The sequence below is a fragment of the Chenopodium quinoa genome, unplaced genomic scaffold, assembly GCF_001683475.1.
Source record: "Chenopodium quinoa cultivar QQ74 unplaced genomic scaffold, ASM168347v1, whole genome shotgun sequence".
NCBI lineage: Eukaryota > Viridiplantae > Streptophyta > Magnoliopsida > Caryophyllales > Amaranthaceae > Chenopodium > Chenopodium quinoa.
This window is the reverse complement of record NW_018744813.1, coordinates 841,154-913,242: the sequence shown is the minus strand read 5'-3', so window position 1 is coordinate 913,242 and position 72,089 is coordinate 841,154. Positions and strand designations below refer to the sequence as shown.

Genomic DNA, 72,089 nt, shown 5'->3' with positions numbered 1-72,089 from the left:
GCTGAACATTCTGGCGCCGCTGAACTAACGTCAGCGCCACTTATCTGGCCGTAGAGCCAGACGTAGGAGCTAGCGCCAGGCGCTAAAGCCTATCGACTAACGCCAAGGTCAGACGCTTGGCGCTAAAGTCGGGTTTTCCTTAAATACCCTTCTCTTCCTCATTTCCGCTGCTGTTCTTCGCGTTTCTTGCTCGAGAATTTCCAGAACTTCATTTGATCCGTTCTTGCTCGTTTCTTAACCAAATTCGCTCAAATTTTTTGCAAATCAAAGCTTATTCCATCCATTTTCCCGATCTATGTAAGTTTCCTCCAAACTCACACCGGTTTTAATGAATTTTGCATGTATTTATTCAAGAATTTCTTGAAAATTCGAAATTAGAATTGCTTAATTCTCTTTGTTTATCAAATCTTATGCCATGAAATTGCTTGATTATGTTTACATATTACCTTGGGAGTAATTTGAGACTTGTTTGACTCAATATGGTGAAGAAATGAATAAATCACCATTGTTGAACCTCTTAAGGCCGGGAAAACAATGTGGCTTGTTCTTGATGTTTTTGCTTGCAATTCTTGTCCAATTTTTCACAATAATTACTATAATATTTCAAGAAATTGTTTGATTGCTTGAAAAATGCTGTGCATGCTCAATTTGAATTTGTGCTCTGTTTTAGTACTACGTACTCTGTTTTTTGCGAAAATAGTATCACGCGGCTAGGCGAACCTTAGATACCATAGAACCTAATTTATGATAATTCTACACAATGTAGCATGGCTAGACAGCGAGGTTCCGTTTCACGGTCCCAAGAAATTCGACGGGAGCACGAGCCCGTAGAGGACGTTGTCGAACCGTCCACTTCGCTCAGCCGACTCCCTGAGTGGGATGAGCGAACCTTGTACTTTTCTCTCGTCCACCATATATCTAAGAGGGTGAGAAGGGGCGTCACAGTTAGGAGGACGACTTGGGCGATCTGTGTAAGATGTACATGGCCAGAGATGATCAGACGAGACTTCTATAGGAGTCTTGCGGGCTTACTACACTATTCGAGACCTCCGAGGTCATGGTTGCCTCTAGCGGGGGTCATCATGTAGTCCGTGCTCTGGTGGAGTTCTTTTGGGACACCACCAACACTTTCCACTTCTCCTAGGGTGAGATGATGGTCACTCCTACCGACTTCAGTCTCATTACGGGACTGGAGTTTAGCTTCGTGCCACTACCGTTTGACAGCGGTATCGACTTCTTTTCTACTGAGGTCGAGGAGCTGTTGGGTCCGCTTGCTATTCAGGCTCGAGCTGAGGTAGAGTTGACTTAGTTCAGTGCTAGGGGGATTCGCCGCTCGACTCTAGCAGCGACTTTCGATGATGGTGCGACTACCCGAGAGCAGCGGGTGCGCATCTTTGCACTCATCTTGTTGTCAGGGACGTTCTCCCCTGACAAGGGTAGTAGGGCACTGCTTTACTACCTTCCTGCCGTCCGTGATCTACAACGGATCGGGACTTACGACTGGGCCAGCTTGGCCTATGCTGACTTCATCCGAGCGTTGCGGGACTCGTGTCGGCATCGGTCCTTCGCGGGAAACATTGCTCTATTCGGCTTTTGGAGGGTCGTAGAGGTATACTTTATACCCTATAAAGTTTAGCTCTACATCTTAGTTAGCACTTGCTGATAACTTTTGCCTATTGTAGAACTGGTTCTACGAGTACTTCCCCTCAGCTGCGTCGGCGAGACCGTCGCCGTGCAGGCTTCTAGTTAGTGCTTCCTGGGGCAGTCGCCGTGTGGGGATGTCCACTGCCTATGTCCGAGATTGGATCATCTTTGTATGATTCTTTTCTTATTTGACATTTTATGACGCCTTAGATAGATTCTTGCCTGATTGACGCTCTTTGCAGGAGCCTGAGGTGTTGTACCGACCGTGGGTCGACTTGGCAGTCCTTGGGTTAGCCGCGCAGTATTCTGCTGAGCGTCGCTATTTCTTAGGGACTTATGGAGCGGCTGCGTACCTTGGAGAGAGGGTTGCTGTCGTTCCCGCTCCTCCACCACGTCACATGTTTAATGCCACGACGTTGGTGAGCATGTTGGAGGGAGTTGGTACCCCTTGGCGATCTTACAAGATCCCTGGGCGGTGTTATGGGGACCAGCTACTGCCGTTGTTCGCTCCAGATCCTGTACCTACTGAGGATGTGGCGGTATGATTTTCAGCTTTTACCTTTCGTTAAGTAGCCCCCAAGTGATGCTTTACGGATTTTGTTTTGCCTTGTCAGGATGATGCTGCTGAGTTCGTGCCACCTCGTATGTCTATCCACTATCAGGGGACATATGGGCCGATTGAGGAGATGATTCCTCCGGCTTCTGAGGACGAGCGCTTTGTGGAGCGGTCGATTCCTCGTCACCAGACTCGGGTAAGTTTGTTTATCTTCCACTTTTGTCCATATATGTTGTGCATGTTTACTAACTTATTTCTTTGACAATTGTCCCGTGAGGTGGTTTCGGCAATGGCACGATGCATAGATGCCTTCCGTAGCCAGCTCGTTCGAATGAGGAACGTGGCTACATGTCATTGAGACGACACCGTTCAGGAGTTATTCTTCCCTTCCTATGTTTTTGTATTACCGCTTCTATTTTTCCTGTTTCTGATCTTAGTTTCTTTTGCAGGGTCAGCCCATTCCTTCTCGTACCCGCACGAGACCTGAGTTGCGGAGGGATCCGACGAGGTCTAGCTCGAGATGTCGCCGCACGGGTTTGGGAGGTCGGGGCAGTCGTTTTGAGGCTGCTCGTACTGAGGCGGTAGAGGGCTCAGGCTCTTCCTCTTAGAGGTGGTGGGATGTACGAGATTGGCTCGTCATCGCAGCAGCCTCCGCAGCCTCAACCTCAAGTTGATCTTGGGTGGACGGGTTCTGTGTTGAGCTTTCCTCCTCCCGAAGAGACTGGAGCTGGTGGAGAGGTTACTCCTCGCACGGCGCAGTTCTGTGAGATGCTTGGTGTACGTCCCCCGACGCCGTATTTTATTCCTGTGCTTTTTTATTTATTTTATTTTGACTTTGTATAGAACTTTGCCTTATACTCATTATTTAGACATGTTTTGTATATACATACTATTATGAGTTTATTCTTTATTTATCATTTTTTTCATTTATTATTATTATTATTATTATTATTATTATTATTATTATTATTATGTGCATGTTTGTGTGTGCAAAGAAATGTGAAAAATAATTTTGCGGAAAAGTTCCGTCATTTTTATTATTGATGGAGGGTATCCGACTTTCTCCCCCAAAAAGAAAAAATGAAAAAAGGAAAAGTCAAATAAAGTATTGGATTTATAAAAACTTGGAAGTTAGTCCAAATAAAATCAGAAAAATAATATAATTAATATAATAGCTATATTAATTAAAAGGGAGGAATAAATGAATATTAGAAAAATATGAGGAAACCGTAAAGTCATTAGCAGACTCGAATTAAGTTAAAAATGCAGTTTTTGAGAAAGCGCGGACGATGAGGCATATTGGCGCCACGCGTTTTGGTAGCACCAAGCGCTACATTTAGCGTTTGGCGCCAGGCTCTAGCGTCAGGCGCCAATAGTTAGCGTCTGGCGCTAAAGAGCGCTGACTCCGAATCCTTCTTAGATTAAAACTGCTCCGATTTTGTGCATAAATAGCCCCCTGCCTAGCCGATTCTCTTCATAATTTCATCAAATAAAATATATCTTAGCTTTTAGAAAAATAACATCATGTCTCTAGTCTCCAAAAGTTTTACCAACTACACCCATGAATGGTATCGGTCTCTTAATGCCAAAGAGAGAAAAGAATTAGATGTGTATCACTTGGGGGGTATTTATGGTATCAAAGGGGTAGATCTTGATTCAGATTTTATTCATACTGCTCTAGAATATTGGGATGTAGATACTCATTGCTTTAGAATAGGGTATGATGAAATTAGCCCTTTGCCGGAAGAATTTGGTGCTATTTTAGGTTTCCCTGCACTAGATCTTGTAGTAATCTCTAGAATAAATGAATATTATTATAAGGATTTTGAACGCTTCTTCAGTTTAAAAGACAAAGATCTATCAAAAATAGTAGATGGTAGCATAGTTAATTTGAAAGAGTTTGCTCGCCATTATTTTGATATACCTTATTCAGAATCTTTCCATGTTTATAGAAGAACGACTTTCTTGTTTTGCATGCTTAATCAATTTTTTCTTACTAGTGGTAAAAATAATGAGGGTCAATCAATTATATCCACTGTTTTAGAGCAAATTGAATCAGGGAGAAATCCAATGCCTTTAATAGTTGGAGAAACCATGCTTAGTCTTGATGAATTAAAGAGAAATCCAAAAGCACCTTTTCGGGGCTCTCCAATTTTATTACAGGTAGAAAAATAATATTTTAAATTACAGAAATCAAAAATATATTTTTGTATAGTAATAATAATTTATTTGCATTGCAATTTTTACAGATGTGGCTAATGGAAAGACTGGAATTAATTAGCCCTCCGGACAACATTGAAAAGTATACTCCAAATTGCTTCGTGAGGAGGAAGAAACGCTACTCTAAGATGGGGCGCCATGAATGGAAGAAGGTCTTCGAGTCTTGTAATTTTGCCATCAAGTTGGTCATCCCTTGGTGAAAAATAGAAAAGATGGTTGGTGTCAACAAGCAACCTTTCTGCCGCCTTCCAAGCTTGTCCCGTATGACTTTTTATTATCCCTGCTGGGTAAAAAGACAATACGGCCTACTTCAGATCATTCCTTCTAGTGATCTTCGTCGTCCCTACAAGTTCCCTTTCTCCCGGGAAGTAGACAAATTTGATGCTTATTGGAGCGCTAGACCTTTATGGCAAGTAATTACCCAAAAGGTTCCTCCTTCTTTGCCCAATGATGTGAAAAAGGACATGAAGAAAAATCAGAGTAAAACTGATGTGAAGAGCCGTCTAGGTGACAAGGTGATTCCTGTTAAGGAACGCCTAGGTGAAAGAATTGAGTTCAAAACACCTATAATGCCTAAGAAGAAGAGTACTGCAAAAGATAAAGGAAAAAGGAAAGCTGACACCACAGAAAAGAAAGCCTGGGTAGAAAAGAAGCATGGAGTCCTAGCTGAGGGGGAAACTATTTACTCCAAGATTGAATGTAGGTCCTCTAAAGGATGCCTAATAGCTAAGGTTATGGATGAGGAAGAAAAAGCAGACAAAAATTGGAAAAGGGCTAAGAAAGAGAAAGAAGATTAAGAGCATTGCTTAATTTTCAATTATTAGACTTAGTTTTTTTTTTTTTATTTAAAGTTAATTTATTTAAGCTTTATTTAAATTCCATCAATAATGTAGTTTATTTTAATAATGAAATTCCAGCTTTTTAATTTACTTTAAATTTATTTTATTAAAGCAATGAAAACCGAAAAATTAATTTTCCAGAATTTTTTTCGAGTACAGAAGTCAAAAACTTTCCAAAAAACACTGAAATGTTCCCAGACTTTTATCTTTTAATTGGCGCCACAGATCTGCGATTGGCGCCGGTTGCGGCAGTCTGGCGTCAGGCGACGGTTGCCGTCGTCTGACGCTAACTTTCATCGGCTGGCGCCAGAATGTTTTTCGTGACGTCGATGTTTCGTCGATCTTCTGTCGAATTTTTTTTATTAATTCTGGGATGCAAGATTTTTAAAAAATAAAGTGGTCGCACCGTAAAGGGTTGCCTACGTATCCTTTGTTAAGGAATCAGGCCAAACATAGCTCTCTTGAGTATCCTACTCAAGTAATTATGGGTAGTATTTCTTAAGTTGGTCAAGATTTGTCATGTTCGAGAACTCATTGCCATCCATATCAGTTAATTTTGCTGCACCTCCTGACAGGATTGTTTTGACAATGTAGGGCCCAGACCAATTAGGTCTAAATTTTCCCCTTGGATCAGAAACATTTTTCCTTAATGCTTTTAACACCAAGGCTCCTACTTTGATGTTTCTTATCTTGACCTTCTTATTAAAATGCCTAGCCATACGAGTTTGGTAACACTGAGTGTGATGTAGAGCTTCTAGTCGTTTTTCATCGAGTAGAATTAGCTCTTCATATCTTGCCCTAGTCCATTCGACTTCATCGAGTTTGCTCTCTAACGCGATGCGTAGAGATGGAATTTCTAGTTCGACAGGTTGTACGACGTCCATTCCATAAACCAAGGAAAACGGCGTATTTCCTGTTGATGTGCGAATTGACGTGCGATAACCCCACAATGCGAAGTGAAGTTTGTCAGGCCAATCCTTGTAATTTTTCGTCATTTTCTTTATGATAATCTTTAGATTTTTATTAGCTGCCTCGACTGCTCCATTTGCTTGAAGGGGAAGAATGATGATGTTGAATGCTATATTTTTGTAGCAATTCTTCACATTCGACTTGAAAGTGAGTTTCATTATCACTTATCATTTCATGTGGGACTCCGTATCGACAAATAATATTTCTCTCGATAAAGAGTGCTACATGTTTTGCAGTGAGTTTAGCGTATGATTGCGCTTCGACCCACTTTGTGAAGTAATCAATTGCCACTAGGATATATTCGTGGCCTCCTGTTCCTGGGGGAGTGATTTTGCCGATGATGTCAATTCCCCATGTAGAGAATGGCCATGGCGACATGTAGGTGTAGAGCAAGGATGGAGGAACATGTTGTAAATTGGCATAGATTTGGCACTTAGGGCATCGTTTTGCGTAGATGGCAATCCATATTCATTATAGTCCAATAATATCCTTCTCGCATTATCTTTTGATGGGGTTTGGCGAGTCCGACTCACCACGGAAACAAAGCCGACCCAAGGAACCACTCGTAATTATAAAACCATAAAGCATAAATAAATAAGCACAAGAAAAAAAAATGAATCATACCCTTGAAGCGAGCTTCGCCCTCTCAAAACGGGCTCTTACTTGAAAGCCTTGAGCACCGCAAATGCCGTGCCTCCAACGGTATCCACCTATAAAGGACGAACACGACTTTTTAGGTCCGCTACCTTGGAGTTAGCAAGGTCCGACCAAAACCCAAGTGTTAATGGAGTTTAAGAGTTTTTCCAAAATATGGAATGCTCTTTCTAACTCCCACTCAAGCACTTTACTCCAAATCCCAAGGTTGGTATCTATAGAGGAAAGTATGAGTGGGAATTTCTATCCCATCAATGTGGGATCATGAAATTCCACAAATTAATTTAAAGCTAAATTAAATTAAAATTGCAAACTAATAATAAATCTACAAGTAGCATTACCATGTGAAATGGGTTGGTGAGGACCACATGTCCTTACCCACTTGCTCCCATATTCCTCATGCTTCCCCATAGTGATCGGCCCTATGGCCCAGCCACGAGCCCAGCCACAAGCCCAGCTGAGCCCAGCCCCGCAGCAAGATGTGGGCTGCTGCTGTGCGCGCAAGCCACGCACTTGGTGCGGGCTTGCTGCTGTGCGTGGCTGCTAGTGCGCGCGCTGCTAGCACGCTTAGCTTGCGGCAGCTAGCTGCTGCACGCACCACGTGCACGCGGCTGCTAGCTGCTGCTGTGTGTGGCTGCTAGCACGGTGCGCTAGTACGCACCTAGCCAACCATGCTAGGCTCGGCTTGGTGCGCTTGCTAGCCACCTATGCTTGGACATTTTTGCCCCTAGCATTCGGATGCTCGAACATTCCCATGCTAGGGGTATTTAAGGAATATGGTCGATTTATTATTATTTTGCGCGTCTCGTCTTTTTATTATTTTTGACTCGACTTCCGACGATCAGTTTCGACGCTCCAAGCTCAAATTACCGACGTCTAAATATTTAACACTCGGGCGACGAATTAATTTCTTCCTAATTAATTCGTCTAGTCGGTTCATATACTTTGCTTGGGTGTGACCCGAAGGGGTCAATCAAGATTAAGATGTAATATTAATTTTATTAATATCACTGATCGGAAGCGGCCTCCACCCAGGCATTTTGATCACTTGACCTTACTGAATATATTAGCTTTCTAATATTCTAAACCCGCTATCAGAATAATACACTTGTTCGAAGGACACCATTCCTTTCAATCTCCCACTTGTCCTTCCGGACAAGTGTGTATTTAGTTTATAGCCCCTTTCCTATGTCTCTTCATGAACTACAGAGTAAGATTACTCATCATCTCTATTATGTCCAGAAGTGTTTCTCGAAATCCAAGTTTGAATGTCAAAAAGCAGATGATTTCTAAAATCCATCTGAGCACGGCCAAGCATTTTCACAGTCTCGCTCTTCGAGAGGCCTTGTAAACAACAAGACATGTTCCCAATTGTTAGTAGGGGGACATGTCCAGTCTTGTAATGTAGCTTCTCTTAGTAAGAGGACCTAGCCACCCGATATTTGTCGTTATAATCCCCAGTTACGGCAGACGTTTGGCGGATACCAAAGCGGACTAGTACTCAAATAAGAGACCTCCCACTACTCATGGTCAAGGAAAAGAGTTCTGATAGTAATAATGAGAAAAATACTTATGAGGATTTTAAATCTCTTAAAGTATTATCATAGGTCGATCCAGTATGGTTCTAAACCAATACCTGTGCAAATGATTTATATCATCATAGCACAAGAAACGGTGCTATAAATCATACTACACACTAATCTCTAATGGTCATTAATCGTCCACAAAAAATATGACCTTGATTAGGGATAATTTTCGATTAAAATATTCAATGTTCACTTAATAGGTGTTTTTTTTATCCAAGCCATTGACTTGATACCCTATTTAAAATATTTATTAAAATCGAATGGACTCATTATTTAATTCTAAACCACAATTAAATAGAGACGGAGTGAATTAAATTGCATGAAAAATTTTAATTACTCCAAAAACTGAATGGTTCTTCATAGTGCTTTACATTAACATTGTCCAAAATTTAATTAAAACACTATAATATGGAAATCAAAGCCAGTTCGCGACATGCTTGATTCCCATTGCCTCAATGTGTTTGTTGTGCTTCACTTGAGACAAGTGTTTAGTAAGTGGATCGGCTACATTGTCATCCGTTCCCACTTTGCAAATTCTGATTTCACCCTCCGTCTTCCGTTCTCGAATCATGTGAAATCGCCTCTTGACATGTTTGACCTTCTGATGTTCTCCTGGCTCTCTAGCCTGAGCAATAGCTCCATTGTTGTCACAATAGAGGTCTATTGGACCCTTTATGGAGGGTACAACACCAAGTTCATCAATGAACTTGCGAATCCAAACTGCCTCCTTGGCTGCCTCAGACACTGCCAAGTACTCGGCTTCAGTTGTAGAACCCGCGGTTGTGCTTTGCTTTGCACTCTTAACTAAATGCTCCTCCATTAAGAAAGAATATGTATCCGGATTGTGACTTGGAGTCGTATCTGTTTGTCTGGAAGCTTGCGTCGGTATATCCCTCAACAACCAATTCATCTTTACCGCCATAGACCAGGAATTTATCCTTGTTCCTTTTTAGGTACTTTAGAATATTCTTGGCCGCAGTCCAATGCGCCTCTCCTGGGTCTGATTGGTATCGGCTCGTAGCACTCTAGGCATACGATACATCCGGCCTAGTACATATCATGGCATACATGATCGATCCAATAAGCGAAGCATATGGAATACGACTCATCCTTTCTCGCTCATCAGGTGTCTTTGGACACTGCTTCTTGCTTAAGGTTATGCCATGTGACATGGGTAGGTTCCCTCTCTTGGCTCCTTCTATTTGGAATCGAGCTAGTACCTTATCGATGTAAGTACTTTAACTCATTCCTAACATCCTCTTTGATCTATTCCTAAAGATCTTTATGCCTAGTATGTACTGAGCCTCTCCCAAGTCTTTCATTGAAAAACATTTCCCGAGCCAAGCCTTTACAGACTCTAACAACGGAATGCTATTTCCAATGAGCAAAATGTCATCGACATATAAGACTAGGAAGGCGATGTCACTCCCACTGACCTTCTTATAAACACAAGACTCATCTGGATTCTTGATAAAACCAAACTTACTGATGGCTTCATCAAATCCCAGATTCCAACTTCTGCTTGCTTGCTTTAATCCATAAATGGACTTCTTAAGCTTGCATACCTTCTTAGGATTGTTCTGGTCGACAAAACCTTCAAGTTGTGTCATGTACACAGTTTCTTCCAAAATTCCATTGAGGAAGGCGGTTTGGACGTTCATCTGCCATATTTCATAATTATAATATGCAGCAATCGCTAGAAGAATTTGAACGGACTTAAGCATAGCTACTGGAGAAAAGGTTTCATCATAATCAACGCCGTGTATTTGCTTGTAACCTTTTGCTACCAGCCTTGCTTTGTAAATGAATACATTTCAATCTTTGTCGGTTTTCATCTTGAAAATCCATTTACATCCAATAGGTGTGTAACCTACGGGTAAATCAACCAAGTCCCATACTTGATTTTCAAACATGGAGTCCATTTCGGATTTCATGGCCTCTTGCCATTTTGCAGAGTCAGGGCTCGTCATAGCTTGCTTGTAGGTTGCCGGCTCATCTCCATCCACTACTAGGATGTCCTGATCTTCGGTTAATACAACATCGAGATATCTGTCAGGTTGAGATCTTGGCCGATTTGACCTACGTAGGTTAATGGACTGAGCATTTGCATTGTCGGTTTGACTTCGCATATTTTGACTTTGACCAATGTCAACAGATGCTTCGTGAGCACTTTGATTGTCAACTTGTCCTTGTTGCTTGTCCTCTCGAACTTTGTCGAGTTCGATTTTCCTCCCACTTGTCATTTTGGGGAGATGCTCCTTCTCCAAAAAGACACCGTCACGAGCAACAAACACTTTGTTCTCGGATTTGTTGTAGAAGTAATACCCTTTGGTTTCTTTTGGATAACCCACAAAGTAAACCTTGTAAGATTTCGGATGAAGTTTGTCAGAAATGAGTTTCTTGACATATGCTTCGCATCCCCAAATCTTGAGAAAAGACAACCTTGGAGGTTTATTAGTCCATAATTCATAAGGAGTCTTTTCCACTGCCTTTGACGGAGCACGATTTAGTGTAAGTGCCGCAGTTAAAAGTGCATGTTCCCAGAAAGAGATTGGAAGTTCACTAAGACCCATAGATGATCGGACCATGTCTAACAGGGTTTGATTCCTCCTTTCAGATACTCCATTGCATTGAGGAGTTCCCGGAGGTGTCAACTCTGAAAGTATTCCATGTTCTTTCAGATGGTCATCGAATTCTTGGCTCAAATATTCGCCACCTCGATCCGATCGAAGCTCTTTGATTTCTTGCCAAGTTGGTTTTCAAATTCGTTTTGAAATTCCTTGAATTTATCAAACGATTCAGATTTGTGCGACATTAGATAGACATAACCATATCTACTATAGTCGTCCGTGAAGGTTATGAAATACCGATAACCAATCCTTGCGGGTGTACTCATTGGCCCACATACATCGGTGTGTATTAGTCCCAACAAGTCACCGACCCTTTCTCCCAACTTAGCGAATGATTGCTTTATCATCTTGCCTAATAAACATCCTTTGCAATTCTCAAAGGATTCTAAATCAAATGAGTCAAGAATACCTTCTTGAAGAAGCTTCTTGATGCGTTTGATGTTAATGTGGCCAAGACGACAGTGCCACAAGTAAGTTTGACTAGACAGTGTAGTCTTAGCTTTCTTTGCATTGGTATCAAACATTTTGTCTAAAAACACGTGAAAGTGTCATTCCATAAATATATTCAAGACATCAAAACAAAAGTCTTGGTTGATGAAAACGACGTCCAACGTTGGAAATACATCAAAAGTATGGTGCATAAAACTAAATAAGTTCTACTTCTTTAGAAAAAACATGAGATTACAAGTTTTCTTGGATAGATCACCTTCATCCTACTTGTGTACTCATTTCCACATGAAAAAGCACCGCTCACTTGGTTCCTGAAAAAGGAGTGTATTGTGAGTCAATTTTTTGGTATCTAATACCTTTTAAAATTTCTTATATTCAAGTGTTTAAGATGATACCTGAGGTTGAGGTTACTTTTCCTTTCGCCTCATCATCCAGATACTTGCTGCATTCTCTTTTGTAGTGTCCGGGGTTACCACAATAGAAGCAGCGCATCTTCCTCTTGTCTTTGAACTCCTTCTTCCTTGGTCTAAGGGCAAAGTTAGCCTTCTTGCAAGAATAGGTCTTTTAATTTGGAGCTCTTGGATGACTTCCCTTAAGGACAGTGTATCCCTATTGGCGGTGAGACGCATTTTAAGCCCCACATATCCCGAGTGAAGAGAGCTAAGAAGCATGTGAGCCGCTTGCTCGTCTTCCACTGGTTTGCCAATTAGCTCCAGATGGTTGAATAGCCTTGTCATGTTAATTACATGAGCTTGAAGTGGCATTCCGGTCCTAAGTCTCGCATTGTAGACTTTTCCCCACACCTCTTATCTTTCTTTCGAGAGACAACCATCTTGATGTGGCTTGATCCTCATTTTGGAGAGTGACCTAGTCACATCCTCCACGTGACCATCATAATTGCCCCTAACACTTTTGGTGACCCTCAAATTGACTACATCCTCAAGAGCTTTGAGCATCATGTCCTGAAAATAGCCAGAGAAAATCTCCTTCCATTGAACCGAGATGGAGTTTGTCATGAGTTTTGAAACTCTCTTGCAATCCATGCTCCATTCTTCATGAGCTTCATCACTCATGATCCCTTTCGAGTAGAAACTGGGGATCGGAGTGTCCAAGATATGCTCTAGGTAGCAATTTCTGAGTGTCTTTCGGAGTTCATCTTCCCATTCCTTAAAGTTCACTAATTGAGCAAAAATGGTAACATTTCGGGAAGTTCCGGGTACATAAGGTCGTTGTCATTAGTTGAAGACACGATTCTACAATTGAAAGAATTTTAATGAAAAACCATTCAAAATTACTTAAATAAGATTGAATTTTATTCATGCAAATTTTCAATACTTATTTAGCGTCTTATTTACACGTAAAATTGTCCCTATTTTGTGAAAATAAGGCGATTCCAAGATCCGAAGAAACAAAGAGTGGTTAAGAATTCTTTGGCTTGTCTTAACACTCAATCTTCTAAGGTAAGAATTGCCTTGCTAATGGCTCTAAGCCACTCTTGGTTAGACAATTGTCGCATCTAATGCATCTTTGACGATGTATCTCTTTTGCCACGGTATGTGAGGACTCCTTACTCATACCGATGAGTTAAACCAAAACTAACGTGCACACCCGGTGTGCCTTATGAGCCTTGGAGAAGTGATGGCACCTCGCTTTGGCGTAGCCTACCATCACCCTCGTTCGGTTGGTAAGTGTTGTTTTGGAAAGGCATGTTTGACTCAATATTATTAGGGACCTAGGATTTCTATGTTGGTTGATTTAAGTGAACTTAACTAATCATCGCAACATAAAGAAAACCTAAACATGCATCTAACGAATAATTCACATGTATATAAGCATAAAAAAAAAAGAGAAATTATAGATGCATATTGCCAACTAGCATGACCCCTTGAATTCTTCAAATCTTCAAAAGGTCTTCATTTGCAATTCAAGGCTTTGTCTACCAAGATACGCTGTCTTCAAGACTTAACCAAACTATGCAATACTAGTGTCTACGACTAGGAATAATCTAAATATTAAGGTAAAAAAATACTTAACGGTGCGTAGACCGTATTTAGATTTACAAAAATATATAACGGCACGTAGTCCGTATTTTCTATCCTAATTGGGTCCCACTAGTTGTCATTTCATAAAACTTGTGAGAGAGAATATGCATTCCATTCATCCATTCACTATTTGTGAATGGCCCATGCAATTTACAATATCAAACAAGTAAAATGCATTTAAACAACGCGCGCACTAGTAACTAATCTAGGTGGTTAATCCGATTAATATAACATGCCTAATTAAAACTAGTCAAAGTTGTTTAACCGATTATGTAATTTGACGTCATTAATTAATTGAAGCTCCCACTAAATTCCGCATTTCCCTTAATTAATCCAATTAATTAAATCGGTAGCACCCAAACTTGTCAAAATAAAATTTTGCCATTGCAGCTCAAAACCGAGGCCTAGCCTCCCAAATTTTAAATAAAATAAACAAAATTAATTAAAATAAATAAAGCGGCAAAATAAGCAATATTAAGCCAACCGCATTTCAAGTGGCTTTCGCTTTAAGCGTTTTGCCAAGGAAACTCGAATAATCGCGGCTCATGCAAACCAAGCATACTACGGCTATTCACTTCACCGCACCAAGTATATGCACACACAAAAAAACTCCGCACACACGGTCCGCGGCAAGCAGCCATGGGCTGCTGCCACTGCCGCACGCACGCGCACGCACAGCCATGGTTGTTGCTGCGTGGCTGCTGCGGCCGTGTGCTGCTGCCGCGCGTGTGGCCGCACGTAAGGCGGGGCAACCACCTTGGCAGCCTCATGCGGGCTGCTATGTAGCCCGGCTAGCCAAGGGTGGTTCTTTGCCTCGTTTTACGTGCCATGGCCTCGGGATTTGATCCCATTTCGCGAGACATAATTAATTAATTCTAAATTAATTTTAGAACTAACTTAATGAGCAAAAAATAAAAATTTTAAACAAGTCTAACTTAATAAAATTTCAAAGTGCAAATAACCAAAATAATTCCAAGAACCATTCTTAATTAAATTTGTTTAGCTTGGTGCAATAACAAAGTTGAGGCAATTTCTCAGTTTTAATTTAATCAATTTAAATTAAACTTGAGAATTTGACAAAGTAAGGGGAAGTTGGAAAAATATGAACTTTAATGTTCAAATGAAAATTCCAACATCTAAATTTTGTGAATCCTTGAAAATTATATCTTCCAACATGAGGATAACCAAATTTCTATCACAAAAATTGAAACTTTATGTTTCCAATCACTCAAAATGATTAAAACAACAAAGTTTAATACAAAATAACATGGAATTTAGTGGTTTTTAAAGTTTCAATCACTTATCACAAATAAAGATTGAATCTTTAACACTTAGGAAGCCTCAAAACAAAAATTTTCACACTAAAAAGCAATTAGTTTGCAATTATGTGAAAATAAATCAACCTTTAAGCATCAAATACTACCAAGTAAGTGTGCTTTAAGGGGACTTAAAAAAGCAGAAAATAATGCAAATAATCAACCACATAATCAACAAGTTATGCCATTAATTTCAAGGTTAGAAAAGACTTAAAATTTTCAAGAACGAAAAATCCCTCGAAAAAGGCATTTCTGGTCCGAATTTGGCTAAAATCACAGTCCCAGAAGGGTAAAAACCTTTGCAGAACACCTTTTCCACCCAAAATTAACTATTTTTGGGCGAAAATCTGGGTTCTGGGCCAAATTCGACATTAAAAACGGGATTAAAATAAATAAAACCGAGCTACTAATCTAATTAGCAATTAAACTAGAAAAATAAGCCAAAATAAACCTTGAAAAACATGATTATAAAAATAAACGAGCGGGGCTCCGATACTGCTGTTGGGGTTTGGTGAGTCCGACTCACCGCGGAAACAACCACGACCCAAGGAACCACTCGTAATTAATAAAACCATAAAGCATAAATAAATATGCACAAGAAAAGGAAGAATGAATCATACCCATGAAGCGAGCTTCGCCCTCTCAAAACGGGCTCTTACTTGAATGCCTTGAGCACCGCAAATGTTGTGCCTCCAACGGTATCCACCCACAAAGGACGAACACGACTTTTTAGGTCCGCTACCTTGGAGTTAGTAAGGTCCGACCAAAACCGAAGTGTTAATGGAGATTAAGAGTTTTTCCAAAATATGGAATGCTCTTTCTAACTCCCACTCAAGCACTTTACTCCAAATCCCAAGGTTGGTATTTATACAGGAAAGTATGAGTTGGAATTTCTATCCCATAAATGTGGGATCATGAAATTCCACAAATTAATTTAAAGCTAAATTAAATTAAAATTGCAAACTAATAATAAATCTACAAGTGGCATTACTATGTGAAATGGGTTGGTGAGGACCACATGTCCTTACCCACTTGCTCCCATATTCCTCAAGCTTCCCCATAGTGACCGGCCCTATGGCCCAGCCACGAGCCCAGCCCTGCACCAAGATGCGGGCTGCTGTTGTGCGTGCAAGCCACGCACTTGGTGCGGGCTTGCTGCTGTGCGTGGATGCTGGTGCGTGCGCTGCTAGCACACCTAGCTTGCGGCAGCTAGCTGCTGCACGCACCACGTGCACGTGGCTGCTAGCTGCTGCTGTTCATGGCTGCTAGCACGGTGCGCTAGTACGCACCTAGCTAGCCATGCTAGGCTCGGCTTGGTGCGCTTGCTAGCCACCTATGCTTGGACATTTTTGCCCCTAGCTTTCGGATGCTCGGGGCATTCCGATGCTAGGGGTATTTTGGGAATATGGTCGATTTATTATTATTTTGCACGTCTCGTCTTTTTATTATTTTTGACTCGACTTCCGACGATCGATTTCGACGCTCCAAGCTCGAATTACCGACGTCTAAATATTTAACACTCGGGCGACGAATTAATTTCTTCCGAATTTATTCGTCGAGTCGGTTCGTATATTTTGCTTGGGTGTGACCCGACGGGTTCAGTCAAGATTAAGCTATAATATTAATTATATTAATATTACTGATCGGAAGCGGCCTCCACCCAGGCATTCTGATCACTTGACCTTACTGAATATATTAGCTTTCTAATAATTCTTAACCCGCTATCAGAATAATACACTTGTTCGAAGGACACCATTCCTTTCAATCTTTTGAACTAACATTTTGCCCTTTATGTGAGTTCCACAAATTCCTTCGTGGACTATCCTCATTGCTGTTTGGGCATCCTTTTTTCCTACACATAAGAGAGCTCGACCCTTAGGTACCCTTTTATGTAGCTCGTTGTCTATGAGTACGTATTGGGAAGCCAAGAGTCTTAATGCTCGTTTTTCTCTTTTGTCAGCATGGGGAGGGTATTCTCCTTTGGTGACGTAGTTGAGTATATCCGTGTACCACGGTTCTTCTTCTTCGTCTTGGGATACTTCATCATCTTCATCGAGGCTAGTCTTGCCAAGGCATCAGCAAATTGATTTTCTTCCCTAGGTAGATATGTGTATTCTACCTTCTCTAACTGATTAGTAAGAGTTTCCAGATAGGTTTGGTAAGGGGCCAGACTTTCGTTCCTTACTTTCCACCTTTTGGATATTTGATTGATGATTAATGAAGAGTCCCCGAATATCCGTAACGTTTTTTACTCCCAATGCCAAAGTTGTTTCAAGGCCTACCACGCATACTCGTATTCAGCAGCGTTGTTGGTAACGTCGAAATCAAGATTTATGGAGATTGGAACATGCTCTTCTTTAGGTGATACTAGTAATACTCCAACGCCACATCCTTTTTGGTTTGAGGCTCCGTCGAAGTATAAGGTCCAAGTATCATCTTCAGTGACCATTAAGTCTTCATCTGGAAACTCATTGTCATGTATTGGCGTCGAGTCTTATATTGGAAAGTCCACTAGAAAGTCTGACACCACAGATCCTTTGACAGCTTTTTGCGACATAAACCTTACATCAAACTGGGCTAAATTTACTATCCATCTCGATATGCGTCCATTGAGTGTAGATTTCTCGAATAGATATTTGAGTGGATCTAATCGGGAGACTACAAAGACTGTATGCACTAACATGTAATATCTTTACTTGGTTGTGGCCCACACCAAGGCGAGGCACAATTTCTCAAGTGGTGCATATTGTGCTTCATATTCGAGCATTTTCTTGCTTAGATAGTAGATCGAATTTTCTTTGCCTTCTACTTCTTGTGCTAGCATAGCTCCCATTGTCTCTTTGGTAACTGTTAAGTATAACCTAAGAGGTATTCCCGGAAGTGTTGGTGCTAATACGGGAGGATTTGCGAGACAGACTTTGATATTTTCAAAGGCTTTTTGACACTCGTCGTCCCATATTACTGGTACATTTTTCTTAAGCTTTTTAAAGATTGCTTCGCATATCGTCGTCAATTTTGATATGAACCTACTTATGTATTGCAACCGGCCAATGAATCCTCGAATCTGCTTCTCGGTTTTGGCGGGTGGCATTGACATGATTGCTTTGATTTTGGTTGGGTCTATCTCTATTCATCTAGAGCTTATGACATAACCCAAAAGCTTGCCTAAAGTGACTCCAAAAGCACACTTAGATGGATTCAACCTCATATTGTATTTTCTTAGCCTTTCAAAAAATTTTCTTAATGCTACTTGATGGCCTGAGCGGTCTTTTGATTTTACAATCATGTCATCCACATACACTTCGACTTCTTTATGCATCATGTCATGGAGTAAGGCAGTCGCTGCACGTTGGTAAGTAGCACCCGCGTTTTTCAACCCGAATGGCATTACCGTGTAGCAGTAAGTGCCCCATGGTGTTATGAAGGTTGTTTTCTCCATGCCTTCTTCTGCCATGAGAATCTAATTATAACCTGCGTATCCATCCATGAATGAGAGAAGTGCGTGATTTGCTGTATTATCCACCAGAATGTCGATGTGTGGTAAAGGGAAGTCGTCCTTTGGACTTGCCTTGTTTAGATCTCGATAGTCGACACACATTCTTACCCTTCCATCTTTTTTTGGAACTGGGACGACGTTGGCGACCCATTCGGGGTATTTAGATACCTTGATGAAACCAGTAGTTATTTGTTTTTGAACTTCTTCTTTTATTTTAAGAGCTACGTCCGGTTTCATTCGACGTAACTTTTTTTTTACATGTTTCATTCCCGTAATTAGTGGTATAGTGTGTTGAGCTATTTCTATATTAATGCCTGGCATATCTTCGTATGACCAAGCAAATACATCGATGAATTCTTTAAGTAAGTTAATTAAATCGGTTCTTTCTTGTTCATTAATTGTTAGTCCGATTTTAGCTTCTCTTTTATTGGTTGAATCATTTCAGATATCAACCGTCTCACTTTCTTCGATTATCGGTGTTTTCTTTTCAAGTGTTTCCATTGCTTTAATAAGTTTTTTATCTTTTTCATTGTTAGTTAAGCAATGCTCGTCATCTTGGGTTAAAGAAAAACACAAGAAGTAAGGAGAAGAATTTATATCATTATACTCTGACTCTGACTCAGACGACTCTTCGAACATCGGTCCTTGCCCTGTCGTGATGGATTTCTTCCACTTGGAGTAGTCACCTTGACGGTCTTGCGCCACCCTTGTAGTGATCCTTCCGCTGGAGTGATTAGCTTCGACGGATCGAAGCTTTCACTTTGTAGGACCGTTTGAATGAGCGAGGAGTTATCCTCTTTGTATGTTGGCTCATCCTTTTCTTACCCAAATAGTAGTCTCATGACGTTAAAGTCAAAGCATGGGGGTGCTTTATCCTTATGGACAGGAGTTGGGATTTCATCTGTGAAATAGCAATCCAAGAATATTTCAAATCCCGGTTGCCTTATGCCGTTTACGAAAAATGGTTCGGGAAATTCGTGACATGGATAGTCCTCTCCTTCTTTTATGAATTGCCCATTAAGGGTGAGAGGGTACTGATCCATTGGGATTGCTTTCTTTTGGATGCGAGCGTCTCTACGTGCCTTTGATTTTTCTTGGGCTCGCTTAAGATCTTTCTGAGTCGGTTCGAAACCAAGTCCGAAAGTATCTAATTTAGGGAGGCATCCTAGGGTCATCCTAGGAAAATGTCCTTATTTCTTTAGAATAGCATTCACGATCATGTTAGAATGGTGGACATGGCAGAGAGGGGTCCTTTCATCCTCCTGGATTAAGGAGACCTCTTCGTTAAAGCCCCATAAATCTTCATCATCCTCATCGTGATCCACGTTAATTATTGGATTTTCTATAGACTTGATTCTCATAGGTGAAGCATCGATGGTGATAGGAATTCCTCCAACTATAGCTTTCACTTGTTGGAGGAGGAATGAAGGGACGACCTTTAGGTCATAAAGCCAAGGGCGTCCCAACAATAAATTAAATGAAGCTTTGATATCTACTACTTGGAAAGTAGGAGCATGTTCTATCGCTCCCGCCGTTACATTCATGGTAATTTTACCAAGAGATTGACGACGAGTGTTATCGTAGGCTCTTATATATTCCTTGCGTTGACGGAGTTAAGTCTTCATCCCTTATGCCTAGCATCCTCGCAGTTCTAAGTGGACAGACGTTACTGGCTGATCCATTGTCTACAAGAGTCATGGGGACGTTCATTCTCTTGCAAACTACTGTGAGGTTTAATGCCTTATAGTGTTTGTCACCTTCTAGGGGTAAATCCTTGTCGGAAAAGGTGATCAAATTGATGGAACTAGGTAGATGACTCATGAGGAAGTTAGCCAACGCCTCAGGAGTAGTGTCAGAATCTATCCCTATTTTGTCCTAGCATTCATTACAGCCAACCTATGTTCTCGAGATGTCGCCAGAAGTTTCCATACGTTCATTTCAACTTTTGTCTTCTTGAATTGTTTGACGATGTCATTATCTTCAATGATAGGTATGGGAACTTGTTGTGTGGTTGGCATGGGTTGTGTCGAAACAGGAGGTTGCATTCTCCCGGATCTTGTGAGGACGTCTATTGATAAATCTTCTTCAACCCAAAAGTCATCCATGGCATATGACACTAAAGGTGGAGGTCCTACCATGTCTTTTAAGTAGACGTCTTTTAAGTCGCTGTCCCAAACTCCATTAATACTTGCCTCTTCTTCTTGTGGAACTTGGACAAGCTTCTTTTCATCGATCATTTTATGAATTAAATCCTTGAATTTAAAACAGTTTTCGATAGTGTGACCCCCTGATTGATGATATTGACAGTAATATCTATATGTCCTTTTCAATGATTCAAATGGTCTCGGTTCGAGAGGTTTGATCTCGCCACTCTCGGAGAGCATTTCGAACATTTGTATACACGGGATCCCAATTGGAGTGTATAGTCTATTACTCTTGGGTTTTTCGGTGACTTATAAAGGAAAATGTTTCGCCTCGTAAGTCGTTCCCATGGTTGTGAACTCTCTCTTAGGTTCATTTTTCAGAGTGGAACCTCGTCATATTTCTTCTTAAGTTCCTTTATAGCCTTGAGAGTTTCATGTGGCAAGTGCGATCCTTCCATCATAGACAGTGTGAGCGATTGTATGTCCTCTTTACTTGCTAGTTCTGGAAGGTTATCCATGGCGTCAAAAAAGATCTCCTCTTCTTCGATGGCATGGATTTCTGTAACAAGTTTGATGAGAGACGAGGGGTCAACCTCGTTTTCCTCATCAGAGATAGCCAAGGAATGAGCGAGAGGCGCATTATCAATACTTGGCTTCTTACTGGCAGGGGGCAATGGCAGCTTTTTGTTGTCGATTAAGTCTTGGATAGCTTCTTTAAGCTTCCAACAATTCTCTGTGAGATGGACCCTACCTTGGTGATACTTGCAGTGTGCATTGGGGTTCTAGTTAACCGACTTCTTTTCGACTGGTTGGTCCCCAAATGGTCCAATAGGAGTTATAAGACCTTTTGCATTTAGTCGGTCAAATGCGGTGTCATAACTCATGCCAATAGGAGTAAAGTTCCTCCTAAATGGATTCTTTTGTCCTTGATTATTCATAGCAAGGACTTCACATAGGTTAAAAGTGCTAACATTGTTTGATTGGGTGGTTTTGGAAGAAGAAGGATTGTCGTTCTTCTTGCCTTTCCAGCCACTGTTGGAGTTATTGTTGGCAGCTTTCAACTTAGCCAAGTCGTCTTCAATATTGATTCCAATGTCGTAGACGACCTTGAAGGTATGGAGATTATTTTGATACTTGAGATGCTTGGAGTATTTTTCTTGAAGGTTTTTGATGAATAACCTTACACACTCTTTTTCACTCGGCACCTCAATCATCTTAGCTGAGGTTTCTCTCCATTTGTTAAAGAAGGAGGTGAAACCTTCGTTCTCCTTCTACTTGAGGATTTCAAGCTTCCTATGGCCATTCTCAACTTGAATTTTGCATTTGTATCTATCAACGAAAGCGTTTTCTATGGACTCCCAGGTGGAGGTTTTTTCTTTCTCGAGAGAAAAGAACCATTGCTTGCAAACGGTCTCGAGAGATAGTGAGAACAGAGAGGGGAACACTTTCTTGTCGATACCCTTAATACTCATTATTGTTTCGAAGGCTCTTAAATGAAAATAAGGGTTATCGGTTGCCTTGAATTTCGCGATGTCGTTGGCATTGAACTTCTGCGGAAGAAGATCTTTGTCCACCGAGACCCCTTGTGAACTAATCCCTTGAAACTTGTTGTCGCTAGATAGCTTGCTTAGACTCTCTTGCATGAGGTCCATCTGTTGTTGTTTCACGGGATCATCGATCTTAAGGGTTAGAAGCTTTAGTGCCTCAGTCACGGTAACCAGTTGGTTCCTAAGCTCATTTACTTCTTCTTGTGTTGCCATTATTGTCCTAACTTTCCTCTTACGGGCAATGGGTTTGTTGAAAAGTTGGACTTGTACGAAAAGATTGTCTTTGGTTAACCGCCCTTCTTTTCATGGCCACGCGCTGTTATTTAATCCATTTTTGTTTTAATTACTTAACTCAAATCGACCTTGACTTTACGGTTTTAAAGAGGGAAAAAAAATAGGTACATATTTTTGGCAAAAATAATGTATATATTTTTAGGAACCAAGTATGGTATTTACATTGGAGGATTAATGTCCGAATTACCCCCCTAAAAAAATGACGGAAAAAACGCGCATACAAGACTCTCTTAGACATGGTCAAAGTATGTGTATTGGTGTGTGCGTTGAGTGTAAGTGACATGTTTGGAATTTTGTGTAAGACCATGGGACTTGGTGCCTAGACTTAACAAGGTATTATTAACAGTAAAATTTAAACGAATTACTTAGCAAACTGGTTAATTAGATATAGAGTGATGATTCGATCAATAATCCAAACTGTCGTCAAAACGACAAGACTGGCGCCTCTCTTTGTAGTGTAGCGCCAGACGACAGAGCTGTCGCCAGGCGCCACACTCCACAAAGTGGCGCTACATTTCAAACTTTGGCGCCATTGCTGGAGCCTCGATCTAAGACTGTTTTCGGTATTATTAATCAACAGGGGTATGTCTAAAGTCGTACTAGGTCAATTCTTTTTAAAATATTAGACTTTATTTACTCAAATTAATTAATTAATTAATTAATTAGGCAAAGTTCTTTTAGTCATTAATTTATTTAATCTTAGCACAAGTCAAACAAACAGTTAGGAAAAACATATACCATATGCACAACAAATAATGCACAATTAGTCAAGTAGGCACGATATGATGCAATGAGTTTGCAACCTAACCATGACTCTAGTTCTCTAAAGTTCGGGATATGGGTTAGTTTAGGCGTCGCTGGAAGTGCGCCTACGTAAAAGCATGTGGTGAATATGCTTGGCACTCATACGAAGTGGGAATTGACATAATACGATTAAGGACAAATAAAGTAGGGAGCCGCCAATAAGTTTTTAAGGAACTTGTAAACCGTTCACGGATCATAAAAGGCAACCACGATAGAGGGACAACGATAGGAAACAACGATTGACCCGTGAAGGTTACACCCCATTCATAATCCATGAGATTACTAACTCTATATGGTTCGGAACCACGAAAGGAGGATCGGGGATGATGGTACGAAGTGAGTCATGGAGTCACATTCGCCTGTGCTGGCCTCTACTCGATTCTTATAGTGAAAAGTGATTCCTGCGATCTCAAAGGCATACAAACAAAGATTCAATTTGCTCCAAACTATAATTAAGCTAAATTGGTTGAATATTAATGCAACACATAATTCTAAAATATTAGTGATCACTTAAATTAATTAACAAGATTAAAAAGGAACCTAAACCGGTTGTCCAAATTATCTTATTAGGCGTGATTTTCAATTACATATTCCCTTTAAACATGCAATATAGTGATCAATAAAAATAATAGAATTACCATTAATATTGGAAGAAATTTAGCAATAATTCCAACAATATAAAATCGTTAGAAAAATAACAGAAATAAAAGGAACATAATTCTTACTTTGATTCTGTTTTACAAAATAATAAACGAGTTAGTAACTTCAAGGAAATAATAATAAAACAATAATTAAATTAAATTAAATAAAGTAGAGTTTATTTGGGGCCAAACCCTCAAACAGTTCTACCTTTCACGCATTGGCTTAAGGACAGAACCACGAGTAAAGTATGGACTCCTTGGAGTACTTGAAGAAGGAATTTTGAAATAAGAAGGGTAGGCTAGTGTTTAGGCTAAAGCATAGAAGAGAGAAAAATAGAGAATTAATTCAGGCCCCGTACATCAGAAATGAGGGGGTATTTATAGAGAAAATGTGCTGAGGGAGCACACGAAACCCTAAAATGATTAAAACCCTAAAAAAGTATCCCGCAACACGGAAAACTGTACCGTGACACGGGAAATCCCACCGCCAGACGGGAAATATTCCCGTGACACGGTGCATCTTTAGTGTGACGCGGGAAATTTTTAGTAAATGGGGAAGAAAACGCGTTAAGGGTTTACGCGGAAAAGACACGGAAATTCCCGTGTCACGGCAGATTTCCCGTGTCATGGGAAATCCCACCGTCAGTGGGGAATGATTCCCGTGATACGGTGGGTACCTGCCGTGGTGCGGGAATTCCCAGCCCGCTTTTCCGTCTAATACATTTTTTACCCTAATTTCGTTCAGCATTTTAAGTGTCAATTGATAATTTCGGGCCTTTTTCTAATTTATTATTATTTGGGCTAAAATAAGAAAATAATTAAATAAAATAAATAAAAGGTTTGGGCCAAAAATAAATAATAAAACAATAAATTAAAAAAAAGGTTTGGGCTAAAATTAAATAATAAACTTGGGCTAAAATTAAAACTGTGCTTTTACCAAACATCAAGACTAATCCATGGACTGTTCAAAAATATGAATTTAATCAAATACGATTTTTTAAGAACTCTTAGGATTAAATACTGAACCCGACCAATAGTGGCGGTGAAAGGTTATTCATCATCAGGTTTGGTTTTGGGGAGACATATTTAGGTGTCTACAGAAGCCCCCACTTTGACTGTGTTTGTTGAAACGTCAGTTTCAAAAACGATAGTCAAAGTAGTCGATAGGGACGGAGAATGATTTAAGACGTTCTGCGATCCTAAATCACTCTGTATACGCCGATACCTGCATAAAAATGTTAATTCCACAGATAAAAGAGTAAAAGGATAGAATACATATCTGACACCAGTGTATCGGTGAAAAACGAATTTGGCAGCTTCCTATGCTTGAAGGAATCCACCGGATGACATTTGTTGAAACGCTTTCCATGCCTGAGGAAAGCCGATTGAGGAGTTTGGTAGTTTTCTAAGCCTGAAGAAACCTATCGGATAATACTTTCCATGCTTGAGGAAAGTCGACGTACGAATTTGGTGTCATTCTATGCTTGAAGAAATCCACCGATGATGCTTTCCATGCTTGAGGAAAGCCGACAAAGGAATTTGGCGGTTTTCTATACTTGAAGAAAAATCCACCGATAACGCTTTCCATGCTCGAGGAAAGCCGACTTGGCGGTTTTCTATACTTGAAGAAAAATCCACCGATAACGCTTTCCAAGCTTAAGGAAAGCCGACTTGGCGGTTTTCTATACTTGAAGAAAAATCCACCGATAACGCTTTCCAAGCTTGAGGAAAGCCGACGACTACTGTAATCGCTGAAATTTGCAAGTGTATGATGGTTCGATTATCCCCGAACGTGGGCCGTAGATGATTCACACCTTCAAGTCGATTATCCGACCATATTAGGTGCTTAAAATATCGACAAAATGACTTTAATACTTCTAGGGGCAAAATGGTAATTTTGGTACCCTCCAACCGTCAGTTAGAATTTTCCGCGTAATTTTACCTAAAAATTAACTGTCTAATTTGCGCGGAAAATCGTGCAGCTTTGGTAAAAAATACCAGAAATATTCGTTCCTAGCTTCGAAAAATGTGCAAAAGAATATCCTGAACCCCGTGCCACGTGGAAACATCCCGCGACACGGTAATTTTTTGCCGTCAGACGGGAGCAAATCCCGTGTCGTGGGAAGTTTTGGAACAAAAAAAAAAATAATTCCACGCGCTTCTTTTCACGCGCCTGAACACCGTTGCTTAATAATGGAAAATGTGGAACGGTAACGGGGTCATGCAACGGTTACTTTTGGCTTTAAATATCAACCATTTCTCCCATTTTGCTCATCCACCATTTCTCTTTTTTGTCCTGTTTTCACTCGAAATTTTTCTTTTTTAACAGCTTGGATTCCCGTGTCTCGGTGACAGGGGGTATTTTAGGTCGTTACTAAGACACCTCTATCAAATGATATTTGTAGTCCTAAACATGCAACTAAAAGAGTATAGAGGCAAGTCAAGGGTCGAACACAGGGAAACGATTAAGCACCGCTATTTATCTCCTAATGTTAATCTAATTCGATCAAGAAGTATGGTGGGTAAAGTAATGACTAAGAGGGATAGAATAACAATTAAAACAAGCACTAGGGGGAAGGATCAAACATGCTATGAATTCAACGAAGGTAGGCATCGGAAAATAGGTTTACATGTAACCCAAGCAACTCATACAAGGCAATATCAAGAATACTCTCTAATCACCTATCGGGATTAAGAGCTTTCCTAGCTAGCATACACTCACACTATCGTCGTAAGGCATACAAGCTAAGGTCATGCAATAATCAATCACCTAATGACTATTCCTAAGTCGCACTATCGTCACGATTTAGTTTACGTCATTCAACCACAACATGCGTATGGCCATAAACATGGAGTGGCTAATAGGTATAAGCACAAGGAAGATTTAATCACAAATATTCCAAATTAACCTAGCCTAGCATACATCAAACTCAAAGCATATCTTCACCAAACCCCTAGCAACAAGAAACTACTCACTAGTCATAACTACAACTACAATCATACTAAGCAACATTATAACCAATGAAATAGTAAGAAAGACAGTTTTTATCAACTAAACTAACAAAGGTAGAAACTTTAATCATAAAAACAAGAGAAAAGAGAGAAATATATCAAAACCTTCATTGAAATCCAAATAAAGAGCCATACATCATTCAATCTCCAAGCTTGACCATACATCAATGTTGCAAAACTACTTCTTCAAAAACTAAGAGTAAAACTAATGTTGATAGACAATGAAAATTACACTAAGAACTATCAAGATTGTTCAATACAAAAGTGGCTAAAACAAAACCCTAGAAAAATTCCTTCCAAAAACTCTCCTCTAAGGTTCTATGCTAAAATAAATAATATCCCCATGATAGAATGTTGTCCCCCCCCGTTAGCCGTTTTGCCTCCCTCTTTTAACTTGGGCTGAAATCGGGATTTGAATCAGCAGCAGACAGGCGCGCCCGCGCCCAACAATGGCGCGACCGCGCGTTAAATGATGGCGCGGCCGCTCCTCGAAATGCGTGCCCGCTCCAAAGTGGGTATTTAATGGTTGGTCCAGCTCATCAACGCGCCCGCGCTTACAGGTGGCGCGCCCGCTCCTCTGGTGGCGCGCCCGCGCCATTTGTCTGGTCTGGATTTCTTCCCGTTTAGCCCTTGTTCCTTCCATCTCCGAATCAACGGCATACACCTGCAATCATGGAACAGGAAGGCAAGGCGTAATACAACGAAAGAGGAGGGGAGTATAAACTACCTAAACCACATGAATACACATTACGCGCCACAAAGGTAGAATACTCGAAATGGGCGGATCATAGCAAAAACATATTAAAATGGACCGAATTATTACTAAAACTACTAGAAAAGACTATCCTAAGAGCGACATAAATGTCACTCATCAAATTCCCCCAAGCTAAACCTTTGCTCGTCCTCGAGCAAAGCTAAAGGCAAAGAAGATTGAGAAACGATTATCCAAACACAAGCAAATCAACTACAAACAAGCATAGATGGATGGCAATCTTTCTAAGCACTAAGAGTAAGCACGTTTTTGGATGCCAATGGTTGATTGAAAGATAAGTTATGCTAAGCATAGAGAACTCTAACATGCTCCACTCCACCCGCATTCCATACATTCTTACCGCGTTCCCTCATCTGGATTCAAATCCACCCTTCAAGGTAGCATCTCATGACTCCGCGAAGGAGCCGGAACAAATGAAACAAGGGTGACCCGACATCTTACCAAGTCATGCTCTCTCCATATGCTTGAAATCTAGCTCCCTCCACCGACTAGTGACTCAACCAATCCAAGTCGAAAGGACTTTAAAAAGGGTTGTAATGTAGGCTAGGAGGTAAAGGTGAGAAAAAAAAAAAACATGAAAATTTGGTGGTAAATCCTAATTGTGAAGCAAAGAATGGCGCCAATTCTCGAAAACAACGTAGAATATCACCAATTTCCAAACAAAAATACGTCTCCCCCAAGCTTTTTCAACTCAATCTCACAAAACTATAAATGAAATGCGTAGAATCTCTCCCCCAAGCTTGAATTGAGCATTGTCCTCAATGCGCAAATTAGGGAGGACACTACATCAAAATCTGTTTGCAAATTGGCAATTTTTTATTTTTTTTTTTTTTTTTTTTTGTTTTTTTTTTTTTTTTTTTTTTTTTTTTTTTTTTTTTTTGTAGCTCAAGCTTTTGTCAACCTTTATTAATTTGTCCGTGCCTTTTATAACTATGGACGGCTTTTTCTTTGAATTCACATTTGCTTTTATTAAACACCAAAAATATCGAAAACAACCTTACTTTCCATACCAAACCATCATCGTCCAACTTATCAAACCAAAATCACAACAAACTTTCTTGGCTCAAACTTCACAATTCTACGGAGGAAAAATGAACTAGAAGGGTTATAGGGTTTGTAATATGCTACAAACAAGGAGGTGTAGGCTCAACATGGCTAGCAAGGGGGATATGCAAATGAAATTACAAGGAAGCAACAAAAGAAAAGCTAAACCTAGAAAAGCAAAATAGTCACCGAAGAAAATGCCTTTGTCCTCCCTAGATATAGTTCGGTCGCGATCTCGGGTAGCTAGACAACAAGTTCTCGATCTAAGCATGCCTTGGTAAGGATCCTATGCCGCTCATACAATAAGTGTTGGAGGCTTGAACATTAAAACTCACATCGGGTTACAAAAACTACCTTTAGGGCTTCAAATCCCCCAATGGGGCAACACCTTCTTACCACAAACAAGTGAATTTGGGTTCGGTGGGCCTTACGAGTTCTAGCACAACTACCTTAGCATAGACATATTTTAGAGTCAACCAATGGCAATCCAAGAACGCGGAAACTCTTAATCCTTAGGAATAAAGACATTCAAGAACGCAAGTCTATTAAGTTAATCTACCCTTGACAAAATTTCTAGATCTCCTACAAAATCAACATTACCTCAAAAATCATCGAACCATATATACATACCTGCACTGGTCAATCGCCATGTCGGCGAATACCAGTAATCATCATCATCATCATCGACAGGAAAAACGGGGGGCAGACTCACCGGTATCCATCAAACCGAGAGAAGCGTCCCCAAAACAGCATCATCATCAAAACCACATCGAAACTCATCAACAATATTAGTGAACAGGGGCAAAATTAACCAAGGAAAACAGTCATGTAACTTAGCAGAATCAGCAGCATGAAGGTACAGGGAAAACAATGAAAGAACGGCAGGCGAGCAAGTAAGAATCCCAGCCAAGTCACTCCCTACCAAGAGTATATCTCCTACTCATCAAAATGAGAGTACAAAAGCAGGGGAGAGAGATGTACTCAAGGACGCAGCCTACTGGCCACTAGAGCTGGGCTCACTAGGTGAGCCAGACCGACGTGGCGGCTCGTCATAAGTGAAGCCACTAGGGGGGCCGAAAAGGCCCCAACCACCGTCAAAGCCCGGCGGCCAACCGTAGTGACCTCTGTAAAGATCCTCTTGCCAACTAGGCAAAGGATCAGAGGGAGCGTTCTCGGACTGGGAATACAGAGGGGCGGGGTGATCAGGATGCACATAGGGGTAAGCAGGGTCCCCTCTAAAGTCACACCCGCCGGGCACACGATAATCGTACTGCCCGTCCTCTAGGAAGCTGCGGAGCTCCCTACTAGGCTCGGAAGGACCTTGCCAGTAGGGGTAAGTGGGGAGATTGTTCCCCCCCCAAGAAGGAACAGGGCCGTGCTGAGGCGGCCAATTGGGGTAGTTCACGGGGGGAGCAATCTCTCCTCGGTCCACAGCTGAGTCATAGAGGGCCCGCTGCTGTAGATGGTGGCCTTGCTGTGACTCATAAATTGCTTGCAACTGTCTAGCTATATCAGATAGCTGAAATGTACCTGTACCTGCGGGTTGCTGGGTAACCGGCTGCTGCTGCTGCTGCTGCTGCTCCTCCTGAACCTCCTCCTCATTACCTATCCCTACCTCATCGTCCCCATCAACATCGGGCACTCGCCCGCTATCTCTCAAAACTCTCCACACATTAGAGGACTGACGCGTGAGGGAGGTGAAGTGAGGCTTAGGGAGGAAACAATGGTGGGCTCCTCTAACTAGCCACCGAAAAGCATTGGGGTTTGCCGTGGGGGTAATAAAATCAGAGCGGCGAAGCTGGTCCAAGTCAAGGTAAATATCCCCACTACTACCTACGGCCGTGCATAGAGGTAGAAGGTCAGTGTAACCTAATTTGGTGGCCAATCTAGTGACCATCGCCCCGCAATGTATCTCCCCTGGCTTTTTCCCTTTTGCTATGGCTTGGCAAGTTTGCATGAAGAGGAAACCCAAATTCAACCTCCGTGCATGCTCTTCCTTTGTGGCTATCCATAGGCAAAGGACTTCTTCCTTAGTCAGTTTTCCTAGGTCCTGTTTAGAAATGATAGAATACCCTAGTAAACGGTGTAGGATCCTAAGGGCAGGGTGCCAAATCTCACTGGCTATGGAAGTCCGGGTGTAAAACTCATTTTTACCTGAAATGGAACGCCACCAAGCGTACTCACTATACTCCCTAAAGCTCTCATAAAGAGGTTAGTGAATGTCGGCATCAGGGTGAAAGTCGAGGGCTCGGTTGAACTCTGCCAATGACATGGTGTGGGGGTTGTTGAAGAGTTGGAAAGAAATTCAAAAGTCGTTATTTTCTAGACTATCCACTTGAAAAGACGAGAAAAACTCTAATGTGGGTTCTTGGTAGGTCATGAATGAGGAGTTTATAAATGACCCTAGTCGAAGGTTGTCAAAAAGAATCCACAGATCATCATTTATACCGAGTTTTATCATGTCTCCACGATGGTAGTGCCTAGAAGGTCGCAACTTACGTTTTTTCATTTCGGAGTATATGGAGGAGTGGCTTTTGTTTAAGAATTTTAGGGTGGGTAAGGCATTGGGTTGGTCTGACTCTGGGTTTTGGGACGATTGTCCCGACTTTGCAGTTTTTCTCTTCTTACCAATCCTTAGACTCATGACTGCCCGCCTCTCTTTTTTTCTGTTTTCACTCCTTTTCAAAGCCAACTCCGGCTATTTCCACCCTTAACCTCCACAAAACTACAATGTACCTGTTCACAAGCAATAATAATCCAACCAACGCAACGAATATAGCCTAAGATAATAACCAACAACAACAATTTCAACAAAATCCAGCAGTAATTTCCACAATAATCAACCAAATTTCGCTAATAACCTAAGATAATCAAAATCCTTGCTTAAAAATTAATCAAAAGAGAATAATTAACGAAGGAAATTGAATACCTTTACCCTTATGCGAAAAATTGTTGTTTTGGTGTCGATTTGGTGAGGGTTTTGAGTAGTAAGGAGTTCGATGCGGTTGGTGTTGAGGATGAGTAATTGCTTTCTTTGATGATGAACAAACGGAGAAGATGAATGATTGAAGCTTGAGGATGATTGATTTATGAGAATGATTGATTTAAGAGGATGGAAGAAGATGATCTTGAGTATGGTGGTGAGGAGCGGCTGCGAAGGGAGAGAAAGGCAATGAGGGGTTTGAGTTATGTTTGTGAGGGTTTAAGGGAAATTGCGGGAACAAAAGACGAAACCGTATTTTTTTTCTGATACCCAGAAAGGCGCGCCCGCGCCCTACGAAGGCGCGACCGCGCCTCAGTGAAAACGCGGCCCGCTCCTAGATCGCGATAAAATCGCTCCAACTCCCTGGAAATCAGACCAAGCTATTGTCGCGCCCGCGCTCTGCATAAGCGCCCGCGCCACTTTGGTATCGCGGGCCGCTCACAAATCGCGACAAAATCGCTCCTATTCTCTGGAATTGGATGAGTATTAAGACCAAAGAGCTGGCGCGCCCGCCTCTAAAACAGGCGCGGCCGCGCCTACTTTAAGACGCGAGCCGCTCCTCAATCGCGCCTAAATCGCTCCTACTTTCTGGAATGGGAGCAATTTACATTCATGTAAAAGGCGCGCCCGCGATGGAACCAGGCGCGCCCGCGCCTTGCTGCTCTTGCCGATCGCGCTTCAGCCGCGTCCAAATCGCGCTGAGGTTCTGTCTCTTTAGTATTCATTCGAGCACAATTTCTCAAAATTCCTCATTTTTGCTTTACTCTTGTCTCTCTTTCCTCGTGGACACACGCAATCACACCTACATCAAAATTGATTGGGAAAAATGTTAGATGGATTAGTTCAAGCGATTTGAAAGAAAATAAAATCAAAGAGGTTAGAAACCGGGTTGCCTCCCGCAAGCGCTTCTTTAACGTCACTAGCTTGACGTACTTCACACGGAATCATGGTGACTTGAAAACATCAATGAGAGATAAATTTTCTGGCTTCTCAATTAGTTGACCCTCATAGTATGGCTTGAGACGGTGCCCATTCACTTTGAATGGAGGGTACTTGTCATTGAATATCTCAACCGAGCCATAAGGAAAGGCTTTGGATACTTGAAATGGACCGCTCCATCTAGACCTCAATTTCCCGGGGAAGAGCTTGAGTCTTGAATTGTAGAGTAGGACCTTTTGTCCTTCCACAAATTCCTTCTTGGAAATTTGAGCGTCGTGCCATGCCTTGGTTCTTGCTTTGTAGAGGCTTGCACTGTCATATGCGTTCATTCTCAACTCTTCCAACTCATGAAGCTCTAGAAGCCTTTGCTCACCCGCATTGTGGAGATCAAAGTTGATTTGCTTGATTGCCCAATGCGTTCGGTGCTCCATCTCTACGGGTAAATGGCAATTCTTCCCATAAACAAGCTTATAGGGGGTAGTCCCTATAGGAGTCTTGAAGGCGGTCCTATATGCCCACAATGAATCAATGAGCTTACTAGACCAATCCTTCCTTGTTCTAGCAACGGTCTTCTCCAAGATGACTTTCAACTCCCTATTTGTGACCTCCGCTTGACCACTTGTTTGGGGGTGGTAAGCAAGGCCTCGCTTGTGCGATACACCATACTTTGAAAGAAGCTTGTTGAATGCATGGTGCTTGAAGTGTGAGCCTCCATCACTTATGATTGCCTTAGGAACACCGAATCTTGGGAAGATGACTTTCTTGAACAAATTGATGACCACCTTTGAGTCGTTGGTGGGAGATGCCACGGCTTCCGCCCACTTGGAGACATAATCAACGGCAACTAGAATGTGCCGGTTTCCTTGGGATGAGATGAAAGGGCCCATGAAGTCAATTGCCCAAACATCAAAAATTTCTAGTTCAAGAATCGGATTTTGGGGCATCTCATCACGCCTTGATATGTTCCCCGTCCTTTGGCACCTATCACAAGTCTTAACAAATTGCCAAGCATCTTTGAATAGAGACGGCCAAAAGAGCATGCATTGCAAAACCTTGGAAGCGGTCTTTTGAGCACTCATATGACCACCACAAGGGGATGAGTGGCACATTGAGAGCACATCTTGGAACTCTTCATTAGGAACACATCTTCTCAAAAGTCCATCCACCCCTCTCTTCAACAACATGGGGTCATCCCATATATACTTCTTTGCTTCATACTTGAGCCTTCGATGTTGTTGAGGAGTGAAATCCGGAGGTATGGCACTACAAGCCAAGTAGTTCACAATATCCGCATACCAAGGCTCCGATTTTGCCTCAAGAGCATATAAGACATCATCCATAAGGGCATCTTCAATTGGCAAATCGTCTTCATGTATTCTTGCACCTCCCAACCTAGAGAGGTGGTCCGCCACCACGTTCTCGGCTCCCTTCTTATCTCTCATTTCGTAATCAAAATCTTGAAGGACCAACACCCATCTCAACAACCTCGGTTTGGCCTCCTTCTTACTTATCAAATATTTGAGAGCCGAGTGATCGGTATACACTATTGTCCTAGAACCAATGAGGTAGGTTCTAAACTTCTCAAATGAGTGGATAACCGCCAAAAACTCTTTTTCGGTAGTTGTATAATTCCGTTGAGCATCATTGAGAGTCTTGGACAAATAGTATATAACGTGAAGTTTCCCATCCTTTCTTTGTCCTAGAACTGATCCAATGGCCTCGTCGCTTGCATCGCACATTAGCTCGAATGGTAGAGACCAATCCGGTCCTTGGACTACGGGGGCGGTGCAAAGAGCCTTTTTCAACCTGCAAAATGACTCATGACAAGCTTCATCAAATACAAATTCTTTATCCTGTTGCAAGAGAGATGTGAGAGGCTTAGCAATCAAAGAGAAATCTTTGATGAAGCGGCGGTAAAAGCCGGCATGACCAAGGAAGGACCTCACTTCTCTCACATTTGTGGGAGGAGGAAGCTTCTCAATCACATCAACCTTCGCACCATCAACTTCGATGCCCGCTTGGGAGATTTTATGGCCAAGAACAATGCCATTTTCCACCATGAAGTGGCATTTCTCCCAATTGAGCACCAAGTTGGCACTCTCACACCTTTCTAAACAACGAGATAAATTCATTAGGCATTTCTCATACGTGCCTCCACCAACGGAAAAGTCGTCCATAAAAACTTCCATTTCTTCCTCGATCATTTCACTAAAAATTGACATCATGCATCTTTGGAAGGTAGCCGGGGCATTACAAAGACCAAAAGGCATCCTACGGTAAGCAAAAGTTCCGTAGGGACAAGTGAAAGTGGTCTTTTCTTGATCTTTTGGGTCAATTGGGATTTGGAAGAATCCCGAATAACCATCAAGAAAGCAATAAAAGGCATGCTTTGTAAGCCTCTCAAGCATTTGATCGATGAACGGTAATGGAAAATGGTCTTTGGAAGTGTTGGCATTTAATTGGCGGTAATCAATACACATACGCCAACCCGTAACAAGCCGAGTTGGGACCAATTGTTGCTTATCATTGACCATTACCGTCATACCTCCCTTTTTCGGAACTACTTGAACCGGGGACACCCAATCACTATGAGCGATTGGATAGATAATCCCCGCTTCAAGTAGCTTGGAAACTTCCTTTCTCACAACCTCTTGCATGGAAGGATTAAGTTTCCTTTGCCGTTGCCTACACGGCTTAGCACCCTCCTCTAAATCGATTTTATGCATGCATAGGGAGGGGCTTATACCCTTGAGATCATCAAGAGTATAACCCAAAGCCTTCCTATGCTTTTTCAAAACATTAAGCAATGAGGAGGTTTGTTCTTCCGTGAGGTTAGCATTGACAATGACCGGAAAAGTATCATTAGCATCCAAAAAGACATACCTCAAGCCCGAAGGTAGAGGTTTCAATTCTACCTTCGGAGCTACCTTACCATTGGAGATTTCCTCCTCTTCTACTTGGAAGACTTCATATGGTTGGAGCATCTCTTGGTCGGGGGTTGTCTCCTCTTTCTCATCAAGCATTTCCTCATATAATTGCATCTCCTTTTGATCACCTACCTCATTCTCATTCAACAAAACATTCTCAAGTAGATCATTAGAAGCATGCATATGAGGGTACCTAAACTCATTCATCAAGTTTTCAATTGTATCTATTCTAAAGCATTCGTTGCTAGAGGAAGGTTGTCTCATCACCTTATTCAAATCAAATTCGATAGAATCATTGTCAACCTTCAAGGTCATCTTGCCTTCTTTGACATCAATAATTGCTTTAGAAGTAGCTAGGAATGGCCTACCCAAGATTATAGGAATTCTTTCATCTTCATCCATCTCAAGAATATAAAAGTCCACCGGAAAAGTGAACTTACCAACTCTAAGGGGTATGTCCTCTACTTTCCCTATAGGCAATTTTGTGGACCTATCCGCTAGTTGGAGGGTGATGTTTGTAGGTGAAAGGTTTCCCACATTAAGCTTTTGGTAGACCGAGAAAGGCATTAAACTCACACTAGCACCTAGGTCACACAAAGCTTTCCCCAAATGAACCTCATTGATAGAACAAGGGATGGAAAAACTACCGGGATCTTGCAATTTAGTTGGTAGCTTACTAGAGAGAATAGCACTACAATTTGCGGTTAAGCTAACGGTTTCAACTTCTCTCCTTCCATTCAAGAGGTCTTTTAGGAATTTAGAGTAGTGTGGCATCTCTTTCATAGCATCCACAAAGGGTATAGAAACATGCAAGCTCTTTACTACATCTAAAAATTTTCCGAATTGGACATCAAGCTTAGACCTAGCAAATCTTTGGGGAAAAGGTAACCTCTCATTCCTAGGTTGGAGATTAAGGGGTAAAGATGTTTGATCTTTGGTGCTCTCCTTTTCGGGTTCCTTCTCTTTCTCTTTCTCACCCCTCTCATTCTTTCCGGCACTTCCCTCTAGAATCTCATTCTCTCTTGATGACTCATTCTCAACCTCAAGTCCTATCCTCACATCGGGACTCTTCTCAACATTTAGATTACTCTCAAGGATCTTCCCACTTCTAGTAGTAATGGCATACATAGACTTGGGGTTGACACCTTGGCTAGGTAAAGAAGAAGATGAAGAAGGGGAGGATGAAGAACTTGGTTGGGCAATTTGAGAGATTTGGGTCTCAAGCATTTTCATGTGTGCCTTGATTTGTTTCTTTTCTTCCTCTTGACTCTTATTATGGTTTTCTTGATTTTTAATGAAATTTTGAAGCATAGTCATCATAGGATCCGGAGGGGCTTCTATTTGGAGGGGTTGAGTAGGGGGAATTTGAGAATGGGGCCTTACTTGGTCAAAACCGGGGGGTCTACTATTTTGTGAGAAAGTAGAAGCATTTTGAGGTCTATTACCCCCGGAACCCTGATTGGAATTAAAACGTTGTTGGTTGTTGGAATAGTGTTGTTGGTTTTGATTCCAATTGGGTCTTTGGTTTGGGTAGCTTCTTCCATTGTAATTGGAAGAGTTTCCCCTACCTTGGCCTTGGTTATCATAACCACCACCACTTTGATTCCATTGACTTTGATTCCAACCTTGGTTTTGATTCCAACCACGGTTTAGGTTTTGATTCCAATTGGGCCGCATTCCATTATTTCCCTCACGGGGCACAAAATTCATGGCATTAACGTCTTCAACATTATCATCATTTTCATGGGGAGGGGGACCTTCACTTATGGACATACATTGCTGAGAATTATGATCATAGCCTCCACATATATCACAAAACATACAACCGGGAGGCATGGCATTGTAATTAGAGGGAGAAGAAGTAGAAGGACTCATACCATGGCCTCCCTTGGGAGAAGGGGAGGAAGTATTTTGAGAACTTGATTTCATGAACTCCTCCATTTGTTTCGCAATCTTTGCCATTTGGTTGGAAAGATTTGTGATGGCATTGGTTTGTTCGACGGATTGTATCGTTCCTTTGCTAGAAGTGGCTTCCCTCTCACCTTCGTACCAATCCTCATAATTGCGCACAACATCTTCTATGATACTCTCCACTTCATCTTCCCTTTTGTTCATGATTGGGCCTCCGGCTCCGGCATCAAGGCTAGTCTTGCTTTGAGGGGAGAGTCCTCCGTAGAATGTTTGGAGAACTTGCCAATTAGGAATCCCATGGTGTGGGCACTGCCTTTGTAACTCTTTGAATCTCTCCCATGCCTCACAAAGAGACTCTCCACCTCTTTGGCGGAAACTTTGAATCTTTGAGCGAGCCTCGGCGGTTTTCTTGTGATTGTAAAACCTTCCTAGGAACGCCGTAGTTACCTCATTCCAAGTCGTGAGGGAGCCGGGGGGAACATCCTTGTTCAACCAATGTTCCGCCGCTCCCATGAGTGAGAACGGGAACATCTTCAATCTTATGTACTCTTGGGAGACTCCGTTGATCTTGATAGTGTCACAATACTTGAGAAACTCTTTGAGATGCTCATGGGGATTCTCAAATTTCCCACCGGTAAATTGCCTCTTCTCTATCATTGAAATGAAATTAGGCTTTATCTCGAAATTGTTTGCTTGAGTGGTGGGGGCTAGGATCCCACTTTGAGAGGCATAAGGTTCGGGTGCTCCAAGTTGCTTTAGTGACCTTTGATCACCCATGTTTCCTGATCCAGCCATGCTTTGTTGATTATGGTATTGGGCAAATGGGTTGGGAATTGAGCCTGTGGATGGTTCGCTCTCCTCACTTGAAGTGGGTGAAGATGGGGTAGGGGAACTTCTCACTTCCCCTTGAAGTGGGTCTTCACCTCTCTCCCTTGCTTGTCTCCTCAATTGGGCTAGAGTACGCTCTAGCTCGAGGTCTATGGACACCAAAGGCCTAGAGCAATTAAGCCTCCTGTGCATATACAAAGCTAAGCAGAAAATGAGCACTGACAAGATACGGAAAAACAAAAGAATAGAAAAGAACTAGTCTCAACAAGAAAATAAACACACAATGGAAACCGTCTCCTCGGCAACGGCGCCAATTTGACAGGGGGTATTTTAGGTCGTTACTAAGACACCTCTATCAAATGATATTTGTAGTCCTAAACATGCAACTAAAAGAGTATAGAGGCAAGTCAAGGGTCGAACACAGGGAAACGATTAAGCACCGCTATTTATCTCCTAATGTTAATCTAATTCGATCAAGAAGTATGGTGGGTAAAGTAATGACTAAGAGGGATAGAATAACAATTAAAACAAGCACTAGGGGGAAGGATAAAACATGCTATGAATTCAACGAAGGTAGGCATCGGAAAATAGTTTTACATGTAACCCAAGCAACTCATACAAGGCAATATCAAGAATACTCTCTAATCACCTATCGGGATTAAGAGCTTTCCTAGCTAGCATACACTCACACTATCGTCGTAAGGCATACAAGCTAAGGTCATGCAATAATCAATCACCTAATGACTATTCCTAAGTCGCACTATCGTCACGATTTAGTTTACGTCATTCAACCACAACATGCGTATGGCCATAAACATGGAGTGGCTAATAGGTATAAGCACAAGGAAGATTTAATCACAAATATTCCAAATTAACCTAGCCTAGCATACATCAAACTCAAAGCATATCTTCACCAAACCCCTAGCAACAAGAAACTACTCACTAGTCATAACTACAACTACAATCATACTAAGCAACATTATAACCAATGAAATAGTAAGAAAGACAAAGTTTTTATCAACTAAACTAACAAAGGTAGAAACTTTAATCATAAAAACAAGAGAAAAGAGAGAAATATATCAAAACCTTCATTGAAATCCAAATAAAGAGCCATACATCATTCAATCTCCAAGCTTGACCATACATCAATGTTGCAAAACTACTTCTTCAAAAACTAAGAGTAAAACTAATGTTGATAGACAATGAAAATTACACTAAGAACTATCAAGATTGTTCAATACAAAAGTGGCTAAAACAAAACCCTAGAAAAATTCCTTCCAAAAACTCTCCTCTAAGGTTCTATGCTAAAATAAATAATATCCCCATGATAGAATGTTGTCCCCCCCCGTTAGCCGTTTTGCCTCCCTCTTTTAACTTGGGCTGAAATCGGGATTTGAATCAGCAGCAGACAGGCGCGCCCGCGCCCAACAATGGCGCGACCGCGCGTTAAATGATGGCGCGGCCGCTCCTCGAAATGCGCGCCCGCTCCAAAGTGGGTATTTAATGGTTGGTCCAGCTCATCAACGCGCCCGCGCTCAAGGGATGCGCGCCCGCGCTTACAGGTGGCGCGCCCGCTCCTCTGGTGGCGCGCCCGCGCCATTTGTCTGGTCTGGATTTCTTCCCGTTTAGCCCTTGTTCCTTCCATCTCCGAATCAACGGCATACACCTGCAATCATGGAACAGGAAGGCAAGGCGTAATACAACGAAAGAGGAGGGGAGTATAAACTACCTAAACCACATGAATACACATTACGCGCCACAAAGGTAGAATACTCGAAATGGGCGGATCATAGCAAAAACATATTAAAATGGACCGAATTATTACTAAAACTACTAGAAAAGACTATCCTAAGAGCGACATAAATGTCACTCATCACTCGGCGGCGGCACACCGGCGCTCGGAGTTTGCTTCCGTCAGCCGGAATCACCTCCCGTGTCACGGCGGTTCTACGCTTTTTCTTCCTCTTTTTTTTTTTTAATTTCTTGCTACTGCTTGCGTCTTTTTTATTGTTGTTCACTGTCGTGTTGCTGTTGCTGTTTATCGGAGCTCCGGCGTCCTCTGAAACTACCGTGACACGGGATCATTTCCCCATGACACGTTCTTTGCTCACCGCGTCGCGGCGTTGCCTGACCGTGTCGCGGCGGATGCTCTAATCTTCACGATTTTTTTTCGAGCTTTTGGAGCTCAAATCTTCATCAATTCTACTCTAATTTTTTTCTACTTTCCTCATTTTCGATTCTCTACAAGGATCTATGTAAGTTTCCCTTGATTTTGCCTCGAATTTGCTTCAAATGAGTAATTTCATTAAAAACCCTTAAAAATCAATTTGGGGATTTTTTGATTTTGTGGTTTATGTTGAAATTCTTGCTATGAATTTACTTGCACATGTATGTATGCATGTTTGTGAGCAATTTGAGACAAAAATTGCATGATTTGGTGAAGAATTGAGCAAAATCACCACTTGTGGTAAATGGTGTTCCTTGTTGTTCATGTTGTTTCTTTTGCACTTGGATTGATGACATGTTGGTTGTAGATCTTGTAAAATATGCTATGATGCGTCGATCTATTGTTTTTGTGCAACTTTGAGACATGTTTTGTATTGTGTATGTACTACATTGTCATGGAGAACATAGTATCATTCAATTAGGAGAACATAGTATTAGTTCCTCATGGAGAAACTAAATACTATAAAAAATTCCATTATTTTGCCAATATTTTAGCCTTGAGGTAAAAATTTAGCGTATAATGCGATAAACAACTAAATAACTTAGGAATTGATGTTAAGCATTTTGATATTTTTATTAAAATGCAACTCGAACTAAATGTTTTAGGAAATGATGCTAAGCATTTAGATTTTTATTTTTATAATAGCATGCCTAGGCGACGGGATCGCGATCTTTCCACCCATGGTCGACGTCAGGCTTTTCGGGAGGACACTCCCACGATTCCCAAGGGTATGGACGACGACGTCTTAGAGTCTGAGCCTCGGGCTTCTACGAGTAGAGGTAGGTGGGTTCCACCTCTGTGGACTCCGGACCAGTTGGTTTTCTGTCGTGAGAACCACGTTTCTCATCGCCCACTTGTCGGCATAGTCGACGGCACGCTTCGCCACCACGGTACTGGAGCCAGTAATTTGATTCCTCGACTTCACCAGATTATCACGAGGGATCCTACTACGAACGCCTTATGGGAATCGGCTGGTTTAGTGGATTTTCATTCGACGGTTGTAGGGTTTCACAGCCCCCGAGGTTGCGGTGCGACAGTCATTCGCGCATTTTTGGAGTATTTTTGGGATGCTACCAACACCTTTCACTTTGCTTGGGGGGAGATGACGGTGACCCTTATGGACTTTAGCATGATTAGCGGTCTGCGCTTCACTGACCGGGCTATGGCACAGATGTCTGATCTTTCTTGGGGAGTGGCTGAGGCAGCCGATTTGTTAGGTCCTATCGTTCAGCATATCAGGACCCAGCCAGTGTCTCGAGGTGGTCCTAGGAGCGGGCGATCGGAGCTGGCTTCGGTTCTAGCTCGTGGCTTTGACATGGAGGAGACATCGGCTGAGCAGCGAGTGCGGATCTTCATTCTAATTCTGATCTCCATGACTCTTTCTCCTGATAGGAGTTCACGTGCACTCCTTTTCTACCTCCCTTCTTTAGTCAAGATTAGTGAGATAGGATCCTTTAGCTGGGCCAGCCTCGGATACGCCGACCTTCTCTTGTCGTTGCGTCATGGCTGTAGGCAGCTGAACGACGGGTCTTCCGTCACTGTTTACGGTCTATGGAGAGTCGTAGAAGTGATGATCCTTTCCTCTTGTTGTTTTATTTTAATTTATTCGACTCATGTGCTCAAAGATTACTTTTCATTGCAGCTATGGTTTTACGAGTACTTCCCATGATTGGCTCCTCGACGGCGTCGTGGAGCGGTTCATGACTTCCCTGTTGGAGCCAGCTAGCGTGACCGAGGAGAGTCACGGGTGGAGTCTGTCTCTGTGCTGCGCGGGCTACTACGCTGAGGCACCTCTTCTATTGGCGTAAGAATTAATTTTGTTGCCTGTTATTTTCTCTCTAACGTTATTTCCGGTGTTTCATGCCAACTTTTTATGGTTTTTAGGTTGCCATTGATGTCCAGTATCATCCTTGGGCTGGGATGACTAATCTTCCCGAGGCCTTGCATCTTTCAGCGCACCACACCGTTTTGGTTGGTACCGGAGGCTTTGTCTGGTATTTGGAGGAGTGTGTCGTTCGTCAGCACAGTGGTGATCGCTTTGTGGTGCCCTCATCTTCCCCGGAGTCGATGCTTGACTCGCGCTTGCTTAGGGAGTTGATAAACAGGGGAGAGCGCTACACTTTTCCTTGGCAGGAGCTTGTGCACATGGAGGGTGATTATGCGCAGTACTTACTTCCCACTTTGGCTCCTCCACCCCGCCTTCCTGAGGTATGATTTCTTTTGAGGATTTTTGTCACTAGTCTCTGTTTAAATAGTCGAATAACTTGATTACTCGATCGTATTTTCAGACGACTGTTCGCCCCGTGGGGATGATTGAGATTCCGCCTCAATATGTCCGTTATCCAGGGCCAATTAGTATTACCGAGGACCATATTGCTGACGCGCCAGAGGGTTTCAGACATGCGTAGGAGTCTCTGCCCGAGGTTTTTGAGCCGGTAAGTTTTTCAATGCATTATTCATCCTTTTAACACCGCTCGGAGATGATGGGATTCATGAAGCTGGTTGACGCTCTGAAGTACTGCATCATTAAGCTTCGGCGTGGTGCGAATTGTCGGAGCAGTTATAGCGATGTTCTTCAGGTATGCTCATTTTTTCCACTTCTACCATTTGTTTTATTTTGCATTGTTGACGCCTTTTGATTTTGTATCTTTCAGGAGCAACGGAGGTCCCGCTCGCGCTCGAGGCATAGAGGCTCGGACGAGGAGGAGCTTGGTCGTGGTAGACGATCTCCTCCGGTTCATCGGCATTCTCAGTCTCAACGAGAGCCTCTGATTACTCAGTCGTTTCAGGAGGCTCAGTGGCAGCAGCCTCAGTCTTCCCAGCGCTTTCAGGGTCAGGGTCAGGGGCAGCGACAGTCATTTTTACAGCCTTCACAGCCTGAGTTTAGGCCTGTTTTGACTCTCGTGGATCCTGGTTTATTTTCAGCTCCATCGTCTGGGATTCTTCCACCGGTGTCGGGCTTGTTCTCAGTTCCGATGTATGGGACGATGCCTCCGCCGACGATTCCCGTGTCTTTGAGTCAGTCTACACCGTTTGCTAGTTGGACGGGTCCTGCTTTGTGTTTGACTGCTGCTGGAATCACAAAGACTAGTAGGGACACTACTCCCCGTATTAGGATGATGGCGGGACTCTTTGGCTCACCGTTCCCGTATTCACAAGATGGAGATTATACTAATCCTAATTATACTAGTTCTGCAGAGTTTTGACCGAGGGTCTTTATTTGTACATACTGTGATGACACTTGACGCTGTTTATTTATTATGACTCATAGTTTATGCATTTATTAGTGTGTGCTTGAGACTCATTGTATGTTATCGTGTAATATTAACGACGCGACAAAATCCGTAAGTGGAGTAAGTGGAGGGTACCGACCTTCCCCAAAAGAAAAAGAAATAAAAAGACAAGAAAATAATAAATAGAATAAATAAATATATAAATAATAAAGAAAAAAATAGAAATAAAAAGAATAAAATACTAAAGTAATGAATAAATAAATATAAATAAATAATAAAAATAAAATGATAAAAATAATAAATAAAAAAATTAAATAAAAAAAAAATAAAAAAAAAATAAAAAAAGTTGAGAATTTTATTAGGAATGAAAATCTCAGAAAACTGAAAAATAAACGGTGAAGATAAAATAAAAAAAATCCGGATAAATACAGGAAAAGATAAAAAAAGAAAACGCGTGGGGTCCCGTGACACGGCACCGTACACCATGTCACGGCAAAATCTGTCGTGTCGCGGCAAAAATTCCCGTGACATGGTGGAACTTCCCGTGTCACAGTGCGCGTATTCTACAACGGTGTGGTTTATGCGTATGGAATGATAATTTCTGAATAGTTCCGAGCGCTTTTGCTATAAAATAGGACCAGTATATTCGTGATATGCATAATTACGAAACAAAAAATATTTAGAATTTCATATTTCAATAATAATGTCTCAGAATTTTGATAATACATTGCGCGACTGGTCTTATTCTTTGACCAATGCTGACAAAAGAGAGTTAGAATTGTTTCATGTCAGGGGTTTACTAGCCCTAAGGCATGTGACGATTAAACATGATTTTCTTAGGGCAGCATTAGACTATTGGAGTCCAGAAACACATTGTTTCAAATTTGATTACGATGAAATATGTCCCCTGCCGGAGGAATTCAGTACAATCTTTGGATTTCCTGATAGAAATCTTATTGCCATGCCTACCCTACGTGAATATTATTACCAAGATTTTGAACGCCATCTGAATCTAACAGATCCAGATTTAAATAGAATTGTGTGTGGTAATGAGGTAGACATAGAAAAACTTGCAAATTTATATTTTAATCGCCCTATCTCTGAGTCTTATCATGTATATCGTAGAAGGGCATATATTTTTTGCATGTTTAGTAAGCTTTTATTTGCAAACGGTAGGGTAGGGCATGCTTGTCTAGCGTCTGTGCTTGAACATGTTGAATCTAGGAGATCTCCTATGCCTACATGCCTTGGAAAAACATTTCGTGGCCTTGACGAAGCAAAAGCTGACCGGAAAGCCATTAGGAAGGGCTCTCTAGTATTGGTGCAGGTAAAAAATACTCTCCGAGTAGCCCCCGTGACACAAAACAGACACTGTGTCACGGTGGCTGTCTGCCGTGACACGGTGAAGTCTGCCGTGTCACGAGAAATCTGCATTTTATACTTTTTTTTTTTTTTTTTTTTTGCAGATTTGGTTGGTGGGGCGTTTAGAACTATTTGAAGCCCCCGACGATGTTGATAAATATGGCCCTAACGATCGAGTCTGCAGGAAGAAGAATTACTCTGTGAACATGTCGTATGAAGACTGGAAAAATTTCTTTGCAAAGAGAGAATTTTCCATTCGTTGGGTGGTGCCTTGGTGGAGGCTTACTAGGATGGTTGGTACGAATGATACTCCATATTGTTGTGTTCCTAGTATCTCAAAACTGACTTTTTATTGTCCTTCTCGACTGATGCGGCAGTATGGACTTGAACAAGTAGTTCCACGCTATAACGATAGTCCTCGTGAAGTATCGTTGCATGAAAGTAACGTTCACAAATACGAGACTTATTGGACTGGAAGACCTTTGTGGACCGTTTCTGCAAGTAACCAAGCTCCTCCTCCTTTATCTAGTGCATACAAGGCATGGTTGAACCATAGAAGTAGGAGGGAACGATTTGGATCACGCAAATCTGATGTGAAGAGTCGTCTTGGCAATAAGAGAGCACCTCCTAAAGATCACCTAGGTCCAAGAACACAAGGGATTGAGTTTAAGACTCCTATAATGCAGAAAAGGAAGAATTATGTGAAAGGGAAGGGTAAAGAGAAGATGGTCTATATCAGATCAACCGAAGAATTTTAAGAAAGGTGAAAGGGGTGAATGTTCGACTAGGGGTGTGACGGTTCGGGCTACAAAAGACACATTAATGGTGAAGGCCGACCTAATTGAAAAAGAGAATGAGGTTCCTAAAGTGAAGAGGGATTAGATCAGTATGATGCCAATAATTGTAGTCACATTTATTTCAATAATAATAGTATATTTATTTTCGCCTTAAATAAAAAATTACAATGACTTTTTTATTTATTTATTTAGCCGAGTCAAGGAGTCGGACACAATGGAAGAATGAAAAAAAAAAAAAAAACCTGAAACAAATAATGAATTCGCAAAGACTGCGTCACTAAAAAAAGAATCGGAAAATCTGAAAATCTGAAATTCTGTGACACGTTGAAAATTCCCGCGTCACGGCAATTTTTTTTTTATGTGTTTCACCATGCCACGGTGAAATTCTGCCGTGACACGGTACAGATTCCCGTGACGCGGCAAACTCTGAACTTTTTTTTTCACTCAGGTCCACCGTGTCACGGTGGACTGTGCCGTGACACGGTGAAATGTCCCATGTCGCGGCAATACCCCCCCTTTTTTTTGCTCAGGTCCACCGTGCCACGGTGGGTTGTGCCGTGACACGGTGGATAGTCCCGTGTCGCGGCAAAAAACACCTTTTTTTTTGTATGACGCAATGCTGAACCGACGCGTATACTTGATCGACAGAGGGAGGATTTTATTTTTTTTATGTGGTCGGGCCCCCTTTAGGGGTTGCCTACGTATCCTTAAAAAGGAATCAGGCCAAACGTAGCTCTATTGGGTCATGAACCCATGCGACTAGGTATAGAATTTCTTGAGTTGATCCTAGTTGGTTAAATTATGGAAACCGTTACCGTCCATGTGTACCAATTGTGCCGCTCAGCCGGACAAGATGGTTTTAACAATATACGGGCCTACCCAATTGGGTTTGAATTTTCCTCTTGGATCCAACACATTTTTGCGAAGTGCCTTAAGCACCAGGTCACCCTCTTTGATGTTCCTAGTCTTGACTTTTTTATTAAAATGTCGCGCCATACGCTATTGGTAGGTTTGGATATGATGCAAAGCTGCCAAGCGTTTTTCATCGAGTAAGACTAGTTCATCATATCTTGCTCTAATCAAGTCGACTTCATCTAGTTTACTTTCCAACGCGATTCGGAGAGAAGGGATTTCAAGCTCTATTTGTTGTACAACTTCAACTCCATAGACCAAAGAAAAAGGGGTAGCCCCCGTTGATGTACGAACAGAGGTTCGAGAACCCCAAAGGGCGAAATGTAGCTTGCTTGGCCAATCCTTGTAATTTTCTGTCATCTTTTCGATGATAGTTTTCACATTTTTGTTGGCCGATTCGACTGCACCATTTGTTTGTGGCCTGTAAGGTGATGATCTGTGATGCTTGATATGATATTTCTGTAATAATTCCGCGCATTCGGCTTGGAAATGCGTTCCATTATCGCTGATCATCCCATGAGGTACCCCATAGCGGCATATGATATTTTTCTCAATGAATTGAGCTACGTGTTTCGCCGTTAGCTTAGCATACGAGGCAGCTTCGACCCATTTGGTGAAATAGTCGATCGCTACGAGGATGAATTCATGCCCCCCTTGTCCTGGTGGCATTATTTTCCAATGACGTCGATGACCCAAGTGGAGAAAGGCCATGGAGAAGTATATGTGTAAAGAAGCGAAGGTGGAACGTGCTGTAAATTTGCGTAGACTTGACACTTCATACATTTCTTGACGTATTCGTGACAATCTCTCTCCATAGTAGTCCAATAATAACCTTGTCGTTGAATCTTTTGGACTAACATCTTTGTATTCATGTGCGTTCCACATATACCGGTATGGAGGTTTTCCATGGTTCTATGTGCTTCTTTCTTGGCTATGCATAAGATATTTCTCCCTATTGTAGTCCTTTTGTGGAGTTCTCCCCTGATGAGCACATACTATGAGGCCAGGAGCCTCAAAGCACGGCGTGCCCTTTTATCAGTATTAGGAGGGTATTCTCCTCTTGTCACATAGGTAAGGATATCTGTATACCATGGCTCATCATCTTCTTCTTATGGTTCTTGTTCATCGTCGAGTGTGTGAACATAAGCCGGTTCATATCTTCTTTCTATGGTCAACGACATTCTGATTGTATCCATTGGAATTTGCACGATTAATGCTAATTTAGCTAGTGCGTCGGCGAATTGGTTTTCTTCTCTCGGCAAATACGTATATTCCACTTCATCTAGTTGCTCCGTGAGAGTTTCTAAATGAGCTTGATACGTAGCGAGACTTTCACTTATCACTTTCCATCTCTTGGATATTTGGTTAATGATTAGTGAAGAATCACCGTATATTCTGAGCTTCTTAATTCCCAAGGCGACAACTGTTTCTCACCCCAAAATACATGCTTCATATTCTGCGGCATTGTTGGTGACATCAAAGTCGAGCTTCATGGAAATTGGGATGTGCTCTTCATTGGGTGATACAAGCAAGACTCCTACACCACATCCTTTTTGGTTTGAAGCTCCATCGAAATAGAGCGTCCAGCTATCATCTTCGGTCATGAGTAAATCTTTGTCAGGGAAATCGTATTCATCTTCTTCTTTCTCAAATTCTTCTAACGGAAAGTTTGATAAGAAGTCAAAAACTGCAGAACCTTTGATGGCTTTTTGTGGTAAAAATTTCAAGTCTAACTGAGCAAGATTGACTATCCACCTTGGTAATCTGCCATTGAGTGTTGCTTTTTCGAACAAGTATTTGAGAGGATCCATCTTGGACACGACATGCACTGTATGAGTGAGCATGTAATGTCTTAGTTTCTGTGCAGCCCACACAAGTGCGAGACACAATTTTTCAAGTGGTGTGTATCGTGTCTCATATCCTTGAAGCTTCTTACTCAAGTAGTAGATTGCATTCTCCTTGCTTTCAATCTCTTCTGCTAGCATTGCCCCCATCGTTTCTCTTGTGACCGTAAGGTAGAGTCGAAGAGGAAAGTCAGGTATTGCTGGCGCTAGCACGGGTGGGTTTGCCAGGTACTCTTTGATTTTGTCGAAAGCTTTTTGGCAATTGTCATCCCATGTGACTGGGACCTACTTATATATTGCAACCTTCCAATGAAACCTCGAATCTCCTTCTCATTCTTGGGCGGTGGCATGGACATGATTGCTTTGACTTTTGTGGGATCTATTTCAATCCCTCAAGAACTCATCACATATCCAAGTAATTTTCCTGACGTGACTCCGAATGCACACGTTGCTGGATTTAATCTCATATTGTACTTGCGGAGTCTTTCAAAGAACTTGCGAAGTGTAATGATGTGTCTTGGGCGATCTTTAGACTTAACGATCATATCATCGACATAGACCTCCACCGCTTTGTGCATCATATCATGTAACAATGTTGTAGCTGCTCTTTGGTAGGTGGCATCCTGTAGACACCCATTTGTGTCTCCCCAAAACCAAACCCAGTGATGAGTGCCTTTCACGTCGAATCATAATCGAATGAAACGAAAGTGTGGAAAGGTCTAGTGTTGCGGAAAGTTTCTTTTCTTTTCTTTTCTCTTCTCTCTGATTTTGAAAACTTTATTTTAAGAAAAAAGCCAATCCAGTTTGGTTGGTCCATGATATGGGTCCAATAGTGGTGTAGTTGGATGGGGCTTGCAAAGACCTTTCCAACGATATATTATAAGCCCAATTCCGATGAATATTGAGGAATTTATGGCCAATTTACTAAACTGGGCCCGGTTTGAGTTTTAAGTACGGCCCAATGATCTAGGGGAGGGCCTAATATGATTTATCATTCCTAATGTAATTAGGAATGGTTTTGGTCTTCTAGAACATTCTAGAAGGTTCTTATCATTCTTAATTCAATTAGGATTCCTTAGAGTTTTAATTAGATCAAATAGCATTTTCGACTGAAATTATATTATTTTATCTTCCAGTACGGTAAAATTATCAGATTTTCGAAAACGTGTTAAAAGCCGGTTTGGCGTCCAACCCCAGGCCTTGGCGCCTGGAACCAGGATTGGCGCCAGACGCCAGCCATTGGCGCCTGGCGCTAGCCATTGGTCCTGGCGCCAATGAGCCAGGGCTGGTGCCAAAATGTTTTTGCGATCTTCAGGCTCTGTTTTGATAAATTATCTTTTTTGGCTGTTTTTCTCTATAAATATCGCATCAAAAACTCCGTTTGGGGGGACGGATTGTGATCTATCATTCACCTTTTCTTTTATTCTTAAGTTTTAATAAATTCCGTTTTCATTCATCATCTACCAATCTTCAATCGTCAACAAATTAGTTTATGAATCATTAAACATTCATTCATTCTTTTTAAACTTTATTCTTTAATACAAAATTCCTCATTCACAAGATCTTGATACACCTAGCCATATTCGAAGTTGCCTTCGCCCTAGACGTGAAAGGTTTTAATTTCTGAGGGTTTGGTCCCAAATCTCTCTTTCAATTATTTAATTTATTTTCTTTGTTTATTAATTTCCTTGAAGTTACTAACGTGTGTATTTTGTTATTAGAAAGAGGTACGAGGCATCCAAGTAAGTACTTTATTGATTAATTGATTTTATGATGTAGACATCATGTTTTTATTATTATGATATTCCTAGTATCATGTCTAGGGTGTTTTTAATATTAAGCATGATTAAAAGTATGATGCTTCCTATATTCTCCCTAACATTTATGATTATGATTGATGTTGATTATTCATTATGTTTCTTGATATGCATATTATTATATATTTTTATTGCTTGATCACCTTTTATTGCAGGTTAAAGGGAATTGGTATTTGCAATCACGCTTAATAAGATAATTAATAATCTTTTTAGGTTAATTGTGATTATAATTCAAGTGATCGCCAATAATAGTTTGTTTGTGCATTAAATTCAACCAACATAGATTAAACAGGTTTAGGGTTAATCCTATTGATTGCATGTTAATCAGAAAGCGCACATGAATACAATCAGAATAAAGTAGAGGCCCATTATTAGGGCAGGTTCAATCTCTTTTAGGTTGGATTTGTACCATCATCCCCGGACCCTTATTTGGTTCATGACCTTATGGAGTTGACGATCTCTTGGATCGTTAAGGGTTGTAACCTTCACCTCGTGAACGGTTTACAAGTTCCTTAAAAACTTGTTGGCGACTCTTTTGCTCTATCTTCTTCCCTTTTGAACGCCACCGTACTTTCGTGTATGATCACAGTGGGGTTCAAGCTAGTGGGATTTTAAAGGCTTGAAAATATTCCCCACAGTTTTTGGCGACTCCGATGGGGAGGATTTCTATTTTAATTCCTAAATTTGTTTCGGCAATGATTTAGAATGAGTGGATGAGACTCGAAAAGTTCTAAGTATTTCATGTGCGTAATTTTAATTAACATTATTGTCATATGCATAAAAAGGTTCTCATTGGAAAGACCATCCGTAATGAGTCAAAAACATAGGATTTTACACGTAGGAAATTTGAGAAATGTCTTTCACAACAAGGACTGAAATAACACCGCGCGAAACTGGATGATTTTATTGAGCACATAAAGCTGTTGAGGCATGTGGGAAGTAGCGTCAGGGGCCAGAGCTTGGCGCCACACTTTTTGCCGTAGCGCCAGACGCCAATATTGGCGCCAGGCGCTACAGTTAAAATTTGGCGCCAGTCTCTATTTGCTGGCGCCAATTTCTCTCAATACCGAGCCAGAAATATGCGTTCTAATTTCGACCGGTTTTTCGTATTGTTTGCTCGGTCCTACTTCCTGATTGAATTTTTTCTCACTTTTCTGAAACTCATATGTGTTCTACATATGGACATAACCCTATGGGGATTCATGCTCTATCTAACCGATTGAACGCTCCTGGCAACAAAGGGTACATCTGAGATGTTGAATTCACCAAACCATGGAAGTGAGTTTTTTCTAAAAAAACTCGCGGTGTTCTATCCACACGCGTTAACCCTTCACGGTTAGGCTTCTACGCGGTGCATCTGAACAATTAACCATGGACCCTATTTGACTATACCACATCCCGAACTTTAGAGAACTAGAGCCATGGTTAGGTTGCGAACTCATTGCATCATGTTTTGCCTACTTGACTAATTGTGCATTATTTGTTGTGCATATATATTCTATGCTCCTCCTAACTGTTTGTTGATTTGTGTTGAGATTATAATTAATGACTTAAAGAACTTTGCCTAATTAATTAATTAATTGATTTGAGTCAATAAAGTTTTTTTTTTTAATCGGGATTGACCTAGTACGACTTTAGGCATGCCCCAGTTGACTAATAATATCGAAAACAGTCCCAGACCGAGGCTCCAATATTGGTGCCAAAATCAGAGCTGTAGCGCCACTGTATGGTGTGTAGCGCCAGACATTTACTAAAAAGTCTGGCGCCAACCACCATATTATGACGCCAGTCCTGTCGCTTGGCCGACAGTTCGGATTATTTGTCGAGTCATCACCTAGGGTCTAATTAACCAGTTTGCTAATTAATTCGGTTGATTTTCGTTGTCAATAACACCTTCTCAAGTCGTCAATCGAGTCTTGGTCACATAGTCTAGCCACATGGTCATGACACAATTCTTAACATGTCACCTACACTCACTAGTCTTAGCACACACTTTGAGTACGCATCACCACGGCCATGTCTTAGGTTCATGCATAAGTCGGTCTTTTCCGTCATTTGAGTTGGGGTACATTCTACTCCTAATTCTTCATATCCCTCCATCTAAATCTTTCTTCACATTCTTCCATCTTTCTTCACCTCCTCCATCCATTGCATGTTGAATAAAGTTTGAGTCAAATAATTAACAATAAGTATCCCCAAATTCCTTTTCCACAGTACTTGGTCGAGGAGAGAAGGGCGATTAATCAAGGACAACCTCTTTATTCAAGTCTCGCTTTTTGATAAACCAATTCGTCAAAAGAGGAAGTCTAAGAAGATAATGGCAACTCAAGAAGAAGTCAATGATCTTAGGAACCAATTGGTTACCATGACTGAAACACTAAAGCTACTTACCCTTAAAGTCGATGATCCCGTGAAGCAACAACGGATGGATCTCATGCAAGAGAGTCTAAGCAAGATATCTAGTGACTATAAATTTCAGGGCATGAGTTCGCAAGGGGTCTCGCTGGACAAGGAACTTCTTCCGCATAAGTTCAACGCCACTGACATCCCAAAATTCAAGGCAACAGATAACCCTTATTTCCATCTAAGAGCTTTTGAAACTATAATGACCATTAAGGGTATCGATAAGAAGGTTTTTCCCTCTCTGTTTTCACTATCTCTTGAAATCGTTTGCCAACAATGGTTCTTCTCCCTTGACAAGGAGAAAACCTCTACCTGGGAATCAATAGCAAACGCTTTCGTTGATAGGTAAAAGTGCAATATTCAAGTTGAAACCGATCATAGGCAACTTGAGATGCTAAGACAAAAAGAAAATGAAGGCTTTACTTCTTTCTTTAATAAGTGGAGGGAAACTTCCGCTAAGATGATTGAAGTCCCCGCCGAAAAGGAGTCTGTGAGGATGTTTATCAAGAATCTCCAAGAAAAGTATTCGAAGCACCTAAAATATCAACACAATTTGAATACTTTCAAGGCCGTTTATGACATCAAAATTGAAATCGAAGATGAACTTGCAAAGCAAAAAGCTACTAACAATAGTAACCACGGTGGCTGGAAAGGAAAGAAGAACGACAATCCTTCTTCTTCCGAAAACGCCCACTCTAGTAACAATGTTAGTACCTTTGATTTCAGTGATGTTTTAGCCATAGATAACCAAGAATCTAAGAAGCAACTAAGGAAAGACTTCACCCCCATTGGGATGAGCTACGATACTGCCTTCGATCGACTCCATGCCAAAGGACTCATTACTCCTATTGGACCTATTCAAGATCCTACACCTGAAAAAAGATTGCCTAGTTGGAATCCAGATGAACACTGCAAGTATCATCAAGGTAGGGGTACTACTGAGAGTTGTTGGAAGCTAAAGGAGGCTATCCAACATTTGATTGATAATAACAAGCTTCCCATGCCTCCAGGTAACAAGAAGACTGGGTGATGATGAAGCAAATGATACAAGACAAGAGGCGAGCTGCAACGACAAGATTTCGTGACCTCTTTTTCTATTTCTTCTTCATTTTTTCCTTTCCCCAATAAGTCTAGCATAGGCACCTTTTCTTTTCTTGTAGATTAATAGGATTTTTTCCTTTTTCCCTTTTTAATAAAATGAGCATTTATTTCCTTGCAAATGATCATTGCATTAATATTGCGTTTCAAAAAAAAAAAAAAAAAAAAAAACCATGTCGAATTAAGCACAAGGTATACCAATGATTTGAGGCACCCCTTGTAGCCACATCATATTTCATTTCGCCTTTCAATTTACACATCCTTTCCTCATAAACCACTTTGAGCCTCGTCTAATGATAGACCCTTCTTTTTTCAACCTACATCTACCTAACCTTGGGATGGGATGGTGTGCAACTTATGCAATTCTAAAGAAAGCTTGAGTAATTCAAAAAATAGCAAAAATAAGCAAAAACAAAAATAAATTAAAGTGTACAAAAGGGCAAGTGTTCCAATGTCTTTGATATGAAAATATCTTCGATAAGAACACGTCTCAGATTGCGTCTCTTATCGAGTGCTCGGTACCGTGCCTGAGAAACATGAATGCCAAGTGAGTGATAGACCGCATGATCGGGATTGCTCACACTTATTAAAATAAAATAAATGCTAAAGCAAAAGAAAGAGCTAAAAAAAAGAGTAGAAAACCTCAAGCATGAAAATACAAATATTCAAAAGCAAGGTTGCACACCTTGAGGGCTTATTTAGGGTCTTGAGCCTTTATCCCCTTCTTCTTTAAACCTTTAGCCTAACACTTTGAGGTATAAACACTTGTGCGAGGTTCGGCTAGAGCTACGTTCGGCCTGATTCCTAACGGATACGTAGGCAACCTCACATCGAGGTGCGGCCGTAATAAACATGCATTCATATTCACATTCACACACTTACACCATGATCATATCAAGGAATTCCCTATGCTCATCCCTATTCGTTTAGAGCTAGACTTGGGGGATTGATCCTTATATCATTAGCTTGCCTAGCCTAAGAGTCACCATTATTTGGCTCTTCTAACAAAAATATTTTCCCACACACTTAGCTCTTGCGGCCTAAATTTAGTGTCACTTTCACACACATCACACATACATGACCAAATATATTTCCCTTAGGAACCCTTTGTCATGAAATCTTAACGCTGAAGCATGCTTCGTCAAAATCGCTCATCAATCATAATTGTTATTGCATCATGAAGTATGAAGTGCTTAGCCTCCGTGCCTAAGTTACCCAAATACTTTCATCATGGAGTCAACCATTGAGATAGCCTAGGATGGATTAATCCTTGAACCTTGAGAGATAGTATCGAACAACATTTGACTAAGCTCATTCAACATGCATCTTCAAACTTCACTTTCGATTCTTTTTCGCGTCTTTCTTTTTCGGGAGAAAGTCGGTAGCCTCCACAAAATTGACGAAAACTTTTTGCTTTTTTGCATTTTTATGAGTCATGTACACATTGAGTCATGTCGTGTCATATCACTTTTATTTGAGTCTAACACATGTGTCAAACACTTTGAGTCGAGTCAACCTCGAGTCGGTCAATCACATCAAGTCAAGTTTATACCTTGAGTCGTGTCAAGTCAATGAGTCAAGAAATGCTAAGCCTTAGGTCAACCCTAAGATGATTAAGGAGATTGGCAAAGTTCTATAGTCAAAGGTGCAGCAGAACAGGGAAGACCCTATCGCAGCGTTCGCGACGAACAGAGCAAGAAACAAAACGAAAAATTGAATTTAAAGGGGAATCCGTGCTGGCGCCAGTCCCTAGGCATTGGCGTCACTTTCTATTCTTGGCGCCAGACGCCAATTCCAGTGCCTGGCGCTAATGCCATATTTTTGGCGCTGATTGATTTTCAGCGACGCCAAAGCAGCCAGCCACCTGTTGGGGTTGTGCTAGCCTTCTGCAATATATTTTTGGGTTCCTTGGTACGCCAGTTAGCCCCTCTAAGCGATTTTACATGATTAAGTAATCGACTTGATTACATGAAGTGATCGACCTGATGAAGAGATCGTCTCACTTAGCTTAAAGCGCCTAAGCATTGGCTTATTAGCAAAAAGCACCGACATATAAGTTCAAGAGCATAGGGCACCGACATACAGGTTCAAGAGCAAAGAGCGCCGACATACAGACATAGCACAAGCAAAGTTCAGGCGAACTTTTAAGGATTGACAGGCATGGATCTTCGGTATTTTCCTTTGGGAAATTATCGCATCAAATGAGGATGACTTCAAGTAAAGTTATTTTCGACAGCATTCGCTAAAATTGTGGAAGTTGTCACCAAAGATTTGAGAAGATAGCACGAGATGGGCGGTCTTCGACAGCATTCGCTAAGATTGTGGAGGTTGTCACCCGATATTTGAGAAGATATCACGAGATGGGCGGTCTTCAACAGCCTTCGCTAAGATTGTGGAAGTTGTCACCAAAGATTTGAGAAAATAGCACGAGATGGGCGGTCTTCGACAGCATTCGCTAAGATTGTGGAGGTTGTCACCCAAAGATTTGAGAAGATAGCACGAGATGGGCGATCTTCAACGGCATTCGCTAAGATTGTGGAGGTTGTCACCCGAGATTTGAGAAGATAGCACGAGATGGGCAGTCTGCGACGACTTTTGCTATGATTGGGAGGTTGTCACTATGATTCAAGAAAAGGCTCAAGATGTAGCAACATTGATCGACGGCGTTACCTAGATTGCGGAAGATCGTCAAAACAAACAGCAAGATGGCGTTCCCTAGATTGTGGAGGGTTGTCACAAAAAACTAAGGATTGTTTCAAGAGAAATGATCTTTGATGGTATTCCCTTGGATGTGGAATATTATCAATGCGAATGAGGATTGTTTCAAGAGAAATAATCTTCGATGATGTTCCCTAGGATGTGGAATATTATCAAAGCGGAGGATAGTTTCAGGAAAAGCAATCTTCTAATTTGGAAGCAGTTACAAGGCGTAGCGGTTTTCAAGCGGGATGACATTCTCTAGCTTGTAAAAGATCATCAAAGCAATCGGTTACTTTCAGAGACGTGTGCTCGACGGTGCAAGATACGCATTTCTTAACTCTTTTGCAGGTATCGGTATTATAAGATTGATTTAGGATCGCGGAAAGTTCTGAATCATTCTCCGTCCCTATAGATACTTTGACTTTCGTTTTTCGAAACTTGCGTTTCTCCAAACTCAATAAAAGTGGGGGCTTCTGTAGACACCTATTTGTGTCTCCCCAAAACCAAACCCAGTGATGAGTGCCTTTCACATCGAATCATAATCGAATGAAACGAAAGTGTGGAAAGGTCTAGTGTTGCGGAAAGTTTCTTTTCTTTTCTTTTCTCTTCTCTCTGATTTTGAAAACTTTATTTTAAGAAAACAACCAATCCAGTTTTTTTGGTCCATGATATGGGACCAATAGTGGTGTATTTGGTTGGGGCTTGCAAAGACCTTTCCAACGATATATTATAAGCCCAATTCCGATGAATATTGAGGAATTTATTGCCAATTTACTAAACTGGGCCCGGTTTGAGTTTTAAGTACGGCCCAATGATCTAGGGGAGGGCCTAATATGATTTATCATTCCTAATGTAATTAGGAATGGTTTTGTTCTTCTAGAACATTCTAGAAGGTTCTTATCATTCTTAATTCAATCAGGATTCCTTAGAATTTTAATTAGATCAAATAGCATTTTTCGATTGAAATTATATTATTTTATCTTCCAGTACGGTAAAATTATCTGATTTTCGAAAACGTGTTAAAAGCCGGTTTGGCGTCCAACCCCAGGCCTTGGCGCCAGATGCCAGCCATTGGCGCCTGGCACTAGCCATTGGTCCTGGCGCCAATGAGCCAAGGCTGGCGCCAAGTTGTTTTTTGCGATCTTCAGGCTCTTTTTTGATAAATTATCTTTTTTAGCTGATTTTCTCTATAAATATCGTATCAAAAACTCCGTTTAGGGGACGGATAGTGATCTATCATTCACCACTTCTTTTATTCTTAAGTTTTAATAAATTCCGTTTTCATTCATCATCTACAATCTTCAATCGTCAACAAATTAGTTTATGAATCATTAAACATTCATTCATTCTTTTTAAACTTTATTCTTTAATACAAAATTCCGCATTCACAAGATCTTGATACACCTAGCCATGTTCGAAGTTGCCTTCGCCCTAGACTTGAAAGGTTTTAATTTCTGAGGGTTTGGTCCCAAATCTCTCTTTCAATTATTTAATTTAATTGCTTTGTTTATTATTTTCCTTGAAGTTACTAACGTGTGTATTTTGTTATTAGAAAGAGGTACGAGGCATCCAAGTAAGTAGTTTATTGATTAATTGATTTTATGATGTAGACATCATGTTTTTATTATTATGATATTCCTAGTATCATGTCTAGGGTGTTTTTAATATTAAGCATGATTAAAAGTATGATGCTTCCTATATTCTCCCTAACATTTATGATTATGATTGATGTTGATTATTCATTATGTTGCTTGATATGTATATTATTATATATTGTTTTTGCTTGATCACCTTTTATTGTAGGTTAAAGGGAATTGGTATTTGCAATCACGCTTAATAAGATAATTAATAATCTTTTTAGGTTAATTGTGATTATAATTCAAGTGATCGCCAATAATAGTTTGTTTGTGCATTAAATTCAACCAACATAGATTAAACAGGTTTAGGGTTAATCCTATTGATTGCATGTTAATCAGAGAGCGCACATGAATACGATCAGAATAAAGTAGAGGCCTATTATTAGGGCAGGTTCAATATCTTTTAGGTTGGATTTGTACCATCATCCCCTGACCCTTATTTGGTTCATGACCTTATGGAGTTGACGATCTCTTGGATCGTTAAGGGTTGTAACCTTCACCTCGTGAACGATTTACAAGTTCCTTAAAAACTTGTTGGCGACTCTTTTGCTCTATCTTCTTCCCTTTTGGACGCCACCGTACTTTAGTGTATGATCACAGTGGGGTTCAAGCTAGTGGGATTTTAAAGGCTTGAAAATATTCCCCACACACCCGTGTTTTTCAACCTGAATGGCATTACCGTATAGAAATATGTACCCCATTGTGTGATGAATGTGGTTTTCTCCATATCTTCTTCAGCCATCAATACTTGATTATATCCGGCGTAGCCGTCCATGAATGATAGAAGTGCATGGTTTGCGGTGTTATCGACCAGAATGTCAATGTGAGGTTGAGGGAACCCATCTTTAGGGCTTGCTTTATTGAGGTTCCTATAATCAACATACATTCTAACCCTTCCATCCTTCTTTGGAACTGGAACCACATTTGCTATCCATTCTGGATACTTGGATACTTTAATGAAACCTGCGACCAACTGCTTTCTGATTTCTTCTTTGATTTTGAGAGCCACATCCGGTTTCATACGGCGCAGCTTTTGTTTGACAGGCTTCATACCTAGAATGAGTGGTATCGTATGCTGAGCTATATCCCTGTCAATTCCTTCCATATCTTGGTATGGCCAAGCAAATACATCAACAAATTCACTAAGCAAGTTAATTAGCTCTTTGCGTTCATCTTGACTTAGTGTTAATCCAATTTTTACTTCTTTAAAAGTCGTATCATTGGAAATATTAACTGTTTCTATATCTTCGATAACTGTCGTTTTATTTTCGTGTTCTTCCATTGCTTTTATTATTTCTTTGTCATTTTTATCATTAGCAAAGAAATATTGATCAGGGGTAGGGGAATGACACGCATCGTAAGCAAAGGTACTCATTTTATTGAATTCATTGGTGAATACATCAAGAGGGGCAAAGTCAGCTGCGACCTCACCGGGATTATTTGGACTAGAAAGAGAGGACTCAACAAGAGACTCAGGATTGAACTCTATAGCAGAAAGAGGGTCGGCCTCAGACTCTAAGGACTCGTCTAAAGGCTTAGACTCAGACTCAGACTCGGGCCCAGATGACTCAGACTCATCAAACATAGGACCTTCGCCAGTGGTTTTTTCGAACTTCTCTCCACTTGGCGTAGTGATCCTCAATATCTTGCGCCATCCCCTTGAAATATTATCAGCTTGGATGATTAACTCGGAGGGGTTAAAATTCTTGTTTGCTATAACAGCTTGAACGATCTCAGAATTATCATTGCAGACGGGCTTAGACTCATTCTTCTCCATTCTAAAAAGCAGGTTGATGCCTAGATCATCAGATTTCGGGCTACCTGGTTTCTCAGTTGTGAAGAGCTCTTCGTCTTCTTCAACAAAGTCACAATTGAGGACATCTCAAATCCTTGTTCACGCTTCCCATTGTGGACAAATGGCTCAGGGAATTCATAGCATGGGAAGTCCTCCCCTTCTTTGATGTACTGGCCATTGAGGGTGAATGGATATGGATCCATGGCTATTTTCGTCTTCGTGATTCGAGCGTTATTGCGAGCCTTCATCTTCAAGAGGGCTTATCTCACATCTTCTTTTGTCGGCTTGAATCCTAAGCCAAAAGTATCCTTCTTGAGTGCACCAGGATGGCCCCAAAATTCAGCCATTTTCTTTTTGAGTCCGAGGGTCGTTCTAGGGAAATGCCCTTGTTTCTTCAGAATGGCATTAATATTGGTGTTTGAATAGGGATCGAAGTCGAGATGGCACTTTTCCTCTTCTTCAATCACGAAAATATCATCGAGTGAAAACCCCCCAAAGAACTTCGTCTTCTTCGTCATGTTCGACATGGACGATAGAAGTGTCGATAACTTGAATGCGCATAGGAGAGGCATCAATGGTAATTGGAACCCCTCCAACGATGGCTTTCACTTTCTAGTGCAGTGATGATGGAATCGCCTTTAGCTCATGAAGCCAAGGGCGTCCTAACAACAGATTAAAAGAGGCCTTAATATCTACCACCTGAAACTTGGTGCGACGTTCAATGTCCCCAGTAGTTATGTTTAGTGTGATAGTACTCACGGCTTGACGACGAGTATTATCATAAGCACGAATCCCTTGGGTCGAGGGAGTCAGTTCTTCATTCTTTATGCCCAACTTCTTTGCAGTGCAAAGTGGGCATACATCGATTGCAGAGCCGTTATCAACCAGGCTCATCGGAACATTCATCTGCCTACACACCACAGTGAGGTGTAAGGCCTTATTATGTTGATCCCTTTCCGGGGGCAAATCCTTGTCAGAAAACGAAATCAGATTGCTAGTACTTGGCAATCCAGTAGTGAGAAAGTTGACCAGTCCTTGAGGAGTCATGTCATCATCAACTACTATTTTCACCAGAGCATTCATCACAGCCTTTCGATGCTCGTGGGAGGTGGCCAAAAGCTTCCATACATTCATCTCCACCTTGGTCTTTTGCAATTGTTTGACCACATCGCTGTTCACAGGGTCGATGGGATCAACTATCGGATGTGATTGTGGTGGAGGTGGAGGTGGACTAGGTTGTTGCAACCATCCACTTTTGGTGAGAACCCTGACCTCAAAGTCTCCCCAAACATCTTCACTTGTGCCAAGTGATGATTAGGCTATGTCCTTGAGATAGACGTCTTCATCATCACTATCCCAAATTCCATTCACTTCTTCAGAACTCGGGAAAAATACAACTTCCGGTAGAGGTTCATTCACAGGTTGAATGAGTATTGACGGATCAAAGGAGACTTCATCTCCTATGATAGCCAAAGCATCAGAAAGAGGACCTGTTTGAATGTTAGGCTTCTTGCCCCCTGGAGGGACAGGAAGTTGATTGGCATCAATTAGTTCTTGGATTGCATCCTTCAACCTCCAAAACTTCTCAGTATTATGACCCTTGCCTTGATGAAACTTGCAATAAGCATTGGGGTCATAGCTAGCGGTCCTATTCTCTGGTCGAGGTTCTGGAAATGGTCCAATTGGCATAATCAGTCCTTGACCATGAAAATGGTCATAAGCAGCATCATAAGTCATTCCCAAAGGCGTGTAAACCCTCCTTTTCCTTTGGAATCTTTGAAGAGGAGCATTAAGGACCAGCACATCATTGATATTGATATTGTTGGTAGCATTATTGGGCTTGGAAGACGAAGAAGAAGGAGTGTCGTTCTTCTTGTTTTTCCAAGTGCTGTTATTATTGTTGCTACCAGTAGACTTCATTAGTTCGTCCTCGATATTGATTCCAATATCGTATACAGCTTCAAAGGTACTCAGAGGCAGAAACTTCAAGTGTTGCTTGTACTTATGAGTAAGATTGGAAATGAACAAGTGAACCATCTCCTTTTCCTTAGGGGGATCCACCAAGAGCGCGGCTGTTTCTCTCCACCTGCTTAAGTAAGTGGTGAAGCCTTCATTCTCTTTCTGTTTGAGAATGGAGATTTCACGTTCGGAAGTCTTGGCCTGAATGTTACACTTGTAACGATTCATAAATCTTTCAGCAACATCCACCCAGGTCGCGACATGTTTAGATGCCAAAGAGTAGAACCATTGTTGACAGGCATGCTCCAAGGAAAGATAGAACACTATAGGGAAGAGTGTCACATCTACTCCCTTAAGAGCCATGGTTGCAGAAAAATCCTTCAAATGGGAAAGCGGATTATCAGTAGGCTTGAATTTGGGAATGTCAACAGTGGAAAACTTCTCAGAAGCTTGTCCCTTATGGACGAAGAGGTGACAGGCTGTTCCACATAAGTGAATTTTTCAAAAATCTTGCTCATCTGTTCCTTAATCTTGTCCATTGCAGCGGTAGTGACATTGTTTTGATTGTCTTGCTCTACCGTGTTGACTCTAGTGGTGAGTGTCTGCATCATGTTAGACAACATTTCAATTGTCTTGTTGATGTTCTCGATGTCTTCCTTAGTAGCCATTGGTTGAAAGTAGACTGGAGATGGATCTTGTGGAGATGATTGTGGTGGTTTCCTTGAACGCCTCTTTGGTATATGAGGTTGTTGAGGTATTGACTCGAACCGTATCAATCTACCCCTACTTCTTGACCAAGTGTTGTGACACCGAAACAAACACACCTTTAATGACCAAACTTAACCTTAACCCATCCGGATAAAAAAAAATCTATAATTTTGAAATTCTATTTGTTTAATTTTTTTTTGTTTTTTTAAAAAAATGGGAGGGTACTATCCGACTTACTCCGAAAAAAAACGACACAAAAAACAAGACTACCCTAAAATACGGTCAAAAAGTGGTGCACGACTAAGGAAAAAAGTGTGTGAACACGATATGTGAGTGATTAAGTGAAGTTATGGACGCGTGTTTTGACCGAACAGCTAGACATGACACCAAACTGGACACATAAACCACGTACATACGCACAAAAACTGAAAAAAGACTAACGGGACACTTTTCCTGGGCACCGTGTCACGGTGTTGACTGTCGTGACACGGTGCAGTCTACCGTCAAACGGTAGGAAGCCCCGTGTCACGGCACTGTTCACCGTGGCGCGGCAGAACATGTCATGACACGGTGCACAGTTCCAGGTCAGTTTTGTGATTTTTCCAGATTTTAATCGATTTTAGGTCCGTACTAATTACTATGTGAAAATAAAAACCCTCGGTCATGGGTTAAACAAAAGAGTAAACACATGAAGGTTAGCACCAAACAACCACGTAGCATTTAGGCACGATGACGTAAAAAAGTTCGCAACCTAGAGTCAAGATCTATGTTCAACTGTTGGTCAAGCTTTGCGTGTCAAAAGGGTACCATGGTTAAGAGTTTGGACGCGTTAGCAAGGCAGCCTCCCTTGAGGGTGTATGCAAACGGGCGGCTCCGCGAGTTCGTGATGAAATCAAACTCGACTCCATGGTTTGGGTGGATTTAATAACTCGGATGAACCCTTATTGCCATGAGCGTTTTTGGGTTGATAGAGCTTAAATCCTCCGGGGCTAAGACGCATGTAGAACACATACGTTTTTTAAGAAAAATCGAAGGAAGTTGACTGTGAGAAGAGAAAATAAGCCACCGGACTGTTTTTAAGACTGCCGTGACACGGAAAAAATTCCTGTGCCACGATACTGTGCACTGTACCGTGACACGACAGACTTTGCTGTGGCACGGCAGTCAGAAGATCTGACTGGTGCCCTGTTTTCCTTCGTACGCAACCAAGTTATTCAATTTTTCCTACGGGACAGACCTAAATGCGACGTTAAAACGTCTATGCATATGCAAAAATTTCCAAATTAATCACAGGAATATTTTTTTCAAGAATCTTTCAAGTCTCATCCACTCATCTTAATTAAATACCGATCACTCAAATCAATAAATAACCAAGAATCCTCCCCAGTGGAGTCGCCAAATTGTAGGCGTCGCTCGAAGTGCACCTACGTAAAAGCATGCGGTGAATATGCTTGGCACTCATAGGAAGTGGGAATTGACATAATACGATTAGGGACAAATAAAGTAGGGGCCGCCAACAAGTTTTTAAGGAACTTGTAAACCGTTCACGGATCATAAAAGGCAACCACGATAAAGGGACAACGATAGGCAACAACGATTGACCCGTGAAGGTTACACCCTATTCATAATCCATGAGATTACTAACTCCATATGGTTTGGAACCACGAAAGGAGGATCGGGGATGATGGTACGAAGTGAGTCATGGAGTCACATTCGCCCGTATTGGCCTCTACTCGATTCTTATAGTGAAAAGTGATTCATGTGATCTCAAAGGCATACAAACAAAGATTCAATTTGCTCCAAACTATTATTAAGCTAAATTGGTTGAATATTAATGCAACACATAATGCTAAAATATTAGTGATCACTTAAATTAATTAACAAGATTAAAAAGGAACCTAAACTGGTTGTCCAAATTATCTTATTAGGCGTGATTTTCAATTACATATTCCCTTTAAACATGCAATATGGTGATCAATAAAAATAATATAATTACTATTAATATTGGAAGCAATTTAGCAATAATTCCAACAATATAAAATCGGTAGAAAAATAACAGAAATAAAAGGAACATAATTCTTACTTTGATTATGTTTGTTTGCAACTACAAAATAATAAACGAGTTAGTAACTTCAAGGAAATATAATAAAATAACAATTAAATTAAATTAAATAAAGTAGAGTTTATTTGGGGCCAAACCCTCAAACAGTTCTACCTTTCACGCCTTGGCTTAAGGACAGAACCACGAGTAAAGTATGGACTCCTTGGAGTACTTGAAGAAGGAATTTTGAAATAAGAAGGGTAGGCTAGTGTTTAGGCTAAAGCATAGAAGAGAGAAAAATAGAGAATTAATTCATGCCCCGTACATCAGAAATGAGGGGGTATTTATAGAGAAAATGTGCTGAAGGAGCACACGGAACCCTAAAATGATATAAACCCTAAAAAAAGTATCCCGCGACACGGCAAACTGTACCGTGACACGGGAAATCCCACCGTTAAACGGGGAAGAAAACGCGTTAAGGGTTTACTCGGAAAAGACACGGAAATTCCCGTGTCACGGGAAATCCCACCGTCAGACGGGAATGATTCCCGTGACACGGTGGGTACCTGCCGTGGCGCGGGAATTCCCAACCTGCTTTTCCGTCTAAATAAATTTTTAACCCTAATTTCGTTCATCATTTTAAGTGCCGATTGATAATTTCGATCCTTTTCTAATTTATTTTTATTTGGGCTAAAATAAGAAAATAATTAAATTAAATAAATAAAAGGTTTGGGCCAAAAATAAATAATAAAACAATAAATAAAAAAGAGGTTTGGGCTAAAATTAAATAATAAACTTGGGCTGAAATTAAAACTGTGCTTTTACTAAACATCAGGACTAATCCATGGACTGTTCAAAAATATGAATTTAATCAAATACGATTTGTTAAGATCTCTCGGGATTAAATACTGAACCCGACCAATAGTGGCGGTGAAAGGTTTTTCATCATCGGGTTTGGTTTTGGGGAGACATTTTTAGGTGTCTACAGTTAGTCAATATAGGTTCCATGGTTAATTGTCCGGATGCACCGCGCGGGAGCCTAACCGTGAAGGGTTGGCGCGAGTGGATGGGACACCGCGAGTTTTAAAAAAAACTCGCTTCCATGGTTTGGTGAATTCAACATTCTCGGATGTACCCTTTGTTGCTTAGAGTGTTCAATCAGGTAGATGGAGCATGAATTCTCAGGGGGTTATGTCCATATGTAGAACACATATGGGTTTCAGAAAAGTGAGAAAAACTCAATCAGGAAGTAGGATCGAGCAAACAATGCGAAAAACTGGTCAAAATTAGAACGCATATTTTTGGCTCGATATTGGAAGAATTTGGCGCCAGCAAACATAGATTGGCGCCGATTTTTGGCTGTAACGCCTAGCGACAGAGCTGTCGTCTGGTGCTACAGTCAAAATTCTGGCGCTAATCTTTGTTCGCTGATGCTAATTCCTACATGCCTCAGCAGCTTTCTGTGCTGGATAAAATTTTCCAATTTCACGTAGTGTTATTTCGGTCCTAGTTGTGTGAGATATTCCTCAAATTTCCTACGTGTAAAAATCCTATGTTTTAACTCATTAAGGATGGTCTTTCCAATGAGATATTTTTTATGCATATGACAATAATGTTAATCAAAATTACGCACATGAAATACTTAGAACTTTTCGAGTCTCATCCACTCATTTCAAATCATTGCCGAAATAAATTTCAGGAATTAAAATAGAAATCTTCCCCAGTGGAGTCGCCAAAAACTGTAGGGAATATTTCAAGTGTTAATCCCTAGCTTGAACCCCACTGTGATCATACACTAAAGTACGGTGGCGTCCAAAGGGAAAGAAGATAGAGCAAAAGAGTCGTCAACAAGTTTTTTTTAGGAACTTGTAAACTGTTCACGAGGTGAAGGTTACACCCCTTAACGATCCAGGAGATCGTCAACTCCAATAGGTCTGGAACCATCACTGGTAGTTCGGGGATGATGGTAAAAATCCAACCTCAAAGAGATTGAACCTGCCCTAATAATAGGCCTCTACTTTATTCTGATCGTATTCATGTGCGCTTTCTGACTAACATACAATCAATAGGATTAACCTTAAACCTGTTTATTTATGTTATTTGAATATTAATGCACAAATAAACTATTATTGGCGATCACTTGAATTATAATCAAATTAACCCTAAATAAGATTATTAATTATCTTATTAAGCGTGATTACAAGTACCAATTCCCTTTAAACATGCATAAATACTAACAATAAATATCAAGCAACATAATAATAATAATAATAATAATAATAAGGGTATTTTGATTTTTACCACCTTCAAATAACCAAATAATTGAATTTACCACCTCCAAAAAAAAAAAAGATTTACTTTACCACCACTAAAATTTCCAAAAAATCGATTTTACCACCAACTACCAGATTCCGTCCATGAATCCGTTAGTAGGGCCCACATTTTTGACGTTTCTTCTTCATCTTCCCCGATCTTCCATGTCAACCAACCAGCAACGAAATCAACTACCTCGGTTGGTCGGAATTTCGTGTGGGTTTCGCGTCTGGGTGGTGGTGGTTTCGAGTCGCGATGGTTTCGCGTCTGGCTGGCGTGGTTTCTGGTGGGTGGTGGTGGTTTTGAGTCGGGGTGGTTTCGCGTCTGGGTGGCGGTTGTTTCTGTTCTGGGTTTGGATGGTGGTGGGGTTGGTCGTAGCTGTTAGGTGGTGGCTAGGGTTTTGAGGTCGGAAATTGGTGGAAAGGGGTAGAAATCGGTGCGGCTGTGGTGTGCGGTGCGGTGGTAGCGATTAGGTGGTGGGTTGGTCGTAGCTATTAGGTGTTGACTAGGGTTTTGAGGTCGGAAATTGGTGGAAAGGGGTAGAAATCGGTGCGGCTGTGGTGTGCGGTGCGGTGGTAGCGATTAGGTGGTGGGTTGGTCGTAGCTATTAGGTGTTGACTAGGGTTTTGAGGTCGGAAATTGGTGGAAAGGGGTTCAAAATCGGCGCGGCTATGGTGTGCGGTGCGGTGGTAGCGGTTAGGTGGTGGGGTTGGTCGTAGCTGTTAGGTGGTGGCTAGGGTTTTGAGGTCGAAATCGGTGTGGTGGCTGTGGGTCCCGACGGTGGCTGGTAGCGGTTAGGTGGTGGGGCTGGTTGTAACGGTTAGGTGGTGGGGCTGGTTGTAGCCGGTCCGGCGGTGGGGGTCCCGACGGTGGCAGCAACCATCGGTTGCTTGATGGGGATTTTTTATTTTTTATTTTGTTTTTTTTTATTTTTTTAAAACTTAACCAATAATATGGCGACACGTGCGCAAGGTAGGCCCACTAACGGATTTTTGGACGGAATCCGTTAGTTGGAGGTGATTGGTAGTAAAACTGATGTTTAATTTTTTTATGAGGTGGTAAAGTAAATGTTTTTTTTTGGAGGTGGTAAATTCGACAAAGTCATTATTTGAAGGTAGTAAAAATCAAAATACCCTAATAATAATAATAATAATTATTATTATTATTATTATTATAATGAAAATAATCATAATAATAATAATAATCATGTTAAAGCATAATAATAATAGCAAGATCCTAGGCATGATACTAACAAGATTAATAACAAACCCTAGCATGTGACTAAACAAATAAAAATCAAAGCTTTAACCCTAACATGATACTAACAATCATAAATATTAGGAAGAACATAAAAGGCTTCATACTTTTAATCATACTTCATATTAAAGTTACCCTAGACATGATACTAGGAATTATAATAACAATCTAGACATGATTTCTACATAATAACAATGTAAACAATTAAAGTACTTACTTGGATGCCTCGTACCTCTTTCTAATAACAAAATACACACGTTAGTAACTTCAAGGAAAATAATAAACAAAACAATTAAATAATTGAAAGAGAGATTTGGGACCAACCCTCATAAATTAAACCTTTCACTTCTAGGATGAAGGCAACTTCGAATATGGCTAGGTGTATCTAAGTCTAATGAATGAGGAATTTTGTATTTGTGAAAAGCTAGTTTAGAAAAGAGAGAGAGAGAGAGTAATCAAGAGGATCTTGATGAGAGTTAGTGCCTGAAAACGGGGTGTTTAGAAGGCTATTTATAGAGAAAATTAGCCAAAAAGATAAAAAAATCAAAATAAAGTTCTGACGCGTAAAACCAGGTTAGCGCCAGACGCTAAGCTTAGCGTCAGGCGCTAATGCTGGCTTTTGGCGCTAACTAAGAAATTGACGCGTTTTCTAGAAAATTGGATAGAAATTGCCGTACAGGAGGATAAAATCGTATTTTCCTCAAAAACATTCTTTTATTCTGATTAAATCTCTAAAAAGTCAACAAAAGTCAATTTATCAATGCTAATTGAATTAGGAATGAAAAGAACTTACTAGAAGAATCTAGAAGACTAAAACCATTCCTAATTGCATTAGGAATGATAAATCCATATTAGGCCTTCCTCTGGATCATTGGGCCGAAAATAACACTCAAATCGGGCCCAGTTTAGTAATTTGGCCATAACTTCCTCAATATTCATCAAAATTGGGCTTATAATATATCGTTGGAAAGCTCTTTTCAAGCTTTATCCAACTACAATACTATTGGACCCATATCATGGACCAACCAAACTAGATTGGCTGTTTTCTAAAAATAGGTTTTCAAAAACAGAGAGAAGAGAAAAGAAATTAAAACTATCCGCAACACTAAACTTTCCGCACTTTCACTTCATTCGATTATGATTCGACGTGAAAGGTACTCATCACTGGGTTTGGTTTTGGGGAGACACAAATGGGTGTCTACAATACTCATTCAACCTGTGAATGAACCTTTTTCGGAAGTGGTATTTGTCTCGAGCTATGAAGAATTGAGTGGAATTTGGGATAGTGACGATGAAGACGTCTATCTCAAGGATATAGCCTGTTCGTCTCTTGGCACAAGTGAAGATGTTTGGGGAGACCATGAGGTCAAAGTTCTAACCAGAAGTGGATGGTTGCAACAGCCTAGTCCACCTCCACCGCAATCACAGCTTATAGTTGACCCCATCGACCATGTGAACAACGATGTGGTCAAACAATTACAAAATACCAAGGTGGAAATAAATGTATGGAAGCTTTTGGCCATCTCTCACGAGCATCGAAAATCTGTGATGAATGCGTTGGTGAAAATAGGAGTTAATGATGATATGACTCCTCAAGGATTGATCAACTTTCTCACTACTAAATTTCCAAGTACTAGCAATTTAATTTCGTTTTCTGACAAGGATCTGCCCCCGGAAGGGGACCAACATAACAAGGCCTTACACCTCACTGTGGTGTGTAGGCAGATGAATGTTCCTATGAGCCTGGTTGATAATGGCTCTGTAACCAATGTATGCCCACTCCGGACTGCAAAGAAGTTGGGCATAAAGAATGAAGAACTGACTCCCTCTGCTCAAGGGATTCGCGCTTATGATAATACTCGTCGTCAAGCCGTGGGTACTATCATACTAAACATAACTACTGGGGCCATTGAACGTCGCACCAAGTTTTAGGTGGTGGACATTAAGGCCTCTTTCAATCTGTTGTTAGGACGTCCTTGGCTTCATGAGCAAAAGGCGATCCCATCATCGTTGCACCAGAAAGTGAAAACCATAGTTGGAGGGTTCCAATTACCATTGATGCCTCTCCCATGCGCATTCAAGTTATCGACACTCCTATCGTCCATGTCGAACATGACGAAGAAGATGAAGATCTTTGGGGGTTTTCACTCGATATTGTTCTCATGATCGAAGAAGAGGAGAAGTGTCATCTCGACCTCAATCCCTATTCAAACACCAATATTAATTCCATTATAAAGAAGCAAGGGCATTTCCCTGGAATGACCCTCAGACTCAAATCGAAAATGGCTGAACTTTGGGGCCATCCTGATGTACTCAAGAAAGATACCTTTGGTGTAGGATTTAAGCAAACAAAAGATGATGTGAAACAAGCCCTCTTGAAAATGAAGGCTCGCAATAACGCTCGAATCATGAAGACGGAAATGGCCATGGATCCATATCCATTCACCCTCAATGGCCAATACATCAAAGAAGGGGAAGACTTCCCATGTTATGAATTCCCTGAGCCTTTCGTCCACGATGGGAAGCGTGAACAAGGATTCTAGATGTTCCTCGATTGTGACTTTGTTGATGAAGGCGAAGAGCTCTTCACAACTGAGAAACCAGCTAGCCCAAGCTCTGATGATCTAGGCATTAACCTTCTTTTTCGAATGGAGAAGAATGAATCTAAGCCTGTCTGCAATGATAATTCCTAGCTCATTCAATCTGTTATAGAAAACAAGGATTTTGACCCCTCCGAGTTAATCGTCCAGTCTGATGACATTTCACAGGCATGGCGCAAGACATTGAGGATCACTACTCCAAGCGGAGAGAAGTTGGAAATAACCGCTGGCGAAGGTCCTATGTTTGATGAGTCTGAGTCGTCTGGGTCTGAGTCCGAGTCTGAGTCTGTAGACGAGTCCTTAGGGTCTGAGGTCGTCCCTCTTTCTACTATAGAGTCCAATCCTGAGTCTCTTATTGAGTCTTCTCTTTCCGTTGAGGTCACAGCTGACCTTGCCCCACTTGATGTATTGACCGATGAATTCAATAAAATGAGTACCTTTGCTTACGATGCGTGTCATTCCCCTAGCCCTGATCAATATTGCTTTGCTAATGATAAAAATGACAAAGCAATAATAACATCAATGGAAGAACACAAAAATAAAATGGCAGTTATCGAAGATAGAGAAAGAGTTAATATTTCCAATGATAAGACTATTAAAGAAGTAAAAATTGGATTAACACTAAGTTAAGACGAACGCAAAGAGCTAATTAACTTGCTTAGTGAATTTGTTGATGTATTTGCTTGGTCATACCAAGATATGCCAGGAATTGACAGGGATATAGCTCAGCATACGATACCACTCATTCCAGGTATGAAGCCTGTCAAATAAAAGCTGCGCCGTATGAAACCAGATGTGCCTCTCAAAATCAAAGAAGAAATCAGAAAGCAATTGGCCTCAGGTTTCATCCAAGTATCCAAGTATCCAAAGTGGATATCAAATGTGGTTCCAGTTCCAAAGAAGGATGGAAGGGTCAGAATGTGTGTTGATTACAGGGAACTTAATAAGGCAAGCCCGAAAGATGGGTTCCCTCTACCTCACATTAACATTCTGGTCGATAACACAGCAAACCATGCACTCTTATCGTTCATGGACGGCTACGCCGGATATAATCAAGTATTAATGGCCGAAGAAGATATGGAGAAAACCACATTCATCTATCACACATTGGGGCACATATTGATATATGGTAATGTCA

General features: G+C 41.1%; 1 protein-coding gene across 1 annotated transcript; it reads right to left on the bottom strand.

The window, feature by feature from the left end:
• Positions 1–32,587: 32,587 nt before the first annotated feature.
• LOC110704042 lies at positions 32,588–43,334 on the bottom strand. Its single transcript, XM_021881831.1, has 5 exons — positions 43,252–43,334; positions 37,560–38,432; positions 35,329–36,659; positions 33,249–34,692; positions 32,588–33,089 (listed from the first exon to the last, which is right to left on the bottom strand). Exons 1-5 carry the CDS (start codon positions 43,332–43,334, stop codon positions 32,588–32,590), a joined length of 4,233 nt encoding a protein of 1,410 aa, XP_021737523.1.
• Positions 43,335–72,089: the final 28,755 nt, after the last annotated feature.

Coding starts and splice junctions, on each gene's coding strand:
- LOC110704042 (XM_021881831.1), bottom strand. CDS start 43,334: ATGACTGTCGCTGCCCCTGACCCTGACCCTGAAAGCGCTGGGAAGACT. Junction 38,433..43,251: donor GAGCCTCCTGAAACGACTGA/GTAATCAGAGGC, acceptor GTATATGCACAG/GAGGCTTAATTGCTCTAGGC. Junction 33,090..33,248: donor TTCAACAAGCTTCTTTCAAA/GTATGGTGTATC, acceptor GTGGGCATATAG/GACCGCCTTCAAGACTCCTA.